The 72089-nt window shown below is 41.2% G+C and overlaps 3 protein-coding genes across 7 annotated transcripts; all 3 read left to right on the plus strand.

Annotated features, from left to right (window-relative positions):
- The first annotated feature begins 10264 nt into the window (after window positions 1-10264).
- On the plus strand, window positions 10265-36244 carry LOC127969764 (vitrin). 5 transcript variants are annotated; one of them, XM_052571857.1, is made up of 22 exons: window positions 10265-10388; window positions 17824-17911; window positions 18694-18753; window positions 18845-19001; window positions 19899-20032; window positions 21155-21232; window positions 21811-21975; window positions 22194-22226; window positions 22682-22720; window positions 22814-22867; window positions 23657-23719; window positions 23835-23897; window positions 28274-28348; window positions 28535-28600; window positions 29056-29118; window positions 29843-29893; window positions 31074-31139; window positions 31239-31386; window positions 31814-31917; window positions 34071-34297; window positions 34410-34923; window positions 35414-36244. In XM_052571857.1, the coding sequence occupies exons 2-22, from the start codon at window positions 17878-17880 to the stop codon at window positions 35590-35592; spliced, it is 2373 nt and encodes a 790-aa protein (XP_052427817.1). In that variant the 5' UTR covers window positions 10265-10388; window positions 17824-17877; the 3' UTR covers window positions 35593-36244. The 5 variants fall into 5 exon arrangements, with proteins under 5 accessions (XP_052427817.1, XP_052427813.1, XP_052427814.1 ...); XM_052571853.1 differs by lacking the exons at window positions 10265-10388; window positions 22194-22226 and adding exons at window positions 14825-14894; window positions 22077-22127; XM_052571854.1 differs by lacking the exon at window positions 10265-10388 and adding an exon at window positions 14825-14894.
- Window positions 36245-41068: 4824 nt separating this feature from the next.
- On the plus strand, window positions 41069-48538 carry lgi1a (leucine-rich, glioma inactivated 1a). The gene is made up of 8 exons (XM_052571679.1): window positions 41069-41569; window positions 41697-41768; window positions 45318-45389; window positions 45486-45557; window positions 45789-45860; window positions 45951-46120; window positions 46201-46365; window positions 46908-48538. Exons 1-8 carry the CDS (start codon window positions 41394-41396, stop codon window positions 47723-47725), a joined length of 1617 nt encoding a protein of 538 aa, XP_052427639.1. The 5' UTR covers window positions 41069-41393; the 3' UTR covers window positions 47726-48538.
- A 12963-nt stretch (window positions 48539-61501) lies between these two features.
- LOC127970499 (F-box only protein 28) lies at window positions 61502-66735 on the plus strand. The gene is made up of 5 exons (XM_052573096.1): window positions 61502-61717; window positions 62894-63003; window positions 63100-63238; window positions 64764-64959; window positions 65666-66735. The coding sequence occupies exons 1-5, from the start codon at window positions 61544-61546 to the stop codon at window positions 66040-66042; spliced, it is 996 nt and encodes a 331-aa protein (XP_052429056.1). The 5' UTR covers window positions 61502-61543; the 3' UTR covers window positions 66043-66735.
- The last annotated feature ends 5354 nt before the right edge of the window (window positions 66736-72089 follow it).

Consider the following 72089-nt stretch of genomic DNA (forward strand, 5'->3'; position numbering starts at 1 on the left):
ACCAATAGCCTAATATCCTATATTATAGTAATGTGGTACTACCATTTATTAGCAAACTTTTAAGAAGATTACTGACGACTCATATTTTTGTAACATATGATCATAGACTAGTTATGCAACATGAGACGACTAAGAGAGTGCAGTTTTCCAAGTACAACTGGAAATTTGACACTGATTCTATGCAAGAGTTCAAACAAGCAATTAATATTAAGTTACGTACATTTTAGACAATAGTCAATGCTGAGATTTTTGTTCGATTTGGTTAACAAAAATAGTTCTAAATAAAGATCACAGCTGAACAGTCAAACATCTCTGAACAATACAACACAGTTCCTTGCTGAATGATTCAGTGTTTTTGAATTAATCAGGCAAGTCAATGGTTTAATAATGATTCAAATTCACCCTCTTAATGAATTGTTTTGTGCATATTTTTCCATCACTAGCAGATGGGTCTGTCCCAACAAAAATCCAGTTTGGCGCAGTTTGACAGTGCGCGTGCGCTTCGAGCTTACGCGCTCAGAAAAGTTCATCATGTAAGAACAGAACACCAATTAAATGTTTACCTGGCAGAGCTTTAGAGCAGTGGCGTGTCCACAAGGGCAGCAAAACATCGTATGGGATCGAAGTGCATTGAGAGCGGGAGCGGAACAGCGTGGATTTTGACTGAAACAGGTTTTTTTGAAAGTCAGAGAATTCTGCCACTTGCGACTGCGACTTTAAGGTCCAATGCTAAAGTGCCCTCGCGGTCCGGTCTGCCCCCTGTTCTCGATTTCTGCCGAGGGTAGTATATCAGTATTTTTGGTTGTGGACGATAAAAATGTCATCATGAGCAATTCAGTTCTATATTATAGATCAGTTGGCAAAACCAAGAAATCAGTCAGGAATAAAACAAACAGGAAACAAGAAACTAAAAAATACTAGGAACGCGAGGAAACTGGTTGACGGAAAATAAGGACTCCATGACACAGACAGAAAACAGATCGGTTTATATAGACAGGATAATGACGGTGAAAGTGAAGACAGCTGAGTGCAATTAACAAGTGTTAAATTACTGTGATGAAGGGACAAGGCTTTGTGGGAAATGTAGTGCCTGTGGTGAGGTGCCTATGGGGAAGTGAGACCACTAGTGGACACCCAGGGAAACACAGACCAGACACCTTGACACTAATATGTTTCCTTTTATCTAGGCCTACGTGTTTTCATTTACATGTATTCATTTAGCAGACACTTTTATCCAAAGCCACTTACAACCAGAGAATACCATTCAAATACTGTTCTCATTCTGTTCAAATGTGCATATAATTTTTTTTTTTTTTTACCTGGGGCCGCATTCTCAAAGAATCTTATAAGAGAGTAGCTACTAACTGGTGAATTTAAGAGAAACTCCTAAAAATAATGGGCGTGTTACTCATAAATTTAGACTCCTAGTGTGTTTTACTAAGAGTAATTCATGAAGCATTTTAGCCCTAAAAGTACCAGCTACATCTGGAACAATTTAGAAGAAGAAACTAATTAATTTACCTCTTGTCTATATAAACATGACTTCAGATTAATTAAAAAAAAAAAACTCTTGTCCTACTCGTGTAGCACGTCTTCTCACAAGCAAACACCTGTATACATCACTCATCATCAAGCAATCTGTCAATAATAATAATAATAATAATAATAATAATAATAATAATAATAATAATAATAATATCATCATCATCATCACATCATTAATGTTGACCTGGTTTAACTAATTTTATTGTGATAGACCTATAGTCTAATAGGTGCCCTGTGCCTATCTTATGTTCTGCAGTGATGACCATCTCCATTTCTGGGGAAAACACAAGTTGCTGCTACCAAGTCTTTGTCATCATCTTGAAATGGTGAGAAGAATGTAACGGCAGTGTAAGCAAACAAATTGCCATCACATTTCTATATGCAATACAACCAAACAAAAGTGTTTAGCATTAGATGTAAATAAATTAAAACAGCAGCCAGTAATGCACCTGCTCTTTCCATCATTTGTGCTGTGCAGTGGGGTATGTTATTAATGGCAGCAAAAAAACAACCACAATTCTTAGCGTAAAATAAGAATAATGGAGATTGCATGTAAACAGAAGTAAAGAGCTTTGCTCTTGTCATTTAAACATTAGGATGTGATTAACAAACAAGAAGAGAACAACGGAGCGCCACATTTGGATGATTACAGATGAGACATTATGTGATGCAGACGATGAATCAAGTAAGTAGAAGTTTCTTTATTCTTAATTTAGTCTTGTTATTCGTGCGGCTTTCATCCTTTTTGTTCAGCTCTTACTCTGTGAACTCAGGAGGTGAACTGATCATGTAATTTACCTCTGTGACAGTGGAGTGAAGGAAAGTCTGGAAAAAGATGTGAGTTAACAGTTTTAAATAATTCTTCTACCGGGAGGCCATGAAGCCGAAAGACGTGATCTAGGACAGTGACCGCTTTCTCCTTGGCTGTAGGTAATTTGGGCAAGGGAATGAAATGTGCCGCCTTCGAGAACCGGTCCACTACGGTCAAAACTACCATCATGCCATTAGAGGGCGGGAGGGCGGTAACAAAATCTAGAGCGATGTGGGACAAGGGTCTCCAAGGGACAGACAGCGGTTGAAGAAGCCCATCAGGAGGTCGGTTAGATGACTTACCACTGGCACAAACTGAACAAGCCAAAACAAAATCGCGGACGTCTCAAGCCATATGTGGCCACCAGAATCGTTGTCTAACCAACCCATTAGTTCTACTTATCCCTGGGTGACAAGCTACATTAGAACAATGACCCCACTGGACAACTTCTGACCTTAACTCCTCCGGCACAAATAAATGGTTTGGTGGACGACCGGACGGAGGCGTTACCCCTTGTAAGGCAGTCTTGACCTTCGACTCGACCTCCCATACGAGTGCTGAGACCACTAACTTCTCAGGTAAAATACACTCGAGAGTCACCGGGCGGGCGGAGGGATCAAAAAGGCGTGATAAAGAGTCGGGTTTGACATTTTTGGAACCCAGGCGGTACGATAAAGTAAACTCAAAACGAACGAAAAAAAGTGCCCACCGAGCCTGCCTGGAATTTAGTCTTTTGGCAGTTCTAATGTACTCTAAATTCTTATAATCGGTCCAAACAATAAAAGGAACGAAGCAGCACGTTGGGACAACACTGCTCCTACCCCCACCTCTGACGCGTCTACCTCCACCACGAACTGCTGTGTGGGATCAGGGGCCACAAGGATGGGAGCCGAAATGAAGCGGTTCTTGAGGTTAGTGAACGCAGCCTCAGCTGTGTCCGACCACCTGAACGGAGTACCGGGGGAGGTCAAGGCTGTCAGAGGTGAAACTAGTTGGCTGAAATTACGTATGAAACGCCGATAGAAATTGGCCATCCCCAGAAACCGCTGTAGGGCCTTACGGGAATCTGGAGATGGCCAATCTATCACAGCCTTAACCTTGTCAGGGTCCATACGTATTCCCTTGGACGAGACGATATAGCCTAGGAAATGAACAGACTGTGCATGGAATACGCATTTCTCCACCTTGACAAAAAGCCTATTCTCAAGTAACCTCTGGAGCACTCGTCTGACATGTTGAATGTGTTCCTGGAGAGATGAAGAAAAAATCAGTATGTCATCCAGGTAAACACATATAAACTGATGTACCATATCTCTCAACACGTCATTCACGAGTGCTTGGAAAACCCCGGGCGAGTTGGAGAGCCCGAACGGCATCACCAAGTATTCAAAGTGCCCTCTAGGTGTATTAAAAGCGGTTTTCCATTCACCCCCCTTCCTGATGCGGACCAAATGATAAGCATTGCGTGAATCCAGTTTTGTGAATATGGATGCTCTCTGCAACCTCTCGAAAGCTGAAGACATGAGTGGTAAAGGATAGGTATTCTTTATCGTGATGTTGTTCAGCTCTCGGTAATCAATGCAAGGTCGCAGAGAACCATCCTTCTTACCCACAAAAAAGAACCCAGCCCCAGCTGGAGAAGAGGAAGGACGGATGAACCCAGAGGCTAAGAAATCAGAAATGTATTTCTCCATGGCCTCCCTCTCAGGAATAGACAGAGAGTATAACTTGTCCTTAGACGGAGACTTAACTGACACTAAGTCTATAGCACAGTCATAGGGACGATGCGGAGGGAGAGAAGCAGCACGGGACTTACTGAACACTTCCTTCATGTCCAGATACTTAACGGGCATGTTTGGCAAAACCATGTTCTCCTTCTGAAAGACAGAAACAGGGACAACAGGACAAGCAGAAACCAGACAAGACTCATGACAACTTTCACTCCACAAGGTGACAGTGTTTGAACCCCATTCCACTCGTAGATTATGTTTGGTTAACCAGGGGTGACCTAACACAATGGGAGCAACAGGTGAGTCCATGAGAAAAAAGGATATGATTTTGCGATGGTTTCCAGACGTGAGCAGTGTGATGGGTTCAGTATGGTGAGTGACGTGAGGCAGTTCCTGGCCATTGAGTGCCTCCACAGTATAAACACAGTCCTTGGGACCTCCGCCACTCCCTCTCCCTCTGGGAGAGCCGAGCTCTACCTACCTGCATGGGCTCGTGGTCGTCGACGGGACCGACCGTGTTCTCTCGACTCAAGCACCCCCCTAGCAGGAGAGATGTTAGGGCGTGTAGGACTGGGTTGGCAACCCAGGTGATTAATCTGTGTGTCGACCCGTAGAGCCAAATCTATGAATCTGTTGAGAGTGGGGGGCAGCTCGAGGAGGTAGATCTCTTTCTGAACACAGTCGGATAACCCATGCAGGAATCGATCCCACTTCGCAACCTCATTCCACAGGCACGCGGCCGCCAGGGTGTGGAACTCGATGGAGTAATCAGTCACTGATGATGAGCCTTGGCGGAGTTCCGAGAGTTGATGAGCGGCTTCCCTGCCGGCCGCGGCACAGCCGATATACCCTATTTATTTCCTCAGAGAGGGTGTGGAACGAGGCACAACACGGATGTTGGTTCTCCCACACGCCGTCCCCCATAAGGAAGCCTTGCTTGATAACAACGTTAGTATGAACGCCACCTTAGATTCCTCGGTGACGAAGGTGCGGGGCTGTAGGGCGAAATGCATTGAACAATTGGTTAGGAAAGTTCTGCAAAATGCTGGCTCACCAGAATAATATTCAGGCGCCGGAAGTCGTGGCTCTGGCCGGAAGTGGTCCTGGGAGTACCCTGGAGGAGGGACGGCGCAGGCGGTGCGATGGGCGCAGTGGGAGAATTGAGCTGATGGATCCGCTGGGTGAGCTCGGACACCTGTGCCACCAGCACTCGGATAGCGCGTCTGGTGTTAGAGATGCTCTCCTGCTGCTGATCCATGCGTTGGCCACTGTGGTGCATAAAGTCCATGAGGGTGTTGGTGCTCGCTGCTTCCATGTTGTGGTGAGATCGTTCTGTGACGATGGAGTGAAGGATAGTCTGGAAACAGATGTGAGTTTACAGTTTTAATGGAATGAGATGAACAAAAAAACACAAGGGAACAATGAGGCTGAGAAGACGACACTCCGAGGTGGTGGTGAGGAGGTGAGGAATCCGCATGATGGCGGTGAGAAGGTGAGTAATCCGGATGATGGCAGTGAGTAGGCAGCAGGAGAGGACGGCACAGGAACTGCGGGGAATAGAGCCGAAGGTATGTGTTCGTGGCTGAGTGGAAGTGCGGAGAGTGGATGAGGTTCTGGGAAAACACATCAATCAATCAATCACCTTTATTTATATAGTGCTTTAAACAAAATACATTGCACCAAAGCACTGAACAACATTCATTTGGAAAACAGTGTCTCAATAATGCAAAATGATAGTTAAAGGCAGTTCATCATTGAATTCAGTTATATCATCTCTGTTCAGTTGAAATAGTGTCTGTTTTAATTTGCAATCAAGTCAATGATATCGCTGTAGATGAAGTGACCCCAACTAAGCAAGCCTGAGGCGACAGCGGCAAGGAACCGAAACTCCATCGGTGACAGAATGGAGAAAAAAACCTTGGGAGAAACCAGGCTCAGTTGGGGGGCCAGTTCTCCTCTGACCAGACGAAACCAGTAGTTCAATTCCAGGCTGCAGCAAAGTCAGATTGTGCAGAAGAATGACGTCCAACGCAGACAACACTAAAGCCAACAAACAGGGTAAACGACATTAAACAACGATCTCACAAACACAAGATGTGAGAGAGCCAATATATAGGGGATGAGTAATGAGTGACAGCTGTTGCTGATGACAATTAGCGGAGACGCCCACAAACTAATCGGTGCAGACGCGAAACACGCATACTTAACCACAAAGTGCAAACACCCCAAGATCACGGTTTACCAACCGTGACAACCTCTTACTGCATTCCGTTATCGGAATGTGACCTCGTTCGTGGACCAAAAATATATTGGCTGCTGAAAATACAATATTTTATTTTAAACAGAATCAGAATCACAATGAGCTTTATTGCCAAGTATGTTTACACATACGAGGAATTTGTTTTCGTGATAGAAGCTCAGCAGTACAACAGAATGACAGCGACAGAACATAAAACACAAAATAAAAGAATACAAAATACAACAAATACAAAAAGTAGGTAAGGAACGATATAAAATTTAATTTAATTTAATGATCTTTTGATATTTAATGTAAATAATCGATATTATAACCACCAGTAATATTCAGTACATATCAGCCAACTCTAGAAATAATGCTGTATTATTTTGTCTTTTTGCATTTGAAGAGCGAGATGTTCTGTTACTGCTTGTGTTTGTAATATGTAGTATTTTTTCAATTATCTGGAGTTATTGATTATTTTTGCAGGATCAGTACAGTTCGAGTTTGATGGAGATGGAGATACAGAGTGGAGACACAGACCAGTACTGAAGAGGTGATGTTAGAAGTTTTTAATGAATTGTTGCCCAGTCAGCTCAACCTGATCACACATGACATTAAGTCACTATATCTTGCTCTCTAATTGATTATTGGTCATCGCCGATGTAGTTTTCACTCAGAACACTTTTCACACAGCATGATTTTGGATCGCTGACAGTTCCAGATTTTAAGCATGCCTTAGCTTAGCGGGCGTCTGCGACTCGTCTGCGATTCTCTCAGATTGCGTCTTTGTTCATTCACACTGCTTGATTTTCACTCGCGTGAAGGAGCACCAATTTGCCTGTGATTTCGGGCATTTGTCTGCGATTTCTCAAAACCTGTTGGCGAGCCAAAAACTGGGCTAAAATCGAGCAGTCTGAATTCGGCTTTAGGCTCCAAGTGCAGTTTAGTGTTTTCAGTTCAACTTCTCTTTTCTGCTTGCTCTCAGCCTCTTGTTACACCAGTCTTAGTTCCTGCCCTGATATCGCCAGAATACTTGGCGTGCCCTACAAGAGACTCTCTGCTTTGAAGTTGCATCAGTATCGATGCTTGGACTCTTTGAGCTGTACTCCCTCTGGCATTGAGTTGGCTCTGACTGAGGACTGTGTGCGCTGGTCTTCATCAACTACCTTGTCTGGTAGTGGGGCTGGAGGCTTGTGTGACTGTTCCCCTCGTCCTTCCTCTAATCTCGGCCCCAGCCAATTGGTGTTTGAGACTTAAAATAAATTTGAGTTGTACCTGCAAATTTAATCCGTGTGTTTCCCTGACATATATACATATTTCTTGCCTCCTCTTAAAATAAATAAATAGCCTATATATACTGCTGGGTTAATTTTAAAGGTCTAGATATACAGGTCTTTCTCAAAAAATTAGCATATTGTGATAAAGTTCATTATTTTCCATAATGTAATGATAAAAATTAAACTTTCATATATTTTAGATTCATTGCACACCAACTGAAATATTTCAGGTCTTTTATTGATTTAATACTGATGATTTTGGCATACAGCTCATGAAAACCCAAAATTCCTATCTCAAAAAATTAGCATATTTCATCCGACCAATAAAAGAAAAGTGTTTTTAATACAAAAAAAGTAAAGCTTCAAATAATTATGTTCAGTTATGCACTCAATACTTGGTCGGGAATCCTTTTGCAGAAATGACTGCTTCAATGCGACGTGGCATGGAGGCAATCAGCCTGTAGCACTGCTGAAGTGTTATGGAGGCCCAGGATGCTTCGATAGCGGCCTTAAGCTCATCAGAGTGTCGGGTCTTGCGTCTCTCAACTTTCTCTTCACAATATCCCACAGATTCTCTATGGGGTTCAGGTCAGGAGAGTTGGCAGGCCAATTGAGCACAGTAATACCATGGTCAGTAAACCATTTACCAGTGGTTTTGGCACTGTGAGCAGGTGCCAGGTCGTGCTGAAAAACTAAATCTTCATCTCCATAAAGCTTTTCAGCAGATGGAAGCATGAAGTGCTCCAAAATCTCCTGATAACTAGCTGCATTGACCCTGCCCTTGATAAAACACAGTGGACCAACACCAGCAGCTGACATGGCACCCCGGACCATCACTGACTGTGGGTACTTGACACTGGACTTCAGGCATTTGGCATTTCCTTCTCCCCAGTCTTCCTCCAGACTCTGGCACCTTGATTTCCGAATGACATGCAAAATTTGCTTTCATCCGAAAAAAGTACTTTGGACCACTGAGCAAAAGTCCAGCGCTGCTTCTCTGTAGCCCATTTCCTGCACACGCCTGTGCACGGATGTTCTGGATGCTTCTACTCCAGACTCAGTCCACTGCTTCCGCAGGTCCCCCAAGGTCTGGAATCGCTCCTTCTCAGGGTCCGGTCACCTCTTCTCGTTGTGCAGCGTTTTTTGCCACACTTTTTCCTTCCCACAGGCTTTCCACTGAGGTGCCTTGATACAGCACTCTGGTAACAGCCTATTAATTCAGAAATTTCTTTGTGTGTCTTACCCTCTCGCTTGAGGGTGTCAATGATGGCCTTCTGGACAGCAGTCAGGTTGGCAGTCTTACCCATGATTGCGGTTTTGAGTAATGAACCAGGCTTGGAGTTTTTAAAAGCCTCAGGAATCTTTTGCAGGTGTTTAGAGTTAATTAGTTGATTCAGATGATTAGGTTAATAGCTTGTTTAGAGAACCTTTTCATGATTTGCTAATTTTTTGAGATAGGAATTTGGGGTTTTCATGAGCTGTATGCCAAAATCATCAGTATTAAAACAATAAAAGACCTGAAATATTTCAGTTGGTGTGCAATGAATCTAAAATATATGAAAGTTTAATTTGTATCATTACATTATGGAAAATAATGAACTTTATCACAATATGCTAATTTTTTGAGAAGGACCTGTATTTAACAGATGTCCACTGAAGGAGATCATAGTGAGAACCCAAGCACAGCTTATTTTTAAATAAAAAAGGTGACGAGAGACAATGAGTGTCACATGACATAAACCAACCAATGAGCAATCAAAACTGAGATCCACAGGACAGGACAATAACCAATGAGAACAAGACACATGAACAAGACAACCAATCAGAACATGACACATACACTAGACAGGCAGGAGACCACGAGGAAAGGAAACTAAACGGGATCCTTGACTTTTGGCAAGATGAAAGACATGAAAACATAAACCAAATCTCATTAAACTCCATAAACTTCAACTAAATCCTTACATTTTATAGTTACTGTAATTGTTTAGAGTTCTGTATTATTGTTTGCTAATATATATATATATATATATATATATATATATATAAATTATTTTGTTTGTAATCAGACTGATGGATCAGTTGGCCTAAAAGTGCCCTGTCATTATAAAACTCTCCTTTCACTCAGCAACTGTGAAGTGGAGCAGGACAACCTTGTTTTGGATACTCATCCAATAAATATGAACAGCATGGCACAGTGGTTTATATGTATATTTATCCATAAATTGCTAAATATTAATTCTGCTGTTAAAAACAAATAAAGAACCAGTGTAGGAGATTATTATGTGCAAATACTGCAAACACAGTGAAAAACTATAGTTGTGCAGTGCGTATGTAAAAAAAAAAATGTTTTTGATTTGAAGCTTAATAAAAATAATGCACATCAACCCAATCACTTTATTTAACTTTCATGTTAACACTACAATCAGATTCATCAGTCTGAATTCAGTCCGATTTAACCAAAAATTGTGCATGTAAATGTAGCCTTTGTGTTTTAAGTCAGCACCAAAATATTAAGAAGGATTCTGTCCATGATATTAATTTCCTTACTGCCAAGAAATAATAAACAGAGTGTCTGATTTCCCCATTATATCCTAACAATAGCACAGACTGTTTGTGTACAGACTTTTTTTTTTCTTTTTGCTAAATATTTAAAGGTCTCTGCCAGGGTTGCAGTGTGTGACAGTCCTCTCTGGAATGCTGTGACTGACAAAAGTCTCTTTTACTGCTGTCACTGCGACTCTGAGATACGCCACCTCTATTCAAGAAATATCTTCACTACGTGGGTAAGTTTTATTTTACCTCTCTCATGCCTACTACTGGCCTTGGACATGCTGTCTCTGAAGACAACAAACCAACTTCATTAAGTGGGGCACTTTGGGTAACCGGCATGTGTGATTACAAGTCTGGCCACCAAACTAGATGCTGAGAACTGGTGTGGCATTTATGACGCCTTTGTAGTCTTCATGCTGCCAAGGGTTACTTTCTGTATTTGGCTTCCCCACCATGTATTTTTTATTCCTCTAATGCTCAGCTTACAAATGAGTTTCCCTTACTGATAGTACACAGTGCCTGAAGTAATGAGACTGTGGCAGTAATTAGAGTAGGACCCTGGTCTATCACAGAGCGTTGACTATTGCATTGCTGATGTTTAGTATCATACTGTGCAGTTCTCTGATTTGAAAAGTCTTAGATATTTTAAAATGGGGATCTAAAAGTCCCACTAATTGAAGCCATGATGAAAAACTGTAACCAAACCTTTCCGAGTTCGTGTTAAAGTTGCATGCTGTCATTTATGAGCACAATGTTGCTTTGAGTTGGTGGTAGTAGTAGTATGGCCTCTTTATGTCTGGGCTGGATACAACACTGATTATTACTACTTGTTTTTATCTACATGGAACAATGCCAGACTACTTTTGCTGGCAGGAAAGTGAACACGTCCACACCCTGAGACTACTGTGTATGGCTTCTCCAGAACACAGACTTTTTTAAACCCATAAATACAAGTTTGAGAACCGACACATCCCATGTGTTTGGTGCCACATTTCTTCAATTATGTCATCTCTTGATGATGGTGTACTCATAATTGTTCAGTGCATAGAATATGGTGGTCATCATTGTGATTTGGAAGTGAAATTGTTAGCATTGTCTTCATACTTAGCTTGGAATGTGGGCTGCCTTTTGGCTTATTTTCTTGCTCGAAGGCTGTTATGCAGTGGGATAGAGTCGCCTTGTGTGAGAGGACTGTTTGTAGGACCTTAGAAAAACAGGGTGCGAGAAATAATAACAAGACCATATCCTCCTGTTTGAGAATGTGAACCTTTATTTCTACGACAGAATGAAAACAGTGAATCTTTAGACAAGACTTTAGACAAGGCATTTGAAATTCTGGCCATTCTCCCCAATTAAAATTCAAGAAGCAAACTTATAAGTGCATTTAGTTGACAGTATTTTCCCTTGAGAAGTGGAAAAGAGATGTGGGTGTGTAAATGTGATAAAAAGGGTGAGAGAGAGAGAGCTAGACAGGCATGTAGGAAGCATTAACAGGATACTCTATCAACATGATGAGACATGACCAGCCACACAAGGGCTGAATTACATTGAAAGCCTGCACCTGAGTGTCCATGTACTCCAGTGGGACACGGTTCACTAGGAGATACTTACTGAATAATACAGAGACTTACTGAGAGATACAGTACCATTGGCATTGAACTGCATCAAAAAACCCTGGTACTGACAGCTCTGTTGACAAGTTGACATGTCCTATGGTATGACATTTTAAATGAGGTCATCTTCATCAATCTGTAGTAAAGCCGTAGTTATAATTATGAGTTATATTTATGGGGAAGGGATCCATGTAGAGTTGTCTTCAGAAAACGCACACAATAGATGTGTAGCAGTGATAGCTGAATACAGTATGGTGGTATTTGAACTGGGTGCAGTTCTGCCACATCATCTACTATTAGAACATAGTGCAGGATGCTCATATGTTTAAGAGAAAACCCTGCAAGATTGGTTTTATTTTATTATCATTATTAAATCATGACTAAAATAGCTCTTATCACAAATGTTTTATGATAAATTTACTTTTAAAATGCCAAGCGTTATAAATCTCTGTGTTGTGTTACTTATGCATTTGTATGCAGATAATGGGAAGGAAACCAGTCCCTGAACACCTGTGAGTTTGGTTTCAGTGACCAGATCACAGTGCCACAATTGTACAATGTGTCTGTTCCAATCATTTTGTCTGCTTAAACCTCTGATTTCAGATCTGTCTTCATCCAGACATCAACAGATGTTCAGATACAAGTCCCTCGATGTATATATGAATACTGGAGAAAATGTATTTTGCTATTCTGTTTCATTGTGACTTTAACTATGTGGTTAATGTATTTTCACCACAAATTGTAAAACATAACATAACATTAACATATTTCCATATACGGCAATTGATACTATATATTCTAATGCAGAATGTTTGTTTTGCTTGTTAAATAAGCTTTTATTTTGTTTCCTGTTTAAACCATATTTAGTGGCGCTTCATTTGGTAATCACATATGCTCTAAATTATTATTATTTTTTTAAACATCCATTGTAGTTCATTTGCATCTTTACGGTCACAGCAGTAATCAGCTTCACTAAGACTGAATTTAGTTGAAGCTGTTATTTACCAGAGTTAAACTCTGACTGTGTTATTTACAAACCTCACTGTAAATCCTGCAGTCATCAATTTAGCTGGCAAAATGTGAACACCAACCAAAACCCAAAAGAGGGATCTTTGAAAGCTACACTAAATATCCAAACATCTGAGTATTGATGTGGAGTCTTTGACTGGAAGTTGGTGAAGTGGTAAACATGAGAGAGCTAATGCTGATGGCTCGTGATGGGCTAATTGTAGATGTAAGTTGGCAGACATGGTAACCAGATGACCAAACATTAAACCTGGCCCAGATTAGCTCTATAAATGGACATTCCTCCCAGAGATTTTGTTCTTGCTCAGCGTCCTCCAATGAGATTTGAAGGTAGTATATAATAGCAAAGCATTCCTGTATGTGTGACCATGTTTTCAACACAACTTGTATACTCCAGGTTTTTATAGTCATCTACAGAGCCCATATTGTGGACTAGCCTCCATATGCTGTGGTGTCCATGTGGTCCGCCTGTGGTTTTCATAGACCCACCATGAACATTTTCACTCGGCCCTAGGCCAGAGCAGCGAGCCTGTTTGACTCCCTTATATCTTTTAGCATGAGCTCCATATTGTGTAAAGAACTGGCATCTGCTTTCAGTGTTTCAGACACTTCAGGGTGTGTGTACATGTGTATGATGAAAGATTTATTGTACATTACATCAATGATTGAGCATTAGCTGACAAAGAAACATTCTCCTAATCATAAAATATCTACCAACTCTTGCCCAGATGTGGGCCAAATGCATGGCGTTTGATGCAACACAGTTGGCTTTGTGTGATAAGACAGACTTGGAGTCTATGGCACCTCATCATGACCGCCGTAAAGCTCTGTCACGACGACCCAAAACAGCTGTGTGACAGAACAGATGTCCCCTGAGCAATTTCCTGGACTTTGTCCACTGCTTGAAGTTTTCTACAGCAGCTTGAGAAATATCAATGCCATTGCACTGTGATCTACACATCATCATTACAGCAATGATGCAGCAACTCCAGTTTGATGGGTTTCTTGAGGACATGCATGTAGATATAGACAAACTTTATGCGACATGGAAAATCCTTCCTAATGTCTGTAGACTTTTAAACGGGTTTTAATAGTGTCCTCTTTGAGTTGCTGAGGTTTAAATTTGTAAATATTGTTTCTGAGAGGGAAAAAAACACATATGGAAATGATATAATAGCTGAACATTAAATGCAGAAATACAGAAACAAACCGACAAAAAAAAATAAAAAATACATACATTTGTGCATAAATAGTTCCATATATATATATGTTTTGTAGTTGTTTTAAAAAAGACAAGTTTATTGTAAACACAGACTATTAGACAGACAAAAACACTGGTGTGCCCTTCCTCCAGGATGTTAAATAAAGCCAGCCAATCAAATTAGAGGTTATGAGCAAAGAATCTTTCCAGAAGAAAGAACTTCTAGGACTGGAACGGATGCAAATCAACTGCCGGTAATGCTATGAATGCACTAGTTATTACACTAGTGAGAAGACAATTATCACTCTTGAAGTCTTTCTAGCATCTGATAAATCCCACATTTTCAAGATTTTTGTTCATAATCGAAATCAGTACCTGAGCTAATTTTTGATGAAACACCTGATCACTTTGATTATCATTAAACATACACAGTGAACTTGGCTATATTTGGAGTTTACAATGAAATAAAAGCTGTTTTAGGCTTAGACAATTTGCAAAAGGTAAGATTTAGCGTGTCACTCCTCTTCTTTTCTTTATTTTGTATGATAGGCTATATGCAAACTTGTTTTGTAACAAAACTGAGAGTGTTCCAATAGTTATTAATTAGCTCTAATAAGTTCTAAATGAGCTGCACATTGGATGATGAGTGAAAACTGTATGGCTCATAATAACTGAGAGGTGCCGATGTTCTGTTCAGCAAGACTCTGATATGGAGAGTTTTGGTCGTGACCCTGATGACTGTTCACACAGCTGTGCGTGTGTTTAGGGTGGGACTGAAGGAGGCAGTAACTTTCCCCTCCAGCATCACACACACACTCACACACACACACACACACTGTCAGGTCGAGTGCAACTCTAGTTTCAAAGCGTCTCTGCGCGTCAACCGAGCAGCTCTGAAGGTAAGGTCTCCTCTCATTTCACACACTTTCATCTGGTTTCGGGGAGGGGAAAAAAGCAAAAACTTTGAGTTTATATTGAATTACCTGCAGCCTTGTGCTTCAGTTTTTGTTTTCTCCGCCTATCAAAACTTCCCTCTGAGTAATTCTAGAGCCAGACAGATGCGGGGAGAGCCAGTGATGTTTGAGTCGAAGCTGTACTGCAGAAGCTGGGAAGAGCACTTCTTCTGTCTGCAGCAGCAGTATGTGAGGAATCGCTGTGAGCTTGATCAGGCTTGTTGTTTGAGTGAATGATGCGTGTCTGTGTGTGGAGATGTGAAGGGAAACTCTGTAGAGACATGTCTGCTCTTTGAGGACTGCAGGATTCTGCTGAGGTTCTTCTGCTGTTCTTTGTTCCTCTGTCTATATAACTGTCTATATATGTGTCAACCTTCATTATTCCCGTGTATACAGTAGCGATACAGCATGTATACAGTTATACAGTGTCTGAGCTGTGTAAGGCAGGTGTTGCAGGTTTAAATCAAGCCAAAATTTTCTTTCCATTTACTCCATATATAAAGTGGCAATTAAATAAATTAATAAATACATTGCATTCCTTCAATTGGTTCAATTTGGTAAACATTCAAGTCTGTTTAGTTTAACTCTACATTGGATATTTAAAGACATAGATAAACTATGAAGAGGTCATACATGATATGATAGTTAATTAGGCTCCTAAAAAGTTTTTTTTTTTTTTTTTTGCTGACCTGTGGTCTTCCTCAATCAAATGCTGTCAGTAAGAATGGCCCTCGCCCGATTTTGACTTGACACCTAAGCAGTAGTAATGACTAAACAACTAAACAAGCATGTGCGTCATCCTGCAGCGTTTGTGCTCCAGACTCCTCCGAATGATTCCTCCGATCAGGTGTGGGTGAGGAGAGCACTTTAATAAGTGATCATGTGCATAAGAGAGCTTCATTTTAAACTATGTAGTTGTATGTAGTTGCCCAAAAGAAAGTTTGGTACAATGTTCTTATCATGTTCATGTTGCACTGTAAAACACTTGTTCTTCTTTTGAGGTGGGACACGGTTAAGCTGGGGCCGGGTGTGGTGGTGAAGGTGTAGAGATACAGTCAGTTGTCAAAGTAATTAAAATGTAATCACAAAAATGTATTACGAACGTAAGGTCTAAAAATGTATGTACAAAATAATTCCATTGAATCAAAAGATTCATTTAAATTCTAGTACATAGTGCTCTACTTATTACTCTTTGAGTTCACGTAAGGTTCTTTGTGCTCAGCCGAATGAGTTTGCTTGAAAGTAAATCAGTAAAATGAGGATTGTGGGATTTTAACCTGTTTCTTAGAGCAGCACATGATTGTTCAGGAGATTTTTCAGCTCAAGGTACCGGCTGACGCTGAACTGAAAATAAGCTGTGTTCAGTCTTGTGATTCAGAAAACATTTTACTTTCTTTTTTTCTTTTCTTAATTGTGGTGGTGGAGTTCAGCTACACAAGCTTTCATGTTGATATTCATATAATTTGGATGTTTAGTTATCGATGTCTTTTGGTCTAAGATGCTGGGATAGGGATAGACTCCAGCATCCCTGGGACACTACAGAGGACAGCAGCTCTGGAGAACAGCGTGATGGATGGATGAATAATGTGTATAGCTTCCTTTGATGAAAAACAGCCCTGACTTCGTTTATGATGCTTGAATGTGTCTCAGCTTTTCTTTCATGTGTGGACTCCATGTGGTCATTGGTTTGGACTGTGTGCTCATTCTGGGCTTTAAGAAGAGTCGAAGCTCATTGATCTCAAAATTCCTCGCTAATCCGGGTGTTATTATTACACTGAATTATTATAGCGGCAGAAAAAAGAAAACTATAAGTGCTGAAGCCCCTATGGGGGTAAAACACAATACGAAACGTGAAACATGAGTTCAATTTGAGTTCAACGTGTTCCTAAATCACAGGTTACAGTCAGGTATGTAATTGTGGCCTTTAATGAGACAGACTTTGCCTGTTTTGGGCCCAGAAACAAGAGGTAAACATAACAAGAGGTGCGTTCCATTCAACCCTAAGTGGACTGCAAAGTGGACTTTAGATGGTATTCCACCATTTTAAGTGAGATTCCATTCGGAATAGAGTGAACATGTTCAGTTCGAATGGCACTGTGAAGGGCATAGGGAATAAGGGAACATCGGTACATCACTCCACAGGAAGTGGAGACGTAAAATCATTGTCAGTGTCATTGCGCACCGCTTCACCAGTCAGAATTAAAGCTGGAGCAGTTGTCCTCGGGTGTCCTGAAGAGCACACTTTATATTGGGTGTCCTAAACTACTTGTGATGTACTTTCATCACAAAAAAAAGAGATTAGAAAGACACAACCCAATCCTCAGCAAACATAAAAGTAGCTCAGCATTCTTTCCACATATCTGTCCCGTCAGTTACAGAATGGATTGAAATACAGCAATGGCTTTGAGTAAATCAGGCCTATAGCTTTGGCAGTGGGTTAAGCTCAGAGACAGTGTGTTGGTATCAGCAATCTGGACGCTGCCTGTGATGATGAGACGAGAAATGACTGATCTGCTGTGCTAGCTTTCATTTTGCAGTGGTTAGTCTTTGTTACCCTGAAGTGAGTGTGTGTTGAGCAATTGTGAGCTGCAAGACATCCAGAAAGCATCATAAAACCAGGGTTTACGCAGGGCTGCCATTAAGAAACCAGTTGTATCCAGGACCAGTGCACAAAAATACACAAAGAATGGAGCACAAAATCTGGATCCCTGAAATAAGGAATTTAAAATAACATGGTCTGATGAGTTATCTTTCATTATATTTCCTGTAAACAAGACTGGGTTGGAGGTTTGTACAAGTCAGTCGACATGGTCTTAACGTGCTAGTCTCATGTGTCTGTAAAGTTGTCAATGCTTTTTATTCTGTATGTTTACAGGAAGAAATACAGAGGTTTAAGAGACCCTTTTACACTCCGGCTGTGGAGCTCAAGATGAGTAAAGCAACTCTCACTGCTGTCTTTATTGGTAGGTTTGTATGTTTTTTCCAATATGCATTTACTTATTCTTCACTAAATTAACTTTGGATGAACAGACATCCTTGATTATTAATTACAGTCTGGCTAACACACTCAGCATTCTTCTAGCTGTCATGTCTGGGATCATTTCTCAGTAGGATGATTATGGCAAATTTTGGTTAAAAAAACAATGCACACCTGAGATTGTGAGAGAAAGAGAGAGGGGTGGGGGGGGGGGGGAGAGAAAACACACCTTCCATAGAGAATTTAGTGAAGAAACAGTGGAAAGGGTTTTTATTTTTTTATTTTTTTATTTTTTTTTGTCCTATTGTTAGTCATATTTTTTTGTATGATCGGTGCCTTTGTTGGTTTTGGTTCATTTGCTGTTTTATGGACTTTGAAATAAGTGAAATTCATTGGTGATGTTATGACTACCTCATAGCTGTGCATTTACCGACAAATGATTGCACAGCTTGGAACGTTCATCAGCCAATCAGAATCAAGAATTCAACAAACTATAGATGGCAGCTTGCTCCATATATATTCAGTTTAGTAACAATTCAGCGGGTGTGCAGCAGTCACAGTAATTGGACAGCCTACATTTAAGTTTAAATCACACGTTAAAAAAAGTGTTCATTTTAGAGATGTACGGCCCTTGCACATGTTTGCAATTTTACTGCTGCTTGGAGTTCTTGCACTACTCTAGGAATAGCCTTATTGCAACTGTGGAATAGGTTGTCTCGTTATTTGCATTTGTATTATGTACTGTATGATCTACTGTATGTTTCCTAGTATTTCTACTGACTTCCAGTGGAGCAAAGCCAAATGGAAAGAACAAAAAGCCAAAACAAGGTAGCTGTTATTAATCTATTGATAGTAATATGCATGTTTGAGACATTTGCTACCACATGATGTTCTTCTGACATTGCCTCTGCTTTCCCAGCTGTGCCAGCAATAGAGTGTGATATGCGGGCTGGGAAGATCATTCTCCCAGAGTTTATTGTCAAGTGTCCGGCTAACTGCAGGGAGACCAAGGAGAAAGTGTATGGGACAGGTGTATTTGCCTCCATATCCAGTATCTGCAATGCTGCCATTCACAGGTCAGCTCAAACAGTTTAAACACTCTTTAAAGACCCGGTGTTCACCTGCTGTTACTGTATGATCAGTAGGACAAATGAAAATATTATGCAAAAGCTTGAGTTCTCTTGATGAAATCACAAGTTGCTAATCTAATTGAAAAGAATTGAGCAAAAATGTACACTTAGCAAGCCTTGTTACTCCACTACACCAGCTCTTGAACCTGCAGAAGTACTCCAGTTGACCTTTGTAGTTATTGGGGACCAATAAGCAGTTTCTTTAGAGATTTTTCGTAACATTTTATTAGACAAAAAGAGTGGAAACCTGTATATAATGCTATGGATCTACCTCAGGAAGGGAGGCTTTGGAGATCTTCCCTGCGAACATCTGTCATCTGCAGCGTCTGATCGTCCAGTCATCTGTTTCATGGCTGTTAAGTGTAATCACAACATCCTGAGAGGTTTAGAGAGTAGGAGAATTTAGTTGAAGACCTCATGGGTCAAGGTCTAACCCTATAAAACTTGAGAAATGATTAGAATAACATGGGTAGATCAAAGGGAAAGCTGAACAAAATGTGTGTGCCTCTTCAACAAATAATGTCGGCTGAGGAGGTTGTGTTAGTTTATCAGATGCTATGGTGTATCAGTCAGTGCACATGTGGGAAATATATGCATGCATTTTGTTTGGATTATATTATATATTATATTATTCCATAGACCACCCTCAAAAGTGATCACGCTATCTTTGCCACTGGATATCAGTCAAATGTAATTTATATAATCTCAGTACACATCATAGCATTTTTAAGCATTTCTAGCATTTTCTTTTCTCAATATTCACTCAAAGCTTTTAAAGCTGCCCAAATCAATGCAGATCCCTTAGATAAATGCACTGTGTTGTTTCTTTTGTTTTGTTGTCAGTGGTGTCATCACTAACTCTGGAGGAAAGGTAATTGTGATGAAGATGGCAGGACAGACGATCTACAAGGGTAGCTTTGCCAACGGTGTCCGCTCTCTGTCCTTACCCAACTGGAGAGAATCCTTTTCTGTCTCAGGTAGTGTAGAGCTTACTCTGAACACACACTGTTGGAAAACACCTATATGTATTGGCAAACAGGCTCTGTATATATTTACTATTTTTTTTAAAAGCTGCTAGCCACCGCCAGCATATTTTATAATTTTCACTAAAATTTCAAGGCCACCAGGAATATCTGAACATGTAATACATCAAAATAAAGAACAGAGCCTCTACTTAGCTTCAAGATTTCCTTTTTATCAACAATTTTTGTTAAAAAAAGAAATCTATTTTCTGAGCAAAAAAAAAAAACAGAAAATCTGGATCATATTCAGTATGATGATCAAAGCAAAGATGCAGTAGCTTCCATCAGCACCCCCAGAGCTCGCACGGTCCTTTAACCACATCCTGGATCGACATTTCACTCTCTAACATTAGACTGTTTTTATTTATATGTGGCTTATTGTTGATGATTACATTATTTTTCATATGCATTGTTATTGTCTTCCTCACCTGTGTTTTTGATCGAGAGATTCTGGACTCATTGAGGAGCTGCGTAATAGCGCCCCCAAGTTTTCTGTTCTGGTTTTGGCGGAGAAGCGTTGTATTATAAATAACTGATGTGGGCCGGATTTGGGCCAACACTATGTTACTGTCTGGTTTACCAAAGCATGTGACAAAAAATGAATAATTGCAATTATAGTAATATACGAGGCAATAATATGAAATATTAAGATTCTGTATTCTCAGACAGCAATATAGTGTTGGCCCAGATCCGGCCCACATCTGGCCCACGTGAAATTGTTCCGGGCCGGATCTGGGCCGAAACAGCTTGCTGTCTGGGTTGGGTCTGGGCTATATAAAGCTCAGGTGTGGCTCAGATTGGGGGATTCTGGTTTAATTAAGGCTGAGAATTGGTACCAATAATAAAACCTGTTTTGGCCCAGGGGTGATTAACTGGCTGAGATTCGGGCCGGATATGGCCCATGTGTGGCCCTAGTCCTTAATCCAGTTCTGGGCCACTTCAGGGCCGTCATTCTTCGCGTTACTATTGGGCCGAGGGAAAAGTGATTGTGTGGCCCGGATCTGGGCCAGAAGACATTTTCTATGTGGGTGGATACTAAAATTAATTGGATTCATGACTTTTGGTTCTGTGTGTCAGTGGGTAAACCAAAGAATGGGGTGACCTACCCGTCCACTCTGGTCTTTGTATCCTCAAGACCCACCACAGTGAAAACAGGTAAGCGGTATTAGCTGGCTATTAATACTCATATGTGTGTTGTTATGTCATTAAAGCTTTCCTCTAACTTAAACAGCAGTGCTTTGCACTAACAATGCCAGGATCATGGGTTTGATTTCCAGGGAATGTATAATAGCTGATCTAGGGCTGACTTAACCAATAAGCGAGGTAAGCAAAATAGTGTGCCATTCTCCTTTGGCCAGATGGGATCTGTCTCTGGGGCACATGTCTAGTTGACATTGCCTCTGCTGGCATTCAGGGATGTCGTTTAAGAGCATATAGTTTTTGTGTAGGGGCCCCATACCTGAAATTTGCTTAGGGCACCCAAACCACTAAGTCCACCCCTGTAACTGATTAGAAGGCAAGATCCAGCTAATGTGAGATTTTACCAGGGACAAACTTCAATCTTAAACGAAAACAACTGGAAAAAATGGAATTCATGCTTAAGGATCTCTGTCTGACAAACACTGTGATTAAAGCCACACACAGCAGGGCCTAGCATAGTGTGGATCCATGTTCAGAATCCTCTGGTAAACCAGTAGCAGTTCATCATCTATTCACATTTCCTCGATCCCAAGGTGATCCCAAAGACCTGACGTACTCCACAGCGTCGCCTGTGACTGAGGCTCTAGAGGCGGAGCCGAGCTCTACTGCAGCTCCGCCCACAACCACTCATGTGACCACACCCATCACCACATCAGCCAAGCCACAGGTCACCAGCGTTCATAAAGTCCGTGAGGCAGGTGAGCTAGCCTTTAACACATCTGAATAAATCTTAATTGAATGAATTAGTTTATTACAGTAAATTCAATGCAATGCTGTTATTCATTTGTTCTTGGGTCAGTTTTTCAGTACCCTATTGAAATGAGCATCCAGTCTGGACGATATGGATCAGGTTCCCTCTCTATCCATCCTCTTTCCTTTCTCTGTTTTTAAAGCAACCTCTTTCTTTCTGATCTAGGCAGCAGTCACCCGTATTTCAGCTCTGTTGCACGTAAGTCAAGCATGTTGAATCTCCCTCACGTGGCACTTCTTGTGGCTGCTGTCATATAATTTTATTCAGGCCTTCTGGGTGTGTTTTTAGTGGTTTACAGAACTAATGGTCCCTTGCAGTGTTCCTTTCGTTCTTTGTTTTCGTAGCAACCGCCTGTTGTCTTTTGGGGTGTAGATGGTGTTGGCCCATGAAAAGTCGGCATGAAACAATGTTTCACTTAAAAGATATGAAGTTTTTTTTAAAAGATATTAAATGAAAATTCTTCTTTGGAGCACCAGCTGTTTCAAAAGCAGAATTTATTACTATAGTTTGATGAAGTTTTATGGTATTTTTCTTTAGACTTACATGCACTGATGAGTCCTGCTTAGTAAGACCAGGATAAAAAAAAAAAAAAAAAAAAAAAAACAGATTATATTAGTGCTTCAATATTTGTTTTCTCTAAATGCTGCATGTAGGACAGCCCCAGATCGCCCAAGGAAAGGGTCCTGCGCAAGGTACAGTATGTTCTACTTTGACACTGTCTGTAGTCCTCACTTCCTCTGTCAGTAACACAAGCCCTTAACTCTAACCATAACATTTGTCTAAAGCATTTAGAGGCAGCTCCGTCTATGCCAATAGGTTTTCACCCCGCACAAACACAGGTAAACCACACTCACATTACTCTGACTGTTTGTCCTGTCTTGTGATGCTTACCTGTTGTCTTTACGTTTCTTTGTACTCTAGGAACAGGTATATTGTTAAGTATTTTGATATATTGCTGTTGATTTTTTGTGTCCTGAGCTACATGAGTTTTGATCTCACTTGCTGTTTTCCTCTAATATTCCTAGCTATCTCTCTTGTATAGGTATGTCTCTTTAATCCAAATACGCAACTGTTTCAAAATCTGTAAATGTGCTCTTTTGTATGTCCATGTCTAACAGTTTAAGCAAAATATACAGTATGAGACTCTTCCTACAATCAATATATTTCCTCACCATGATCGTTGAAACATAAAAATTGGCTCACAATTTAATTTAAGTTTTGTATGCTTTTCCTGCTAAATAAAAAGCCTATTACCGTCTGAGCTAAGTTTGATGAAATTATCTGAACACACTGACTTGACCTCTTCACATGGCTTGTTCCTCGCATTACCTACAAATAAACCTCTGTTGTGGAAATTAGTGTATCCTCAGTGTGTATTTTGGTGACAATATTATTCCTGTATTGCACAATTAATAGTTAAAGACAAGGAGCACTTTACAGCTTTCCCCAAAGACAGTACAAGTTGTTTTGCATGTTGTTTACAGTATTTTACAGGCACAGTCCTTGGTATATCACACTGATAGATCAGCTCAGAGTTTCTATTGCTAATTTAGATGTATTGTGTTCTTTCAGTGAGGTGCAGCTTTACATGTGGCTTGTCTTGAATGTGTTTGCATTTTTTACGGCAGGTGTGCACAGACAAGAGACAAGCACCACGATCAGAAGACAGCCGCATGCTTCCTCAACTTCAGGTTTGCATGACTCATTCATTCAATTCAGACATCACTCAGTAGCAGCTGCGATGCAGGCATGAACTCTTGCTTTCTTCTCTCTTGGATATTTTTACATCTGTTTCACATTGTTAAGGAGCTTTCAGTCGGGTGCAACCACAGTCTGAGAGAAAGCAGCACACGGCACAGTCTAATCCCAGTAAGTATCTGCAGATGCCGTCTATTAGCATGTGCGTGTCTTTGCATGTGTGCTGATACACATCAAACAACACAAATGACAGTGCAATGCTCTTATTGCATCAGAGGGATCAGGTAAAGCTTTGTCTGAAATTAGCACCTTTAGACACAGCAAGGCTTTAGCCAAGCAAGTAAACATGCTCAAATTATACTTGACAGTAAATAAATATTAAAGCACATCTTGGTTATATTTACTAACGAACTTGGTCCTTTGTACCAATTTTACTGCAGATTCGTTTACAAATACGGCACAATTCAACACAGTATTTTCAGAAAGATTGAAAATTAAAAATGATGCTGTGCGATCTGACAGTAATGTTGCAACACACAAGTGTGAGTAACAATTGCTTTGCTGTTATTACAGATCATTTGATATGTAATGAGAATGTATGCATTCATCTGTGAAGGATGTAGACTGTCAAACATACTCAATTGTTAGCCAATCACAGCAGTGGGCGTTTACTTCCGAGTCTAACATCCTCCACATCTATTCAAACAGAGCATTCTGGAGAGGGGTTCAAAAACAGTACAATAAAAATGCGTATTGCTTCTAACTTTCTATGTTTTTTGATAAAACATTTAAAAGCTTGATTATTAGTGGACCTCAGAGAACGGTACAAAATAAAAAAGCTGAGGCTTTTATATGTGTATATGTGTGTGTATATATATTGTCACGGGGTGAAGAATCACTCGACAAGGGTTCGTGAATTTATTTATTGGTGCAAGATGCCTGGTGAAGTGAGGTGAGCCACTTCCTGATGGCTGGTGCTTCCCGTGCGTTCCCCGTGCTCTTCGGTGCCAAACCAAAGTGAAAGAGAGTGTCCTCAAGTGCTCCAAAGTGGGTGGGCTGTCGGTCACTTGCTGTTTTCTGTGGAGAAATGAGAGAGGGATTAGACCAGCGTTGCATTCGGTTCGAGACCGTCTTCTGAGTGCAGCGTGTGCTGCTTAAGAGTGCGCAAGCTGATGGGGAGCAGCTGTGACTGATCAGCCGGCGGTGAGGACGTGCAGGTGTTTTACGTTGATTGGTGACGTTGATTCCTCCGAGGACGCTCGTCACACCACACCCCCCCCCCCCCCCCCCCCCCAAGCATCGTTCTGGTCCTGTGAACATGAAGTTAGGGGAGGGTGGGGAATGACCCCTGACAAACCTGAGTAAGCTGTCCAGATTCGGGAGAGGCCATCGGCGTTCGTGTTGGCGGCCCCAGCTCGATGGCGAACTTCAAAGTGGAAGTCCTGGAGTGCTAGGAAACAGCGAGTCACCCTGGCGTTGGTGTCCTTGGCGCGGGCCATCCACTGTGTTGGGGCCCCATGTAGGCCGAAGGGAAGGGTCTGGTACTGCCAATGGCCACTGGGGATTGAGAAGGCAGTCTTCGGCTTGGCGGCCTCAGAGAGTGGTACCTGCCAATAGCCCTTGGTGAGGTCCAGGGTACTGATGTACCGGGCCCTTCCTAGGCGGTCCAGCAATTCGTCGACCCAAGGCATGGGGTACGTGTCGAACTCGGAGACTTCGTTCAGGCGGCGGAAGTCATTACAAAAGCGGAGGGTGCCATCCGGCTTTGGGACCATCACAATGGGGCTGGACCACGGACTCCGGGATGGCTCTATTACCCCCAACTTCAGCATTTGTTGGACCTCTTCCTCAATAGCCTGCCGACGAGCTTCCGGAACCTGGTAGGGCCGTTGCCTGATGACGACTCCTGGGGGTGTCCTAATGTGGTGCTGAGAGGGCTGGGAGGAGAACACATCCTGGAACTGACTGACCAGTTGCTGTAGCTTCGTCTTCTGGGCAGCCGAGAGGTGGGGGTTGACATCCACAACCACAGGTTCGGTGAAGCTCAGGGCAGCTACTTGGTCCCAGGTCCCCACCCATTTTTTCAGGAGGTTGATGTGATAGAGTTGCTCTGTCTGCTGCCGTCCCGGCTGTTTCAGGCATTATGTGACTGGTCCAATCCTCTCCACCACCGAGTAGGGTCCTTTCCAGGAGGCCATGAACTTGCAGGCGGAGCTGGGGACCAGGACCATGACGCGGTCTCCGGGTTGGAACTCACGTGGTTGGGCTGCCCGGTCGTAGTGACGTTGCTGCGCTTGCTGGGCCCTGGTGAGGTGTTCCTGGACTAACGGCATCACTCGGTCAATCCGTTCCCTCATTTGTCAGACATGCTCAATGATGGTACGATGAGGAGCAGGCTGCTGCTCCCACGCTTCCCAGGCCACGTCCAAGAGGTCCCGTGGTTGATGGCCGAACAGGAGCTCGAAGGGGGTGAAGCCAGTTGAGGCCTGAGGAACTTCGCGGATCCCAAAGAGCACGTAGGGGATCATGAGGTCCCAATCCCGCTTGTCCTCTGCCGCCACGCATCTGAGCATTTGCTTGAGGGTTTGGTTAAATCTCTCTACAAGCCCATCCGTCTGGGGGTGATAGACTGTGGTCCTCAACTGCTTCACTCACAGCAGCCTGCAGAGGTCCGCCATTAGCCAGGACATGAACAGGGTTCCCTGGTCAGTCAGGATCTCTGAGGGGAGACCGACTCGGCTGGCCAGCAGAAACAGCAACATAGATTTTGCGGTGGCCTTCCGCAGGGGGACTGCCTCTGGGTACCGGGTGACATAGTGGACGATGACCAGGATGTGCTCATGCCCTCGGCAGACTTCGGAAATGGCCCCACTATGTCCATTCCAATCCGCTCTAAGGGCACCTCGATGATAGACAGCGTGATGAGTGGACTGGGGGGGGGCTTCCTGGACGACGTGGCCTGACAAGTCGGGCAGGCTTGGCAGAATCACTTTACTTCGGCCTCCAGGCCCGGCCAGTGGAAGCGGTCGCGGATGCGTTGTGTGGTGTTGGCTGCCGCGAGGTGACCTGCCATGGGGTGGGAATGTGCCAGTTCCAGGATGGTCTCTGTCTTTTATCGAGGCACGACTAGCAACTTTTTCTCCTTGCCCCTCCGCTGGGTGACACAATACAGCAGGCCATTCTCGACAACAAAATGTGGGAGAGGTTGGGGCCGGGGGAGGACATCCTCTCCATCCACGACTCGCACCTGAGTCCAACAGTGTTTGAGTCGGTCGTCCTCCCGCTGTTCCTTGGCGAAAGAGCCCCCTCCAGCAGTCTGTTGGTACACATCATAGAAAAGATTAGCAGATTGGGAGGGGGCCTCACCTTCTCCCCACTGTCGGAGACAGGCAGGGACGGCCGGCGGCAGGGTCCAGGCGGCCGCCTCTGCCTTCAACGGTTCCCCTTGGGGCTGGCAGGCTGAGTAGAGGCGATGAGCAGCTTGTCGAAGCCAGGCCAATCCCTTCCGAGCAATATGGCCAACAACAGGTCCTTTACCTGGCCTACCTCCACTGGCCAGGTGCCTTGGGGGGATGAAATGACCATCTCACGGGCCAGTACTTGGCGAGTGTCTCCGTGCGCACAGGTAATCGGCAGGAAGTTTTTCTGGCCGCTTTGGGGGGCGCACAACCGTGACTGGATGAGGGTGACCACACTGCCTGAGTCCAGCAGGGCCCGGAATCGTCTCCCATCCACCTTCACCTCTGCTTCGGGGGCTCCCGCTGATGGACGATGCAGCCTGCCAGCCAGGCTCTCGGAGGCGATGGTGGGTCAGCGCTAGGCATGGGCTCATCTCGCGGTGGGGGAACCAACCTGCTGACCGGTCACGCGGTGCCTTCAAGTGGGCGTCGCTCCTGGACAACCCTCCGGGGAAATGGCGGCAGCCGGTCCCCTGCCTCGCTGTGATGGATGGCATATGCCAGCTCAGTCGCTTCCACAAGTTCCCGGACGTTGCTTGGGTTCCTCATCCCGAGGGCTTGACGGTGAACGCGAGGTAGTGCGCAAAGGACGCGATCGACCACCACTCGTTCCACTACCTGTGTTGGGGTGGGGTCTCCCTCCAGTAACCAATGCTGGGCGATGCGGCCGAGCGGTGAGGACATGCAGGTGTTTTACGTTGATTGCCAGAGCGATGCTGATTCCTCCGAGGATGCTCGTCACAATATATATATACACACACACACACACAAGTTTTGATCTAGATATAAAATTTAACTTTTATTTTAATTAGATTAAATTAGCAGATAGCAAAATATGACAATAAAGAAAATGGCTAATGCCATCAATGCCTGTGTGATACAAAAGTGATTATTTGATCAGAACTGTCTAACGAGTTGACATCATAGTTGACATGACAGAACACATCATTTTTCTTTAATCTGACAGTACATGATCTCTAAACCTCTAAGCATGATTAACAGATTAATATACAATATTTCCTTGCTACATAAACCTCTAAAAGTCAATTTGATGTCTTGAAGTAATAGTTTTTCAATCTCCGTATCTAGCATTTGCAAGAAGAGATTGGCCGCACCCTGCGTACGCACGACCTGATTGGTTCTCTGGCATCAGAAGACCAACAGGTATCATAATCATTATGCAGGTTTCATCATCCTGTTCGAAAACATAACCATCAATGCAAGGAGCAATAAACAAGACATAAACATAGATTAAATATCCTTTTAAATTCCAATTGAATATCAATAAACACTTCATAATTCATGCTAATCTAAATCTGACATGAGGCCCAACCATCACTTTCTGTTCAGATAGTAGCCACTCTGTGCCAAACACAGACTATAAACGGAGCAGGTTGAGTACTGGTGACCCCACAGGTAAGGATTTCATACACTGATATATATATATATAAAACACATTAATCTGAATTATGCCTTCATAGTGCACATGTCTGTTTTTGATATCACCATAGCTTCATATCAGTGTACACAGGTTCCTACCATATCTGCTACTCGTTTTCACACTGCGTTTACTTCCTTCATGTGGTTTAAATAGGCCATGCCGCTAGCTTTCAAGTTAGTTTTAAAAGTCTGTGCCAATGTGCGACCCATATGATATCAAAAACATTCAGAGCAGCATGCATTTCTGACTAACCTCATCATTCATGTCTGAGAAAAGGTGGTAACCTACAAGTGTTGTACTCCTCTTTACAGCTATTGATTGTCTGGCTTTTTTTTTTTTTTTTTTTGTACACATGGGCATTATTGGTATATTTTCCATAATGCACTATGCTGAATTAAATGTTCCTGCAAATGCTGCCTCTGTTCTCTAGCTCTTGACCCAAGGCCTGATAACACAGAGTATGAGCACTGGCTGTATAACTTTGGACAGTATTGTAAGTATTCTCGTTTTATTTTGGAATAATACATGTATGCCAAAAAGCCTATGCAATGAGTATATGTTATATATGTGTAATAGCACATGTTCCGTATGAACATGACTTTCTGTGAGGGTTTCCAGTTTAAATAACATTGTAACCTAGCTTAAGCTGCTTCGCTGGTCTTAGCTGGTTTAAGCTGGTCTCCCAACATAGTCAAGATGGTCTGATCTAATGGGTCTCTCTGCCTGACTTATGGTGGGAAGCTTCCATTAAGTGTGTAATGGCAGTGAGCAGTGTGTGGACTGCACACTCTATATAACAACATCTGTCCCCGTGTCTAGATTCAGAAGAGTCTTTGTTGGGAGCATCAGCCATGCTGTTAATGCTGCTGAACTCTGTACCACAGAGTCAGACGGTATTTGAATAAGATTATTTATGTTACTTTTTGCTAATAATACATGCATTAGTATAGTGCTGCATGTACCAAAAAGGGTATCTGTACTCATCTAGTAAATGCTATAATACAAATAATGCCTGGATTAATGAAGATAAACTTAAAAGCATTTACTGCATATTTATTCACAAGATCAGATGTCATGGCTGTGAAATGGGAGTTGTGGGCACAGCTCCGGTGAGTATGTTACTGGTTGTGTAACTGTAGTGAGGACCATCACTGTGAGCCACTGTGTCTTTGTAAAACTGGAGGCCTGATTCATGTTAACATGATTTCTGTTTTCAGCTCCTGCGCCAGAAGAACACAAGCCTCCAGCTAAGACGAGCCCCACCAGAGGTGTGTCAAAGGCACAAGCACATTTGTATATTAAAGCACACAGTTTACTCGCAGTGCAGAATATTGATATATAGTGACACTATGACCAAATACAGGATTTTTTATTTAATTGATTATATATATATATATATATATATATATATATATATATATATATATATATATATATATATATATATATATATATATATATATATTTTTTTTTTTTTTTTTTTTTTATGATTACATTGTATATTAATTAGTCTGGGATTACAGTAAGGAGTCGCTTACTGGGTCAAACCCGTTAGAGTCAGGTGAGACATCTAACTCATTTGAGTTCATTTAAAAAATGTGCCTATATGAACATTTTAGCAAAACTCTAAAACATACCTATACATTACAATTAATTCATTGCATTTTCTCATTGAAATGAATGCTAGTAGCAATAAAACACCAACACTTTTCTTCTGATTCTTCTTCTCCTGTGTTTGATCCAGAGATTCAGCACTCTTTCAGAAAATGTGTAATAGCGCCTCCTATCATAAAATGGTGAAAGCACAGAAAGCTGGAAAATTATTTCAATGGCTGGGAAAGAGTTAATAAAGACTTATTTTCCAGTTGTTGTTTATCTGTGTCAGATAAGACTGAACATGTCTTTATTTCCACTCACTGGCCACTTCACTGAACATGCCAAATGTGTAAGAAGCAACAGAATATAATTTTGCTGAAAATATTTTTCTAATGGGCATGGGTTGCTTTATTACAGTTTTACAATCAAAAGTTTGAATTAGCAAAACTCCATTATCAGGGCCTCGTAGCCTTTTTCCCATTTTTATTCAATTATATAGACAAGCTATTTTATTTTAAGTTTGGACTTGATAAGCCATAACATAGTTATTTATAACACTATGGATAGGTTTCATGAATTTCCTAACATGTAATTGGGTTATACATTATTTTGATGGTCCACTTTAGACATTCTACTAACTATAAGTAACTTTGCAACTACATGTCAACTACTTCTCATGGATTCACAACAACATGTGTACTAACTTTCAGATTAGACTGTTAGGTTTAGGTTTAGGGTTAGACAAATAAGTTGCCATATACTTGGAAAGTTTCTCATAGTCAGTATATGGTATGTTGTGAACCCATCAAAATAAAGTGTTACCTGTAATTATTATGTCCTGTAATCTTCAAGGTTTCAACGCACGAGGACACGACTTAACAGCCAGAGCTCCTGAACTCACGTCTCAAGGAGATCCAAGTACAATTCCTCCATGCTCCTTCAAAACTGTCATTGATTGTGAGATCATTATTCACTTCCTCTCATGGCTCTCCTTTTACTCTCATCTTGTCTTTGTAGACTGTAAAGTTGATATTGCATTCCTCATGGATGGCAGCTGGAGCATTGGGAAACGCCGTTTTAAGATTCAGAAAGACTTCCTCGTGGAGGTTTCTCAGGTCATCAATGTGGGTGTAGCTGGACCCATGATGGGCATCATTCAATATGGGTAAACGAAGTCCCAGAAAACACTCAAATACTTGATGTCTTGATAAGAATAAATGAGGGACCACAACAAAAAACAATGCCGTTAGTATTGGCACATATTCATAAGTAAAATGTGGTTTTAACATACATAAATGTTCACTCACTTAGATACGGACTGACAGTGTCTAAAATGAAAACACATTTACACAGCTTCACGTATGCATACGCGTGCAAATCTTTTGAAGAACTTAAACATTAATTAAACCAATGCAGTAATATATTATTTAGTAAATTCATTGATCCATAGAGGCACATTTGAACATTTCTAAGATCAGTTCTGTAATTACATTAATAATGTGCATTTCAGACTGTACCCAACAAACCAAAACATACAAATACACAGTTAGACCTTGCTGATATAACATATCTACATTTCATTTCTGAACCAGGGATGATCCGGTCACAGAATTCAGTCTTAAACAGTTCTCCAGCTCCAAGGATCTGAAGCCGGCCATCAGCAAAATAGTCCAGAAGGGTGGTCTCTCCAATGTAGGTGAGTGAATAAACCTGAACTATACCCTGAAGACCAAAAAGCAGTAGTCATCACATGGTTTCACTGAATTTCACCCTGTTTGCACATCTCCGTTTCATATAAGATCTAAATCTGAGCTGGGACTGTGGCTAAATTACAGGGCTGGTGCCACTCTGTGGTGTTTTTGTGTAAGCTGACCAAATGCCTGAGGTTTATCCAACCTAGAGATTAGTTTTTCACATTGGTTGTATGGTTTGTGTTATAGATAGTGTTTCACTTTAATCTAACAGTGGAATCCTGTAAACAAAAAAAAAACAACAACAGCTGCCCTCTCTAGCAGAGCTATAAAGTTAAAGATAGCCTGAAGACACAACATTATCTGCTTTGATGAATCTGGTTGGACGATGTTTAATCAGCACCATAGCCCTTCATCTCCTGTAAATGTTTACACAAACCTGCTTGTTTGGACTCTGAAATTCCTGAGGGCTGCAGTAACCCCCAAAACTATTTGACTAAAGTCATGGGCAATATATGAACAATAGCAAAATATCAAAGCAAGTGTCATGTATTGTAGAGAAAGATGATACTCCTTTCTACACAATGCTTAAACTGGAATGTTAGCAAATATATACATTTGTTTGTGGTAAATGTAGCAAGCTTGGTGATCTACACTGTCAAATCTAATTAGTCGGGCTTACTTTAAAAAAAGCATGTAAACTGATTGCCTTGGAAAAGCTTAGTAAAGTGAATAGTACAGTATGTTGAACTGACCAATGCTAAGTAAGTATAGTTTACTTACACGAGGGTGCTAGGAACTTCTAGTACTTGATCCTTTAATTTAGGTTTACTCATGACTTAGTATAGCTACTCGCTGAGTCCAAGAGTGCAAGTCTTTTTGTGACTTCAGCAAATTACATCAAATTATTTAAGGATGATATTTACCCAATTATGTACCTTTCAAGATATTTATGAAAAAAAAAAAGTTTACTCATTGATGAAAATAAGCACAGAAAAACAACAACAACTAGAATATAGGTCACCCTCTATAAGCAACCTATTTACTAGTTTTCTTCCCTTGAAACTAAATTACAGTGATTTCATATTGCATTGCTGCTTAACAGAAAAAAAAAACTATATATTTATATTATAATAACTTAAAAGAAGTTCCAAGTGCCAAACCAAATTGTCCATTAATCACTATAATGGTGAGTTTAAAAAGATGACTTAAAAAGATGAAACTAGTGAATGCAACTAGTGAAAGATAACTGCAGACATGGAGGAAATATTTTCTTCTTCTTCTTCTTCTCTAAGTGTCACTCAAAACAGTAAGTAAATTGTTTATTTAAACTTGAAAGTAGCTGTAACTTCATAAAACATACTAAGTATAACAACTAAGAAAAGATTAATAATGAAATCTAAGTAGGATTTTACAGTGTAGGGGAGAACTGACTTTCATGCCTCTGCTAAAAACCATTAAAACACTGGCTGATTAAAATGTACTGAGCATAAATAATAATGAAAAGTGAAATAAGTAAAGAGAAACTCTCCTGCTGCATTAAAGACATTTGATCTGAAAGCTGGAAGATACTACATGACTTTTTAAAACACTAGGCACCATACATTTGATGGTTTTATAAATGGTTAGAAAAGAAAGAACCGAAAATCACACTAAACCGTTTTTATCTATCATATACTGTGTAATTTTACCAGAAATCAGTCGACTTCAACTGACCAAAATCTGTAGACTGGCGTCAAATCTCAGCACTGACTCATCCAGACTGCAAAATAGGGCAGAAATCTGGGCAGAAGTTTTAGCAACCTTCATGCACCAACATTCAGAAGCTTTTAGCTGTGCCTTACATTCCCCAGTACCTTTTTTAGGTCCATTTAATGTATAAGTACGACAATTTAAGCAATCAATTCCAAGTGGTGAAAACAAAGATGAAGAGATGTTATGCAGTTTAATTAAGTGCTGCACTGATGGTTTTCAGCAGTAGCGTGCTGAACTCTTGCCTTTTCCTGAAGTCCTGGAAGCATTTAAGGAAAGCATTTCAGGGTAGATCCTGAACCCAAAACAGTGCTTCAATTGAAACACAGCAGAGAGGGTTCACAGGGAGGAAGGCTGATGCAACTGTAGCTGTTCTGTACTGATTCTGGCTCTGTGGCCCTTTAAGGAAAGGCCCTCTCCTACATCAACGAGCATTTCTTCAGTGATGCTAATGGGAACAGAGGTGGAGCGCCCAATGTGGCTGTGGTCCTGGTGGACGGCTGGCCCACTGACAAAGTGGAGGAGGCCTCGCGTCTGGCCAGAGAGTCAGGCATCAACATCTTCTTTGTCACCATCGAGGGCCCAGATGACAATGAAAAACAGAACGTGGTGGAGACCAACTTTGTTGACAAGGTATTAATACTGACTAATGTGGGGTGTACAGTTTGACACATGCCAGAATGTCATGGCAAACGAACGCAACTGAGGGAATCAGAGAGAACTTTTTTCTTGTTTTGGTCTGTAGGCTGTGTGCAGAACCAATGGCTTCTTCTCGCTCCCTATCATGAGCTGGTTCGCCTTGCGCAAAGAAGTGCAGTCTCTGGTGAAGCGCGTGTGCGACACAGACCGCCTGGTGTGCAGTAAGACCTGCCTCAACGCCAACGACATCGCCTTCGTCATCGACGGCTCCAGCAGCGTGGGAACCGGGAACTTCCGCACCGTGCTCCAGTTCGTCGCAAACGTGACGCAGGAATTTGAGATCTCAGACACGGATACGCGTGTGGGAATCGTACAGTACACGTACGAACAGAGGCTTGAGTTCGCTTTCGGACAACACAACAACAAAGCTGATCTGCTGAATGCTATCAAGCGTATAAACTACTGGAGCGGAGGTACCAGCACGGGAGCCGCCATCACATTTGCTGCTGATCAACTGTTCAGCAAATCCAAACCCAACAAGCGCAAGATCATGATTGTCATCACGGATGGACGCTCCTACGATGACGTGCGGGCCCCGGCTCTGGCGGTTCATGGTAAAGGTGAGTGCAGTGGAACACAGTAGGTCCCTGGGCCAGCATCCGTGGTTGTGTCTGGAACAGTCACATGGACAACAATATTCAGATTTTAACACGATCAAGACAATACTCTGGTTAAGAATCTAGAATGTAAACAGAGATTCGAAGGCAAACAAAAGAGCATGGCTTTAACACTGCCGTTGTCTGTTTGCATGTATAGAAAATAATTAACTGCACTTGAAGCTTTCACTAAATTAAAAATGAAACATCCAAAACTGTATGGCATCATAACAAAAACAAACTATCAGCCAGAGATGTAGATCAAGAAATATGGGTAAATCACTTTAAACAGCAGTCAGGGCCTTCGGGGCTCTACTTAAATGTTGCTGAATGATAAAAGTACCTGTTTTAGAGGATGTATTTACAGTGTCTATGAATGTGAAGAAAGCTGACTTCCAGACCAGCACTTCCTACATTTTTGAACTATTGTACTCTCCCGTATCCCATGCATTAGGTGTGATCGCGTACTCCATTGGTATAGCCTGGGCAGCACAGGACGAGCTGGAATACATCGCCACTGACCCCGACAGAGACCACTCTTTCTTCGTGGATGAGTTTGACAACCTCTACAAGTATGTATCAAAGATTATTCACAACATCTGCAACGAGTTCAACTCCCAGCCACGTAACTGAACCAGGCTTACTGATGGAAATGGCAGAATGTCACCAAGAATCCAAGGAGTAAGTGCATTACCACACAGTTAATTTAGGATACTGTCGTTAGAAACCTTACTTTCTGGATGAAAAGCTTACAGGACGGCAGCATGTTTCCAGATTTGATTTATTTTATTTTTTTGTGCAATTTAAACCAAATACAATGTGGAAATGGTAAAGATGGCAGTGGATGTGCGTTTGGTGATTTTGGATTAACGTGTGATGGACTTCACAGAGTTACAGATTTTCTGACATGCACATCCAAAGAGGTATTTGAGAAAATAATTGCTTGATTTATGCATAAATGGTTTCAGTTTTAGACTATTTATATTTTACATGCTGAACACAAGAAATGAAAAATTATCAATAATATCTTTGTTCATATGAAAAGCTTATAGCTAATTGTCTGCACAAGACAAAAATGTTGATAAGTTACAGAGAATACAACAATTAAAGAAAAATGGCCATATTTCAGAAGCTTATGTTGTGTGGTTCTAACAGAATGATTTCTTTTTCTTTGTCAGTTTAAATTCATGTAATGTAATTTTTGTATTTGTATATATAAAAATGCTTGTATTTTTGTCAACTGATCAAATATGTTAATGCCGTTTTTAATAAAATTATTATTGAAAACCAGCAAATTCACAGTTTTGTATTGAATGTAAACTGTCTGGGACATAATATTTTTTATCTTTTAATTTTTCTAAAATGTTTATGATTATTAAGGATATTTAATGTGTTGTGCCATATCATGCATCCATATCATAATTATATATATATAAACCATGCCCAACATTTTTTGTGCCATATTAATTGCCTGAAAAATGCCATTCTACTGGGAATAAAACAGAACAGAGGCCAGAGCAATCTGAGGACGAGACAGTCCTCTTGTGGCTTTATGGTGAACTGCTCTTTCTTCTCTGATCAGACAGTTAGGGCTGGATATAGGCAAAGGCATTCTGGGCACATGCTTCATCACAGTGGCCCTAACCTAACCCTAACCCTAACCATTTTATACAAAGTAACAAACTTGCAATTAAATCAGTCATGATATTAATCTGTCCAAACATTAAAAAGAGAACCATTATTGAGGCCACATAATTTAATCTGTCTTGTCCTTCAAAGCCTCTTGTAAAAGAGTTTGTACAGTTTATCGACTCTTTTAACTTTGAGCAATCAGTCCCACACATAAGCAGGGGCACACACTTGATCTTGTTTTATCATCAGACTTCCTCATCAAAGACATCTACGTATGTAAGAGAAGCTTATTTGTCTGATCATTGGCTAGTTGTTTTTGACAGATTTTTGAGATTTTTTGTTGCAGCTCTGTTAATGCACCCATTAATGCACAGTTATGCCCTGTCCCAAATGGAACACTTCATGAGCACTTTCGGTCTTGCGGACTTACAATGGTCGCCACGTGCGCGTGTCCGTTAAGTCCACGAGACCGTAGTGTGTCCAATTCAACAATTTAAGGGTTCAGAAGGGTGCTCATGAGTGCCCCCTTTACGGCCGCTATGCACCCTCATTATGCACTTCTGCCGAGCCCACACTGGAGCGGCAGACTACAAAAAGCGGCATTACGTCACAAAAGTGCAGACTCAGAGGAAGACCGCAAGAGTTTATAATAATTGTAATAAAAACTCAGTGGCGTTCCTGAGACGGGTGTCCCTGTACTGTTGGTACACCTGTAGTCCCCTTGACCCCGCTGGTTTGGTTTCTGGGAGCCTGGCTAAAGCTTCCTAGGTCATCCCGCAGTCTCATCCGAACGATCAGGCTCGGTGACGCGATTCAGTTTGCCCGGCGTCCCCCCAGAATTCGGGGTGTTCGCACGACGATGGTGGACAAACATGCTCCTGTCATGCGCGCGGAGGTCGTGACCCTGCTGGCAAAGGACGCCTCCAGCCGACATGAAGTCCAGCTTTTACAGCCCCTACTTCATAGTACCCAAGAAGACAGGTGGGTTACGGCCAGTCCTGGACTTGCGTGCCTTGAACCGAGCTCTTCACAGACTTCCAATCAAGATGCTAACGCCCAAGCGCATTTTTGAATGCATTCGTCCGTTGGATTGGTTTGCAGCAATTGACCTGAAGGACATGTCCATTCTTCCTCGACACAGACCGTTTATTCGGTTTGCTTTCGAGGGGCAGGGATTTCAATACAAGGTTCTCCCATTCCGGTTGGCCCTGTCTCCCCATATCTTTACGAAAGTCGCGGAGGGAGCCCTGGCTCCTCTCAGGGAACGAGGTGTCCGTATCCTCAACTACCTCGACGATGGCTGATTCTAGCTCACTCTCGAGCGAGGTTGTGAAAGCTCAGGGATCTGGTGCTCAGACACCTCGCCTGTCTGGTCCTTCACGTCAACTGGGAAAAGAGCAAACTCTCCCTTGTGTAGAGGATCTCTTTTCTCTGTAAGGAAATAGACTCGGTCGCCATGTTCGCGCGGCTTATGAACGAGTGTATAGGAGTGTAGCTTTCTCTTGGGTGCTGGCGCATGGCGCCTCACTAACAGACATCTGTAGAGCTGCGGGCTGGGCAACACCTAACACATTGTGTGATTTTATAATCTCCATGTATGCAAAAAAAAAAACGGGATCTCCTTTACTGAATACAACAAGATATCCTCCAATACCATGCGTAGAGGGGATTTGTCAGCAGGATCATGTTCTGATGTGGGTGAATGTAAGGGTTTGAGGAGGGAAATATTGAATGCTGGGTGAATTCTGTACTGTGAGGGGAGTTGTAACTTATATGTGACAGGGTTGATTTGATGGATTATGGAGAAGGGACAGAAAAAAATCTGGGACTTTTTGCAAGGCAGCAGTAACCTGATGGGAGTGGAACAGCAAGGGTTGATATAAGAGTATGCATAGGAAGGAAGTTAGATCTGCTGAAGGTTGATATGGGTAACTTTGGGCGTACTCATACGTTTTCTGGATTTTACGCTCCGATTTTCAGTTTATCTGAGACTCATGGTCACACCCAGGAAGAATAAGGATCTCCAGACTCTGTAGGAGAAATGCAAACCTCTGTATAGAGACACAGTCCTCAGATATTCCAAAATTGCAAAAGGCATGATTAAACAGGAGTTATTCTATGTCCATGGCAGTGGATAATCCCTTCAAAGGCACTAGACAACAGGCCTTGGAGAAATAGTCTACCACTACCAATACACAAGCAAAGCTATCCGAGGAGGGTTAGTTGTTATGAAGTTCACTCCCAGGTTTGACCATGGACAGTGTGGACTAGGGATGTAACGTACCTCGGTTTTAATGTCATGGTTTGGTATGATTTCGGTACAGCAGGGGAAAAAATTTACTCTTTTTCTCTCTTTTTTATAGACAGTGGTTTATTGAACAAGTTTCTCTTTCTTTATACTTCTTTCTTCAGTTATAGTCTAAATTTTCTTATTGTAAAAATCTACCTCAGCTTATATATAGAATTATAGGGAGCCCTTTTACATTAACCTATAAGGTTACAATTAGGCCTAACAACTTAGCCCAAACTGAATTGCCTACTATTTATTTTTAAACAGATTATCAGCACTCAACTTTACAAAAGAGTGTATGCAAACACGTAAATTGCACATAATGCGGTTTTAAAATTAACTTATAAATAATAAAATATCTAAACTGTTTGTTAAAATATATTCAATTACACACTGGCCATCAAAACATGTTTTATAACTTGGGTTTACGTTTATACGTTTTTATACAGTCTATGGATAATACCAGCACATTTCTGAACCGTCCCAGAAGCGGCTCTCCAAGGCTTTTATGCAGCAGTCTGTCAGACTGTCAAAACGCTATTTATTATTTGGAATTTCCTTCCAGATTTGTTTCCACCGTCGGGCCAAAAGCCAGGGTCATTCACCTTTCCACTGTCACTTCCTCGAGGCCAACAGCCAGGTTTTTTGGGCCCAGTGAAAACGTTGAGCCAAAGCGTGCCAGCTGGAGCTAGAGGAGTATGAACAAAGGTGGAATCATTTTAGAAAGCTAACAGCTATAACACCAGCATTAAAGACTTTTAAAATAATTTTAGCTCAAAACTCACTTTCAAACAGCTGCGAGTGTTTTAAATAACTTCTGTTTGAGATCTGATGTGAATTATGAATTCATTCAGGATTTCACAATCTTTATTTAGTAACATTTTATCTGTCATAAGTTTTGCCGCATATGTCATAAAAAATATAATAATATGGTTTTAGTTTTCGGGAGCTCCCTCTAAGGCTGTATTTTGATCATTCTTTCTGTGATGTACAGTATATTGTGTCTACAAATAAACAGAAACAGACTTTACTAAAACGCTATGTCCTCTCTTTTGTGAAATAAAGGTTCATATAGCATATATGTATATATAGCATATATAGCGATCCTCACAGTGTGAGTAGTATGTGAGCTCGTTGTCAACTCAAACAATCCTCATACTTCGATCCTTACAGTTTAAATCTACAAATGCTGAGTAGCTGTTTGTGAAGTATAGATTTACACCTATGGAGAGTTGATCATAGTGTGAGTATAACAATTGGCAGCATCGTTCTGCTCCTGACTTCTACTGAGAGAAGACTGAATGAGTTCGGCACTCTTTGAGAGCTCTTCGTGTTGGTGCACCCAAGCATTTCTGGATGCAGTCAGTACCTGGCATCAGGTGATGGTCACGATCAATGCCTTACATTTCTAAGCATTAAGCATGCTAGGGGGAACCAACCCAGGGGGACCATCGCTCCTCTTGCAATCCCCAACCAGTTGAGCTGCCAAAGCAACATGTTGGGCCCTCTACAATTTGTTACAAAATCTGCATCCACATAACTCATCAGAAAGATCTGTAGAACTGGTACACTCATCCTTTTATATTTTACTGAATTCATTACCCCACCTCCTGCTTCATGCCATGCATACCAAGCCTACCAAACTATTACTTCTGTGTCAATGGAAATTGTAAAATGACATTGAAATTGAAAAGAAAAATCATTGTTAACACATCCAAGTATTGTTAGTAGGGTTTTACCATAATGTTTTTGGGATTTTTGCTTGGGTCAAGCAGGGATGATCTGACCAAAGGCAGAGCCACTCAGGGTTTGTTTGTTTGTTTTTTTTTGTCTTGTTCACCATGTTAAGGCTAGTAATGATTTCTTACACGCTGTGGGTCTCCAGGTGGCACTGTGATGCTCACGAAGCAGTTCCTTCACCAATTCACAAACAGATCTTTCATTTCTGCGAGTACTAACAGTGGATTAAAATTTAAAACGTTTAAACTGGCATTTGATGTTCTTCCCCTAACAAACAAATGGAAACAGGAGTCGCAAACCTCTATTTAATTATTAAATGAAAGACTTTCGCCAGTAATCAAATGACTATTGGCTAATTCTGACCAGCTCTGAAGAAAGAAACAGAAACCACGTGACTCAAGACGCTTACTGCTTCCACTGTACCATGAAAAAGCATTGATGCCACGGACAAATTGTAATAGACGATACAAATTAAGGTACACAGTGAAGAAATTAAAATCGGAAAATTTTGTAAATCCGTCGTATCTGACCAGTTTGAGACAAGGGGACCGGTTAAGCCCCGCCCATTCTCAGATGTGACGCTGACCGTCCTTCTCTGCGCCGATTGTATTTCTTTGGATTCTACCTGCTTGTGCAGTTAACAAAAAAATCTGGACAAAAACAACAAGAACAAAACATTATTATTTGGTTGCTTTCTTTCCGTTATGAGCTCGTGGCTCGCTGCAGCGCACTCGTCGGGACTGTTTCGGTGAATGCTTGTGTTTCGGTGAAGATGGGTCTCAGAAGGACCGTGCTCTTGTGCTTCTTGTGCTCGCTGATGCTGGTTCTTCACGCCAGCCGCAGGAGACACGCGCGCTGCCCCGCTTCGTGCACGTGCAGCAAAGATAACGCCTTGTGTGCCAATACCGGATCAATCCCGAGGAGCTTCCCGCCCGATGTCATCTCACTGTAAGCGCAGCAGTAATCACGAGCGACAGTAATACTGGTTATCAATCAGATCCCGTTTGTGTTAAGAGGTTGGTTTAATTATCTTTTTTTTCTTTCTTTCTTTTTTTTTTCTTCTTTTTTTTTACAGATCATTCGTCAAGTCCGGCTTTAATGAAATCCCTAAAGAGAGTTTCATTCACACGCCAGCCCTCCATCTTTTGTAAGACTCATCAACATTATTACATGACTCAAACACACACACACACAAAGAGAGAGAGAGGGAGAGAGCGAGTGAACACACACACACTCACACACACACAAAGAGAGAGAGAGAGAGAGAGAGAGAGAGAGTGAACACACACACACTCACACACACAGAGAGAGAGGGAGAGAGTGAACACACACACACACAGAGAGAGAGAGGGAGAGAGTGAACACACACACACAGAGAGAGAGGGAGAGAGTGAACACACACAGAGAGAGAGAGAGAGAGCGAGTGAACACACACACACTCACACACACAGAGAGAGAGGGAGAGAGTGAACACACACACACACACACAGAGGGAGAGAGTGAACACACACACACACACACAGAGAGAGAGCGTTTTATAGATGTCAACCCATGCTTTGTCTGATCAATACTGATTGTGATTGTATGTATATATATAATGCACTATAATGTTTATAATACCTTATGAAACACATTACAATCTGCTTTATCATAAATATAGTCAGACGCGATTACACCTTAAATTAGTAAAATGTATTTTTATAATAATCAACTTATAACATTATTATGCATCACACCAATCATACAATCACCAGACAATAGTTAAGCTTATAAATGTTATAAATATGAAATTTAAAACCCTTTTTTAAAGAAAGTTTATAATCAAATTTGTTATTTGAAGGTGTCCTTGTTACAGTGTAATTATACATTTAAGCAGGGGTGCTTTAAGATATCCAGAGGCCCCTCTGCTACAGCATTACGGTAGGCCCCCCTTCCTAGAATTATATATATATATTTTGCTTTCTTACAATTATGTGTCAAATTTAGATTTTTTTTCTTATTGATATGCTAGTTAACATTTTAAACACTTGAATATGCACATTCACTCTTTGCCAGACGGTGGCGCTTGTGGAACAGCAGAATTATAGCCTTTACATCAAATAAACTATATGTAAAGAAAATGCCATCAGAACTTTCCTGGCCAACTGTGAGTTTACAGGTATGATTTAAACACCATGAATTACACAAAATATTCATTATTCATCATCAGTAGATTGGAACAAAAGGTGATTGCTAATTTCGTTTTAATTTTGAAACATGCCATGCTCGTGCTTGATTAATTAAATCATAGCCTTTTAAAGTATAATGATCACATTTAAGCAATAAGATTAAGCGTACTGCTTTTCCATCACCTGATTTAAAAATGAGACTTTGTAGCAGCACCTCTGATGGAATACAGTGACTGAATATAAAACCTTCAGTTGACACACAGATTACATACACAGATTTGTCGCACTGTATGACGTCACAGAAAGTTGTCCGGTTCTCCTTTCACACAGCAGTGTTGTGTTACTTGTTAAGCTGCACATTATAGAGCTTGGCCCGTGTCCGAAAGATTATCAGAATTACCGTCCCAAGTCCCATATTTTTGCTCATAAAGGTAAAAGTAATACAACAAAACGTTGTGCTTTTATAAAATAAAATAAACAAGCATGAAGCACTTTCTGCCGTCTGGTCTCGAACAGGAGCAATTCATAAAAATGAACCAAAACTCAGTGAATACATGCCTCACAGACATGATAAATGGATAAAAAGCTATAAATTACTGCTTAGGGAAATAAAACAAATCAATAACAAAAACTTTCATTATAATCCTAATCTGTAAAGATGCACTATGGTAATATATGATGTAAAGATGCTCTCTAAAGGCGCGACTAATGAGGAGATGGCGAGTCAGGATCCTTGCAACAGCGACACAGACAGAAAACACTGTTTATTAGTAAATAATTCATATATCTCCTTATGCTGTGTACACACCAAAACCAACAAACCAACTATACAAACTGTGTGGGGGAAACCTAAACTGAATCGTTCACTACAAATACTACAAGCAGGGTGTCGCTGAAAACGAGTGTGTAAGTTGAATGCAGAATGCTGTTGTCACTGCTGCAAACTCCCATATATACAAATAATTATTCTAAAAATATAATTTCCCAGCAGCCAGTGCGCTCCTCCCTAGTGTAGTCCCCTGGGCTTCAGCCCCTTATAGCCATGTTTTAATGCGACCCTGCATTTAAGTACCAAGGAATATTAATTAACTACATGTACTATATGTTTAGGGTTAGGATTATGGTTTGTCTTGGGTTTAATTGCATGCAGTTATGCATAATTGAGTGTTATCACAATATTAAGTACATGTAACGTGTGTAACAAGGACACCTTAAAATAAAGTGTTACCCCTTATTTAAACAGTTTTACTGTATGCTGTGATATTAGCTACATACTATGGTATTTTGTCAGAAGCTGTGGTTAGCATGGTACAGTTTGTAAGGGTAATTAGTGTCACACTGAGGGACCAGTCTCTTAATAGTGAAAGGAGAATGAGAGTCTGCAATCGAACATTTACTATTTATATTTTTGAAAAACATTTTACAGAATAAAATGGACTAATATGTAAATCTCTTTAAAAAAGTATCTGTTGTTTGTCTGAGAGACTGCAAATATGCATTACTATTCAACTACAGTGGTACTGATATAGGCTGCTAAAACATTTATGAAAATTAACCATGGTTTTACTATAGTAAACTTGTTACAACCATGTTTTTATCATAATTTTATTAGAGATACCACGGTTGACCTATGCTTAGAGGCTAATTTTGTAAGGGGAGGATACACTATAGCTAGATCTCAAACGGAAGATTGTTTATTATTGTTATATATCGTCATATTGTCCAGTAAAACTGCTCAGTGTGAAGTATTAAGCCATTATAGAGTCACAGAAAGTACTGTAAGCTGCTTTGAAAGATGTGTACTGTGCATGTTATGCAAATAAATGCCTTGACTTGAATGAATCAAGTGTTCATTACTATCAGAAATGCTGAACAACGGTGCTAGCAATCAAATACATCAGAGAATCAATCTTCATCCATACAAACAACAGCTGCTTGAAAACCTCTGCTTTTTCAGCTTTCTTAGGTGGAAAGCACTTTTTTCACAGCGGTTGTGCAAAGGGCTGTGGCAGTTTATGATACAGTAAGCCTTAACCACTCTAATGTGATATTAAATAGAATAATATAAACATTAAATAATATAAAAGTCTACATTCACTACAATTCAGTCTCCGCTCTAGTTAATTCCCAGAATGCATTGTGTCACGACACATTTAGATTTTATAATTAGCATTGTTTTGAAATATATTCCTCATACAATGTTATTTAAATATCTAAACAGATAAAAAAAAAATAATAATCTAGAAAAAAAACCTTACTCAAGCACATGAAATGTTACTTTGATACTGTACATTATCCTAAGCTGGCTAATAAACACTGCTGACCAAAGTTTTAAACGATAGTGATTAAAAAAAATAAAATCTGATTCACTGTTATCAAAATATTTCATAACAATCTGTTCAAAATCACACTTTGCTATTGCAGAACCTTACAGAAACCTCCTGAAATGATGTCAGAACTGTAGAAACCTTCTGTGTGTGTGATCCCGCACTTTCAGATCAATGTAATGCTTATGTTATATCTCCTAGGCTTTTCACAGCAAACAACTTTGATTCTATAAATGAAGATGCGTTTCTTGGTCTTCCTCATCTGGAGTATCTGTAAGTGTCTCACAGAACGGGATTTTAATACTGATGATGACTGGAATCCTTTGCCTTGTGCATCATCTTAGGCTTTGCTGTTTGTTTTTCTTTCAGTTTCATTGAAAATAACCAAATCAAGTCCATATCGCCATTCGCCTTCAGAGGCCTGAAGTCTTTAATACATTTGTGAGTATTTCTGCATAATACAGTTGATCAGTTCTCTGTTCATCCATCAAGTGAAACATTGCAGTCATAATAGAAATGTTTTTTCTTAGTGGATTATTAATGTTATTTCACTAATGATAGAAGCAGTCAGCAATCCAGGTTGCATTTTTCATTACACCTTTGCACAATATAAAAATTGGTAATTTCTCTTTACTGATGAAAGCATTTGGTTCTTTACGGATGTTATTGCAGAAGTTTGGCGTACAATAATTTGGAGACACTACCAAGAGATCTTTTCAAAGGGATGGAAGCTTTGACTAAAGTGTATGTACGATGTTTTAACAGTATGACATCATTTCAGTAATTGTCAGTGGTATGAGATCTCGATGACACGGTCTGGATGTGTTTGTCCAGGGATCTGAGAGGAAATCTTTTCAGCTGTGACTGTAAGCTAAAGTGGTTAGTCGACTGGATGTTTCATACAAATGCAACTGTGGATCAGATCTTCTGCAATGGCCCTGAAGCTTACCAGGGCAAGAAGATCAACGACCTTGTAGCACAGTCATTTGATTGCATAACAACAGGTAAAATTACAGACCGCCATGTGATTTCTTGACTTTAAATGGGGGGAAAAAGGCTTAACATTTGTTTATCTGCTCTACAGACTTTTCGTTGTTGAAGTCTCTTGACTTTCAGTCCATTTCAGCCGAGGCTTTTGTGTTCGGTGGTGACCAGTTTGTGGTATTCGCCCAGCCTTTCATTGGCAGGTGCAGCTTCATGGAATGGGATCACGTGCAGATGGAGTTCAGGAACTTTGATAACATCACAAGTAAGCAAACAGCAGAGGAACTGGTGAACATGCCTAAATCCAAATCATGTAATCATATACGCAATACTGTATGCAGACAGTTTCAGTTGTTTCGGTCTCTTTTATAACACAAACTGTTGTTTTTTAGGGCCACCCTAGACTAAAGATTTTTCCGATTGACTAATAATTAGTCGACTAAATTCTGTATTTTCAGCTGAAGTTGACATCTCCACATTTGACGTGCATGTTTCATACAAATTACATAATCTAGAAATATTTGTTTTCCATTTTAGTTGGTAATGTAATTTATGTTTTGCCAGATGAGGCTCGAGATCCATACATACATAAAAAACACAACAAATAGTTTCAGAAATTAAGTTCTGTGTAATAAATTAGCATGGAAAATCTGTATCTGCAGCTCACACTTAGGAATCGGCCAAGAAAATTGCAATCGGTGCATCTGTAATAATAAAAATGCATGGCATAATAAACTGGTACTTCATAGTTTTGGTGGTTTTCAAGCCTTTGTTTGATACAGCTTTCCTCAAATCTTTCCTCGGTAGGCACTTCCACTGTCATCTGCAAACCTCTAGTCATTGATAGTCAACTCTTCATTATAGTCGCCCAGCTGTTCGGCGGCTCGCACATCTTCAAGCGAGATGTCTCTGCAAACAAATTCATCAAAATCCAAGACATCGACATTCTGAAAGTCCGAAAGCCAAATGACGTGGAAATCTTCCACGTCGACGAAGAGTCTTTCTTCATCATAGCCGACAGCTCCAAAGCCGGCTCGACAACTATTTATAAGTGGAACGGCAACGGCTTCTACTCCCATCAGTCTTTGCACCCCTGGCACCGCGACACAGATGTGGAGTACCTAGAGATCTCTGGGAAGCCTCATCTGATCTTGTCCAGCAGCTCTCAAAGGCCGGTCGTTTACCAGTGGAGCAAGAGCACGAAGCAGTTTGACCGGCGCACAGATATCCCAGAGATGGAGGACGTGTACGCGGTCAAACACTTCACCGTGAAGAGCGAGCTCTACATATGTCTGACCCGCTTCATTGGCGACTCCAAGGTGATGAAATGGGACGGTAGCATGTTCACTGAGATCCAGACCATGGCCTCTCGTGGCTCCATGGTCTTCCAGCCGTTCTCCATAGCCAACTGGCAGTACGCCATCCTGGGCAGCGACTACGCCTTTACTCGGGTCTATCGCTGGGATGCAAAGAAAAGACAGTTCATTCACTTCCAAGAGCTGAACATTCAGGCACCCAGGGCTTTTTCTCTGGTGTTCATTGACAACAGGGAGTTCCTTCTTGGTTCTAGTTTTAAGGGGCAAACACGTATATATGAGCACCTGGTCCTTGACTTGAGCAGCTGAGTTGCTTGTCTGGGACATTTGAGGACACTGATAAATGAGTGTCTCGATGGATCCGCGAAGAACCTGTCCGAAACACATCCAGGTCATGTTTCAATCTAAAATCCATAATAATAATTGCTTAGTGTTCAGGTGAAATATTATCACCATGCCTACAACTTGTAACAATCCTATATAACCCAATTCTTTTCTTCTTTTTTCTCCTTTGGTTTTGGAGTGAAACATGACTCGATAGTTTTGGTCAGATTTACTCGCCTCTTCTCAGCATGAAGACTCTTTGCATGATGGTACCGTTAATTAGGTACTGCCAGTGAAATTAGCAAAGGTTTTTTTGATTTTACATGGTCTTCTCCTTGCACTCATTCATTTCTGTTGTGTTTTTACTCTGTGACTGCTGTGCTATTATTGAAATACTTGCTATTCTATTTATTTATGTTTATCTCAAATGAAACTTGTTTACTGCTTTCTAAACTTGTAAACGGTGTATTTTTGTGTGGCAGCTGGGTCACATATTTGATATGCAGATTGGAAATTTGAAATACACACAGACAGTTTGACCCTGAGTAGTGTGTAGTGTTACCGTTGTTTTTTAGCATTAGCCTGTTTGATGAATCACATTAACTACTAACAGTACAACCAATGCCAGTACTTTTTCAACAAGATGAAAATATTTGTAAAGAGATGAAGAGATTCTATATCACCACGTGATGAAACTGTGATGTTGTTCTACTGGATATATTTATGCATGCAGTTTCATGCCTACATTTTGAAGACACCGATACTAACTTTTAATAAAGACTTTCCAGAATGCTAAAATGTTTTATTTTGTCAAATGCAAGAGGCTATTTTTCAGTCATACATTCAAACTGAAAGGTTTTTTTTTTCTGCTTGGAAAGAGAAATTATGTGGGCTCTTGTTGTTAATAATGTTTGTCATTAGACTCAATTGGCATTAGTTTGCAATTCCATTAGATTAGAGTTTAGTTGTAATTCAACACAACTAACCCAGTTAATCAATGTGTTCAGGAATATTAGAAACTCCAGGAAGCACCCATTCTGGTTTTTAGATAAGCAGGAAGTGATTATAACATGTGACCATATGAATCATATGGAGGAAAAAAAACATTTGAGAAGTTAAGTGTTGTATTTCCCTTTATTTTGAACTGATTTTGTTCAGCGTACAAATAATCATGGTCAACTATTAAAAATACACTTTTATTGAAGTCCAGAAAGTTCCATAACAGGATATTAATGTTGTATTTCTTCGTCCTTGTTAAAGGCTCTGAGATGCTGATATGGTTATCTGTGTTTCAGCGAGTGAATGTCAGGCTGAAGCCCATTTATTTGAAAGCAGATGAATTATGTGGAAATGCAAAGTCAGAATCAGGTTACTTTCATGTCATCAATGCAAAATCTAGGTTCGCAATTAAACCAACATATGACACCTGTACCAGGGGCTGGCAATCTTTTAACATGTCAGAGGTCACCACTTTCATGTTTACAGACAAAATGCACATCATTTGAAAGATATAAAAATTGTGCCCCTTCCAAAAAAATGGGGATGTAACTCAATATTCCTTTGCCAAAACATTACTGCCTGCTGACGACATTTAAACAATAGTCAGCAAAAGAAAGCTCTTATACAGCAGAGTTACCTTCACATCAGTGAACTGTGCAAGAATGTGCAGGAACATTTAATAAAGACATGGCACTGAGTCAATGCTTTTTCTTGCATTAGCAGGGATCCAGACTAAAAAATGACTATGAACAATTGGAATTTAAGAATCAAGTATTTATTTTTTTATAAACGGCAAAATCAGAATGAGTTTTCTCTATCATACTCTTAGGATGATTAATACTCATGTATGCATAACAGCTAATACACTTCCTTTAAAGAGCTGCCCTACAAACTTGCAAGTAAATGTTGTCTCTCTTAACTTCTGGTAAAAACAGCAGCTGAAGTAAACTATCTGAAGTTATTTCACTCTAAATAGACCAAACACATCATTATTACTGACACTTTGCTGCCAGTACTTGGTCGTAGAAGCAGTGAAGCAGCAGAAGAGTACGGTGGTCTGTAAGTGTTTTCTATCTAATTAGATTTTAGTGTGGTTGTCATTGCTAGGACTAATTGTTTTACTCAGCATTCAAGCCTAAATCCAGCACTTTTAGAAAACTACACATGTGTACACATATCTATACTTGCAGGTACAATTTTGGCTGTATTATTTGTGTCCCCTTCAGAAGTTGCCCACCGTTATAAGCGTAATGTACTACCTGTGCGTGACAATCACCCATTCTTCAGTAGATGTTTATTCTAAAGCATCCATTCAAGGAGATTGATCCATCAAACTAAATATCCTCTCTACACCATCTGCCCTGCTCATGACCCCTCCAAGACTCGCCTCAGACAATGATCAAATATGACAAACCAATCATTAATTTAATTTAATTCATACAGGCTTACCTCATGTTGCATGTTTCCACTTTCTGAGAAAAACAAAGGCACATAAAAATGTCCAATGTCCAATCCCTCACTCTTTCTAGCTATAAAAGGTTTAAATATTTTGCTATTTTTTCTCATATCGCTATATAATATCAATATTGCCTGGACAGTGTAAAATAGATGTGGTTTCTATCTGTTATTAGTTAAAAGCCTCACTAAAGGGGAGCACAATGACCACAATCCAATATCACAGTATGAGTTATTTTATTTCACTGTAAGCATTATGCTTTTAAATCCAATAAATAAAGATGAAGCATGTGCAATTAAACACCATCTAAACAGACTTTCTCCTGTCCTCCTCGCACAGAAATTATTTAAAAGGTGACAGTGAGTAAAATCACAGCACTGGCAAAAAATAATAATAAAAAAAAATAAAGGAAAATGCAATTCGGTAAAAAGAAAAAGAAAAGAGAAGAAGTGATAATAAAATAAAACATAATTATATTTCTCCACAAGGATAAATGTGCTGTCAAATATCCCGCTCTGTGCTCTGGAGAGAACTTGGGGAAACAATCTCTTGACTAATGTTTCACGATCTTTCCTGATTCAGAGAAACAGAGAAACGATCAAGACATTTATATCTAAATATGGGATACCAGGGAAAGCAAAACGTGTGCAATGTGCTGCACAAATCAGGCCTAACCTTGCCTAACAAAAACTGTGTTAAAACTGAACACAGTGTGACCAGTAATATCTCATTTGTCAACAAATGACTTGACATCTGCCATCATCACTACGGCCTACAGCTACTAATGCAGCGCCACTCAGTGTCACACCACAGTAGTAAGATATTTTATTTGTACTTCAAAACCACTAATAAATAAGCCACCACTTTAAACATAATGACCACTGGCAAAGATATAATCATGCAAAGAAATAATCATATTAAATGTCTTTAACAGTTTATATTCATGCAGCTGTTAAATGCACAAATACAAGGTTTGGTGACTCACCCTGATGAAAAACTGTCCTCCATCGTTGCCAGCTTTAATCCTGAAGGTGTAGTGTGTGCTGGAGATGATGTTTGTGGCTTGAATCTGGAAGATATCTACTAGTACGGTGCTCTCTGAATGAATGCTCATGTATTTGTAAAGATATACTGCGGCAGGCCTCGACACGCACCCGCAGATTGGCACAAACCCCGGATAGGCATAAGAGCAAGAACACTACTCTCTTTTCCATGCTTAAGTGTTAAATCATAACTTGTGTTCCTGGTGATTCTGTGATCTTCATTTCTAGCTCTATACTAGGATATAAACACAGACTGACATACTTTTCTGAAAACTCTTCACAACATAAACTTCATCTAACATCTTCCCCTGTGTTCAGAACAGAAGAACAGCCTTTTTGTTTCAATTAGAAAAGTAACACTTCATGTTTCCAGTGTTCTTGTTACTAACCTTAAACCTAATATGCTGTCAATTACTCAGTGCTTAAATGTATAATTACATTGTAACAAGGAAGCCTTGAAATAAAGTGTAACCCATTTGATCTCTGCATTGTTTCCATTAGCAAGTGGTTGGGAATTCCTGGCCCATCTTGTTCTGATGTGAAATATCTGGGTGTGGAAGGAGAGAGAGGAGGCCAGGCAATGACTATGAGTGCTATATTTAATGAAGGAGGAGGCTGATACCTTGACACATTCTTGTTCTCTGCAGCTGATATCCCTCGGGCAGATGAAGGAATATGCACCCGGGCTGTTAATACACACACACTGGCACATGTAGTTGGAGAATACACACTCATCGATGTCTAGACACACAGCAGAACAACACACACTCAACAAACAGTGACAATTAAACCACACTGAATCACATCCATAATATTTATCTAAAACCAGACTGAAGAGGATCTAGCTAATGATAAAGAATTACTTTTAGGGCTGTCCAATCAAAATGTTGAACTCAAACAGTTCAGCTTGTATGATGTTCGGCATGCTTGGGAGGGAGCACGTGTAAAGACCCAAACATATCACATACAAAATAAGAATCACTAGCCAAGTTATGAATTTCCGTAAGTATGCAATAAAACAGATAATAAACAACTACCATAAAGAATTTGTTACAAACCTCTATTCACAAAAAGGAACATTTTTACATGTTTGTATTTAGACGTTGCACCCTCTTGGTGTTCACTCCTTTTTATTATAAACTGAAAAAAAAAAATCTTTAATATCTGAATGTAAGTAAACAATTTTAAATATTCAGTTAAAAAAAATGTTGCACCCCTTTTGACAGCTCTCATTATTCTCATATGTTAGGCACTGAGCCTGCACTTGGCAAGCAGAAAGTGCACTGGAAGCAAGCACAGGGACATCCAGCATTAGTGCTTACCCACACAAGAGACTGAATTCGGCGAGTTCATAACCCTGATCACACTGACAGATATATGAGCCCAAGAGGTTGAAAAACTGATATTGGCATGGCTGAGTCATATCACACTCATTCACATCTGAAACACAGTTACTGAATACAATTATATCTAATCTAGGTAATTTACTCAGATATATTTAGCACAATTATTATATGTGAAATATTGCTTTTATGTTAGTTAATAGTAACATTGTTTGTATGGACAAAAAAAAAAAGGTCAAAAACAAGTCAGAATCAAGTACACTCAAGAACACTCACAACTCTACCCGCATCCCCGGGCACCTGCGAGCACTTCCGCCAGCAACTCCAGCACTTCCTCACCTGCCGTGCACGCCAGTCCCGTGGCCAAGCCGGCGCCCCCTACTCTGGTTCGGCGGAAGATTGCAGCGGATTTCTACTCCAATGCTCACTGGTCCTGGAGATGCAACTGCACTTATACCCAACCGAAAGATCTAAGGTGGCCTTCTTGATGTCCCAACTACAAGGTAAAGTACTTCAGTGGGCCGATTCAATTTGGACTCAGAATAAAGTGAAAGTGACATTCAGCCAAGTATGGTGACCCAAACTCAGAATTCGTGCTCTGCATTTAACCCATCCGAAGTGCACACACACAGAGCAGTGAACACACACTGCCTTCATCACCCCTACTGGCCACTATGAGTATTGTGTGATGCCGTATGGACTTGTTAACGCCCCCTCCGTCTTCCAGGATTTCATCCATGAGGTGCTCCGGCAGTTCCTCCATAAGTTCGTCCTCGTCTATATTGATGATATCCTCATTTACTCCCGGAGCCTAGCGGAACATCGTCACCATGTTGCGGAGGTCCTGGTCAGTGCAGTTACTTACAACATCAACAGCAGTGGCATCCGGATGGACGAGGGGAAGGTAAATGCTGTTAGAAATTGGCCCATTCCTACCACAATCAAAGAACTCCAACGATTCCTTGGCTTTGCCAATTTCTACAGACGTTTCATCCAAAATTACAGTGCCATCACCAGCACTCTCACTAGCCTCCTCCGGAATAAACCCAAATCAATCTCCTGGACTCCACCCGACACAGAAGCCTTCAACTCCCTCAAGAGGGCTTTTATGACCACTCCACTCCTGGTCCATCCTGGCCCCAATCTACCCTTCGTTGTAGAAGTCGACACCTCTACCACCGGAGTGGGAGCGGTCTTATCTCAGCAGCAGGGGAATCCCAGTCACCTCCACCCATGATCCTTCTTCTCCCAGAAGCTCAACCCAGGAGGTAAATTATGTCATCTGCAACCGTGAGCTGTGTGGTGTCTTTTGCCGGTTCTCAGACGAATCAAACTCAGTCAGGGATTTTTCTCTCAGAAGAAAAGACTTTATTTTAAGCAAAACAAAGCCGAGAGCTCCTTGCAAGGAGATCTCTCGAATGTTATTTGGTTTCTCCTTATATACACTATATGGGGCGGTTCCACATAGTCAAACTTTACCTTTAGACTACATTTTCATACATCCCTAGAGAGGAGAGGCCCTCTGCCTGATTTATTCTAAACACAGGCCCTGGATGTATGTCTGACCATGTGTTTCTCATCAGTTTTGTACATTCCAGGGCGTAGGCAACTTTTTAGACCTATAAGATTTTAATAGAATAATAACTAGCAGCAAAAATGGCTAGATTCACATTGATTATATACTTGATTTATTAAAACCTTACTAATAAAAATCTTCCACATATTCTCCCCTTTCACACAGACATCCAAAATGCAAAACTCTATTATAGATCTCGGTTCAAACTTTATTGATACTATTTTCCTAAACTCATTCACACTTTCTACACTCTTTATTGAGCCAGAGTGCTTATTCTTGCATAATTTTTCCCTTTATCTAAGGGATAATCAGTCATTAATTGTCCTTTCATTATCAAGGCTCATCATACATTCATCCCTCTCAAGTGGATCTGAGTCGAATCCAATTCTAGACCAGGTCACACCGAAGTGACGGTCCAGGAACAGTGCTCAACCCTTACCCACCCAATACGGAATTTATTTGTTCATACATTCATCATCATTCACACATTCACAGCTCTTCCTAGAGCTCGCTCTTCCTAGAGCGTCCTTAAGGGCCCACCTATTCTGACCTTCGAGAATTTTTACTTTATACTTTCTCAAAGCGGTATCCGTGGGGCTTTTCCTCGCGATTCCTTAACTAATCTGCTTATCCATTTATCACTGTCCTTCCTAGGTCCAGCTCTCCAATAAACACAGACCATTGCATACAATGTCTTTCTTCCTACACCATCTTTGTTTTAAATCAAGGTTACCTTCCCAGGCTTTCCTATTAATACACCAAATATGTGCATGCAGTTATTTCTTCTGGAGTAAAACCCCTTTTTCAATTTAGATACCCTATATTTTTTTCTAAATTTGGAAGAGTAGATTTTAAGTGTCCTTACCACTCAGAACTGACCTCAACCAACACAAACAAATTTTATAAGCAAAAATGCTTACCTTATTTTATGGTGGCCACCCAGTTGTGTTGATCATCGGTCAGCTCAAAAGCGGTTGTCCACTCTGCTACTCTTGTCCAGTCCCATCTGGGGTGCCAAATGTGTGGTGTCTTTTGCCGGTTCTTCGACGAATCAAACTCAGTCAGGGATTTTTCTCTCAGAAGAAAATACTTTATTTTAAGCAAAACAAAGCCAAGATCTCCTTGCAAGGAACTCTCGGCTTTGTTTTGCTGAAAATAAAGTATTTTTGTCTGAGAGAAAAATCCCTGACTGAGTTTGATTCTTCGGAGAACCGGCAAAAGACACCACAGCTGCTGGCCATCAAGTTGGCCCTAGAGGAATGGAGGCATTGGCTGGATGGAGCCAAACACCCCTTTCTGGTTCTCACTGACCACAAGAACCTTTAATATCTTCGGGTCGCCAAGAGGCTAAATCCAAGACAGGCCCGCTGGGCGCTATTCTTCACCTGCTTCCACTTTTCCATCTCGTATCGCCCAGGGGCAAAGAACGTGAAGGCTGACGCCCTATCCTGGTGTCACGCCCCCGAAGAAAACCTAGAAGAGCCAGAAACTATTCTTCCGGAAAAAGTCATCATCAGCCCCATTACCTGGTCTGCCGAGACCCTTCCTTCCTCCAATCCTACTACCAACAACCCGCCGGGTTGCCCACCAGGACACCAGTACATCCCCAGGACATGGTCCACTCCACTCATTCACTCCGCTCACACATCTCTTGGCACTGGTCACCGGGGGTCAATGAAACCCTCTCGTTGCTAAGGGAACGCTTCTGGTGGCCCAACATGGCTTCTGAAGTCAGAAGGTATGTGAACGGATATACAGACTGCACCATCTCCAAAAGCCCATGCCATCTACCATCCAGCAAGCTCCATCCTCTGCCCGTCCCTAATCTCCTGTAGTCACAACTAGGGGTGGATTTATTTACTGATCTTCCTCCTTCCGATAATAATACCTGCATTCTAGTCATTGTGGACAGATTTTGTAAATCTTTGTCTTCTCCCCCTGAAAGGTCTGCCCACGATCATGGAAACGGCCAAGTTACTGTTTAACCATGTCTCCAGGTACTTCGGCATTCCAGAAGACATCGTCTCAGACAGAGGTCCTCAGTTCATCTCCCGGGTATTGAAAGCATTCCATTTGCTCCTAGGTGTGGCCATCAGTCTGTTCTCTGGGTACCATCCCCAATCCAACGTGCAGACGGAGAGGAAGATTCAGTAGATTAGACTCTTCCTCCGTACCTTCTGCCATGGCCACCAGAACTCCTTGAACAAGTTCCTAGGGTAGTACGTACAAAACTCCCTGCGACAACATACCACCGGACTCACTCCATTCCAGTGCGTGCTCTGCTACCAACCTCCACTCTTTCCCTGGTCAGGAGAACACTCAGACGTCCCCGCCATCGACTACTGGTTCCGGGAGAGTGAGATGGTCTCGGACGCAGCTCACCACCAATACCAACAGGCCCTACGCAGGCGCAGGATGACAGCCGACCTTCGCCGATCCGAGGACCCGGCATACCAACCTGGTCAGAAGGTCTGGCTGTCCACCTGGGACATCTGCCTGCGCCTGCCCTGCCGCAAGTTAAGTCCCAGATTCATTGTCCCATTCACCATCCTAGAGCAGATCAATCCAGTCACTTTCAAACTCCAACTACCACCAGAGTCCCCGATTCACCCCATTCTCCATATGTCCCTCCTTAAGTCTAGCCATCCCTCTGTTTCTCCCTCCACAGAACCTGGTGAAGCCGAAGCCCCCCCCCCCCCCTCCACTCCTCCTTGAAGACGGTGCTGCCTATGAAGTTCGAGACATCCTGGACCCCCGGCGGCGTGGTGGACAACTTGAATACCTAGTGGACTGGGAAGGATATGGTCCATAGCAATGTTCATGGGTCCCACGCAATGACATCCTGGATCCAAACTTACTAGACACCTTGAGGAAGAGGATGTCCACCACTTCATTGGGGTCCTCAGGAGCGGGCCGTGGGGAGGGGGGTACTGTTACAGACATGCCAGGTTCCACCTCCTTCCAATCACAGCGCACACCCTCACCTGAAAACTGATCACTTCCACCTGACCCTCATCCACGAACAATCACCTCTGCACCACAAATACCACACACACGCACTCAGTCAGCATCCGGTCTCCTTCACAACAAGGTCTTACCTGTATGCTAACTCTAAGGACTAACTATCTCTACTTACCTCTCTCCAGCGATCTCCAGAAGTTCCCCGTTATCTTTGTGCGTGTATGTGGTACACCTTCCTTCTTCAACGTCTCTCCCCCTCAACAATGGATCCATTCATCACAGTTTAAACACTATCTGTGCAATCAAGTCAGCAATATTGCTGGAAATTTAGTGACCCCAGCTAAGCAAGCCAGAGGCGACAGCGGCAATGAACCGAAACTCCATCGGTGACAGAATGGAGAAAAAAACCTTGGGAGAAACCAGGCTCAGTTGGGGGTCAGTTCTCCTCTGACCAGACGAAACCAGTAGTTCAATTCCAGACTGCAGCAAAGTCAGATTGTGCAGAAGAATCATCTGTTTCCTGTGGTCTTGTCCTGGTGCTCCTCTGAGACAAGGTCTTTACAGGGGATCTGTATCTGGGGCTCTAGTTGTCCTGGTCTCCGCTGTCTTTCAGGGATGTAGAGGTCCTTTCTAGGTGCTGATCCACCATCTGGTCTGGATACGTACTGGATCCGGGTGACTGCAGTGACCCTCTGATCTTCTACAGTGACCTTCTGAGAACCAGAAAATCCAGGAATTTTTGATGGAGTTGGCAAAGCTGGATGGATCCCATATGAAAATGCATATGACAGTGGCTGTGTGGTCTTACGGTTACCGAATGGACTTGACTTTGATGGGTCTTCTTTTGATCTGGATTTTATGGCAGAGCTACCCAAAGATAAAGTTGCTTACAGAACCAGAGTCGAGGAGGGTGAGTATTGAAAGAGAGACATCACAAGCAGTAAGGGTGTCTTAAGTGATGAGTGGAGATGCATGAGAACTAGGAGTATGAATGCAATTCAACACTGGTCAAGGAGGACGGACAGGGCATAAAGAGATTATGTGCCCTCATACTCTGCAGTACAAAGACCCTGGCAATGAGAATTGTGCACAGCCATGGACTCCATATCTGGTTTTGGAGAGCTGTCATACTTTGGTTGTTGATGGTAGGAAGAAGACTCTTGGCCCTGTTGGTCGTCCATACAGGTCTGCATACTCTGAGAAACACAGATGGAGGGTTGAATTAAGTGTTCAAAACTGATGGAATCATTGTAGATAATGAGATACAACTGCAACTTGGATTTCAAACCCTCTCGGTAGGGAGTGAAGAGTAATCACTCATTTCACCTTCTAGTGGTCGCCTGAGTGCAAAAACGGAGTATAATCTGTTATTGACATCTTACCTTATTTAAGTGAAACAATATAGCTCACCCACAGATGAATCACCAAGTGATCTTCCAAACACTTCTGAGAAATGAGTACGAAGCTACTGAATGTCTGGGTGACTGGCCATCCTGGTTCCAAATGTTTTCCATTCACTGGAGTGCTTATCCGAATATGGTACAGGCTCTTCTGTGTCTTGAGAAACAGCACTGGCAGCAATTGTCATTACCAGGTAGATTTCCAACATCATGATAGTTCTACATGGGTTCACAAATCCAAATAACAACATAACACCTGAAGTTACATCACTGCTGAACATGTGATAACATTTCATGCTGCTTTCATTGGCTCAACTCCAGTCAGAGCTCATACTGTTCACATAGCTTTCTAGAAGTGTGCTTTAAAGTGCTACTGAGAATGTAAACATTTAAAAATGCATTTATAAGCAGCCATCAAACACTTGTGTCAAACAATGTGTTTAGTTCAACCCAGCAGCCCACATGCTTCAGGTTAACACACAGTAACACGAGCACTGAAATATAAAGTGTGATCTGCTTTGCACATGATTTCATGGTTTAACACTCATTTTTATTAAATATGATGTTCTTATAAATCAGAATGTAAGTGCAACCATGTACTATAGAGTGTGATATGTTAGACAGCATGCTATAAAACCCCTCTCACCTGCTGCATAAGCGTCAGGAGTTTGGAGCTCAGTCCTGTGGATGATGAGGGTTTGATGTCTGTATCGGAGTGTCAGAGATGTTTGAGGAACTCTTCATGAACAGGTTGTTTCCCGCTGCAGGAGTTAGATGTGGGCTCGAGGAAGGGCAGGATGTGGCTCCCTCCACAGGTTCTTTAATAAAGTAAGATAAAGCCAAAATAAAATAAGCCAGACTGTAATGTCATTGTCATATTGTTTTACATTTGTAATGCATTAGTCATAAACGTCCTCTATCAGAGCAGTATACTTTAGCAAAATTCTGGAACACACCCTTCAAGGCATTTCCTTGTTTCTGTATCTGTACTTTGAGCTGTAGGAAAGGTGCTTTATAAATGTAACTACATTATTATTATTATTACTGTAATTATTATTATTATTGGACAAAGTGATTGAATGTAAACCAGTAATTGTCCACAATAAAAAACTGACTAATTTCCCTCACTATGCATTAGATTCGACATAAGTAAATAAATAAACAAACAAAACTGTAATTATGGTTTTTTGATGCATGTGCAACTTAAAGCATGAGCAATTGTTATTGATGTAATAAGTTTAATAACAGTCTCATCTATGCACTTCTAAAAACCCTTGTAATATAAAAAAAAATAATAATAACCCCATCCGAAAGTTTGGGAACCCTTGGTTCTTAATACTGTGTGTGGTTAGGATGATCCACAACTGTTTTGTTGTTGTTGTTGTTGTTGTTTGTGGTGGCTGTGCATGAGTCCCTTGTTTGTTCTGAACAGTTAAACTGAGAACTGTTCTTCAGAAACATCCTCCATGTCCTGCAGATTCTTCAGTTTTCCAGCATCTTTGTATATTTGAACCCTTTCCAGCAGTGCCTGTATGATTTGAGATACATATTTTCAGACTGAGGACAACTGAGGGACACAAACACAACTATTTAAAAAGGTTCAAACGTTCACTGATGCTCCAGAAGGAAACAAGATGCATGAAGAGCTGGGGGGTGAAAACTTTTGAACAGGATGAAGATGGCCAAATTTTGACTTTGGATGTCCACATTCATCTGGCAAATTTTTTTCACTACACATATTTTATTTATGTTTTAGCCTACACCAAGTCCATTGAAAACAGAGCTTTTCTGAAGACACTCTCCCAAGTGTATAAAATTGCAAATGCAGCTTTCACATTGTAGTGTGGACTATGAAAACGAAGGTATTTAAGCGATGATGCACACTGTACTCACACAGGGCCATAGCTGGGGTTTTCGGGGCCCCAGTGCATGTTGTACCACTGGGTCCTGTTTAAAATGAATTAATTTGTATGTTTGTTGTATTTCGAACACAAGACAAACAGAGTGTCAGGGCAAAACCCTTTGTTAACTTGATTGTAATGTCTGCTTTTTGCTGGTTATTCTTAAAAGTAAAACTATATAATATATAACTTCTGTCCACAAATAATGTACTAATCAATATTTCAGAGCTTTGCATAAAAGCAAACTGAATGGTTATTGACTGGCTACAACAGCTGCACAGTTGTTCTCATGTAATTGAGCTAACAGGTGTAAAACCTAAACATTACACAGTGTTACCTGAGCTTGTTTGTTTTGTGCTGACCCTAATCAACCCCTTCTAGATCTGAGATGATCCTAAAAATGCGCTGTCGAGTGTTCTCTGCTGAAGATATCCATTTCATCAGAAATAGCTGTGGATTCATTGTGATTTAGAAAATTAGAACATTTCATTGGCCTTGGGAAACTTCTCTTGTTGGCTGTCTGTGCAGCTGATAACATGCAACACTGATGAAGAAATGGACTTCCTTTCCCTTTTAAACTTCTAAATTACCCCACAAACTTAAAAATTAACAAACCTTCAACTGAGACGTAAAGTTCACACTAAATGTTGAATAACCTAAGATGTGTCTTACGTTTCATTGCAAGTTTAGTTTATTATATTCCAAGTTTTAAATGTATTTCATTCCATTAATCTGAATTTTAATGTTTACCTTTTGTGTGTGTATATATATATATATATATATATATATATATATATATATATATATATATATATATATATATATACATACATACATACATACATATATATATATATATATATATATATATATATATATATATATATATATATATATATATATATATATATAAAATATATAATATATAGAGTAGACAAATATATAGAAAATATATAGATTATATATATATATATATATATATATATATATATATATATATATATATATATATATATATATATATATATATATAATAAAAATAGACTACATCGCGCTACGCGTCACTTCCGCTCGCTGGGCCGCACGGTGTTTCGTCACGTCCGGTGGTCTCGAGCTCAGAGAAGATGGCGGCTGTAGGAGTGAGCACTGATGGAGGCGTCGCGCCGCTGGATCCGGACTCTGCGTCTCCAGCGCCGGAGCAGACGCTCCAGAACAACGCGCTGCTGGGACTCCCGATCGTGGCGATCGAGAACATCCTCAACTTCCTGTCCTACGACGAGATCAGTCTGCTGCGACTGGTGAGAAACCACGAGCCCCACACAGCTGTCTGCGAGCGACGGTTACTCGAGGAGTTAGTCCTGACTGAACGCGTTCAAACCGTCCAAACACGGGCAGCTCACTCGGTGTCGAGTGCTGTCTCGGGTTTAGACACACCCCGTGTGAGTCACTGCAGAGCCCGAACACTAGCTAGTGTGTGAAATACAGCAGAGCTCGAGCACTAGCTAGTGTGTGAAATACAGCAGAGCTTGAGCACTAGCTAGTGTGTGAAATACAGCAGAGCTCGAGCACTAGCTAGTGTGTGAAATACAGCAGAGCTCGAGCACTAGCTAGTGTGTGAAATACAGCAGAGCTCGAGCACTAGCTAGTGTGTGAAATACAGCAGAGCTCGAGCACTAGCTAGTGTGTGAAATACAGCAGAGCTCGAGCACTAGCTAGTGTGTGAAATACAGCAGAGCTCGAACACTAGCGAGTGTGTGAAATACAGCAGAGCTCGATCACTAGCGAGTGTGTGAAATACAGCAGAGCTCGAGCACTAGCTAGTGTGTGAAATACAGCAGAGCTCGAACACTAGCTAGTGTGTGAAATACAGCAGTGTTTCCTAATCCAAGTGATCCTCATCGTTCCTGTTGCTCTGTTTGTTCTCAGAGTGTTTCTGTCCGGTTGAGTATTTCATGATCTACTAATAAAAGGTCATGTTAACTGTCTCTCTGTTTTTAAGTTGGTCAACTGTATCTCACAATTATGGCTCTTTCTCTTGTCATTCTGAAGGGGAAAAATCCCAAATTGGGAAATAATGTCAGAATTGTGAGATTTCTTTTTTTAAACCTATATATTAACCTTATTTGTCTTTTTGGCAAAAACAAGCAACAACAGAAAGAAATTGAGAGATGCAGAGTTGCAGTTACAGTAGATGTAGTCCTCCTGCTGATGTGTGTATCTGATCCACGACCTGGACCAATCACAGAAGAGATCTCCTCATTCAGGATATTCCCAGAGGAATTCAGCGAGGAGTTCACATTCAACACACGAGTGTCATTCGAGAACACATCATGAGATTCACGGTGGAAATGAAAGATGCACATGTTTCCACCATGTCTTAATTACAGAGGGTACACCTGTCTCTGTTTATGATGTAACCCCCCCCACGGTCAGGCCGAGCTCATCCGTCAGATCTGATCCTCTCTGTGTTGCAGGTGTGTAAGCGCATGGATGTGATCTGCCAGCGTGTGCTGAACCAAGGCTTCCTGAGAGTGGAGCGCTATCACAGTCTGTGCCAGAAACAGGTGAAGGCCCAGCTGCCCAGGTGAGACGGATAACTGTGATGCTTACTGAACCGCTGGACACTCACGCTCAGAAGAGAGGTTCAGGTGTCTGGTAACATGTGTTGTGATGTCCTCAGGCGGGAGTCGGAGCGCAGGAATCACTCGTTAGCGCGGCACGCAGACATCCTGGCGGCGGTGGAGACGCGTCTGTCACTGCTCAACATGACCTTCATGAAATACGTGGACTCAAACCTCTGCTGCTTCATTCCTGGAAAGGTACACGTGCATGTCTTCTAGAGAGTGTCAGGTGATCACATTCTGATATTCTCTACAATAGGGATGTCAATGTTTAATCGACGATCGATTCATTGTCTATGAGAGATTGAACGATTGAGGATTATTAATTTGTGGCAACTGTCCATGGTTCGTTAATTTTGTTCCGTAAATAATTCATGATTTAACTGAAATAAGGGAACAAATTAATAAATCAAACGTATCCAAACACATACATTATTACAAACATAAAATCGTTCAATACATTTTTCACATTCCAGGACTTTAAACATTTCTTCCACCTTTTTAAAATAGAAACACCTGCTATAAAACACACTGCTCATTCAGTTCATACCAATACCTCAACCTCAAGGCGTCCCTTTAACAGACGTTTAAAATCTATTATGCTAATTAATGACAGATTCCATGAGTTCATTGTCCTATATACTACTGTACATTGAAGAACATTAGTTTTGACATTGGAGAGTAAAAAATGCATTACATTTTTACCCAGAGGATAGTATTTGCATATATAATACATATTTAGTTATGCACTAAATTGATGGGTTTTCACTGCAAACACAAAAATGCTCAAACAGCATCACCAATTTAAAAAGAAAGAAAGAAAAGGTGCAATGATCAAGAAAACCATCCTGCGATATCCTGCCATCAGCTGAACTGATCCAGATGAAAGTTAGCAGTTAGCATGAAATAACTATCCAGGTCTTAAAGAACCAAGTATTCCCAGTCACTCTTTCATCCAAGTATTTATATTGGGTAAGAGAACTGGTACCCCAGTCTCCAGTGTAAGATCTGTGCCTTTAATTGTGCCTTTTAATGTTTTCGTGGATATTACTGATTGCATTCTGACTGTCACAATAAAGTCTGAAAAGTCACATTATTTCCCTACGGAGATGGCTGAAGTACATAGAGACGTGAAGTGTGTTTCAGCAGATTGTGTAGCGGCTCCAGCTCTAGACCGACCGTGTTCATCACTCCCTGGATGTGTTCGGTCACAGTCCAACACTGTTCCCCAAACCTCGGAGTGAAGCGTGCTAGAAACTGAGAGATGGCGTTCCTGTTTGATGAGCAAGAACTAGTTAAAATTAAATGAAGTCTGCTCTAGTCGTGACATTGCAGGGTCGTTCACAACACATCACTCTCGTGTGTTTCTGGGAAATGTCCAATGGTTATTTTTCCAGAAAGGCTGTGAATTAATCAGGCTGTTTTAAGAAAGAGAATTAGTTGGTGACAGCACCGTGCCTCTCATGCTTTTGACACGTGCACGATGCAGACTCATGCATTTTAGATCTCTGTTATTAAAACTGCAATGTTCTTTTTTTTATAATTGATATTTTTGTTTTGCTGGAAGCGCACACTGACCATTATTATATTAAATAAGGGTATTGTCATCTTGAGAGGGAGATATATGTAATAAAAGCACGTCGTGTTATCTGTTTATCTTGTTTTGTCCCTTCTCAGTGAAAGGCCCGAGAGGTTTGACAGTGTCGTTGTGTGCCTCCTGCAGGTGATCGATGAGATTTACCGTGTTCTGCGGTATGTGAACTCCACACGAGCGCCACAGAGAGCTCACGAGGTGCTGCAGGAGCTGCGGGACATCTCCTCCATGGCCATGGAGTACTTCGACGAGAAGATCGTCCCCATCCTGAAGAAGAGGCTTCCCGGCGCGGATCTCTCCGGACGACTGATCGGATCTGCTCCGGGTAATTTCTCATGTTTCTTCTGATGTTGTTTGTGCAGTTAAAGGGGTCGTGGACTTTTATTATTTGGTACTGTTCTCTGAGGCCCACATATAATGCTAACATACTAGTAATACGTTCCTCAAGCCACAGATGTGGAGGATTGTAGACTGGGAACTAAACACTCACTGCTATGATTGGCTAAAAGTCTCGCTGTATCGTCTTTCAGTTTCAAGATTTCTGAACATCTCGTGTCAAATTGTGCCTCGTTTGTAAATGAATCCATGGTAAAATTAAGTGAACAAAGCACTACATTCCTGACTGGGTGGGCGGGGCTAAACAGGCAGTGATGTGGAATCGGTGGGCGGGGCTAAACAGGCAACGATTAGGAATCGGTGGGCGGGGCTAAACAGGCAGCGATGTAGAAGCAGGCGTTGATCATCTCCTGCAGAGGCGGTGTTTATCCACACTATAACATCATCAGTGGAACACTCCACAAACTGTCTGCCTTCAATATGAGCTGTTTTTAGATTAACAAGAACGCTTTGAGTTCTGAAACCAACAGAATGTTTTTATAGTAAAAATAACTCTTATATGCCAGATGATCAAGGGACGTTTGGTTTCTCAGTTCAAGACCCCTTTATGCATAAAGCATGAAGTTCATGTCTTTGACTCTCCATTCCATTGTCTTTCCTCTGGATTAAAGTTTTGAATCTCGTCCCTCTCGTAGTGGCCGGTCCCTCTTCCTCTCTCACCACCATGTCCCTGCTGGCCAAGAACACTCCGTCTCGCTCAGAGATGACGAAGGTGCAGCAGCAGGTGAAGGTGAACGGCGCGTCGATGACGGCGCTGCGGCGTGAGATGCAGGAGGTGCGTGTGAAGCAGCTGGAGCAGCAGAAGCAGCTGCAGGATCAGGAGCAGAAGCTGCTGGAGCAGTCTCAGGTGATGGGAGAGCAGAACGCCCGTCTGGCCGAGCTGGAGCACAAGCTCAGGGAACTGATGGACAGCGCCGTGGCCTCCAGCTCGTCCGAGGGCCTGTGTCTCAAACGGCCCCGCACCTGCCCAGACCTCCCGCGTCACTCCAAACGCCTGCGCAGCAAGAAATAGACAGACGTTTCTCTCTACCTTTTAAGTTTCTTTTGCTTCCTTAAAGCTATATCATTTTTTCCACTTATGTCAAACTATGACGTGATAATCACGCGGAGGAAAATCATAAGGAGAGGGGAATCTCACTCTTTTATCATTTGTCATCGGCACGTCCCTCATATCAGACATGTATTAATATACACTAATATGCTTGAGCCCGTCGCTTGACTTCTGTTTCTAAAGCTTGGCATCTGCCTTGAGCAACGTCTGTCTTTGTGTTTACCCGACCTTCATGCCAATGAGCTCGAGGAAACGATGCGAGAAGCTTTAGTCAATCATCTGCGGGACGAGGAAGACATGAACACAGCTGATGTGGCACGCCGCAGTAGTTTCGACCATTAGGTTCAACTGTGTACAAAGTTTTCAAGTTAAGACTCAGACCCCTTCTTGAAATGGAGAACACGAGGTGTTGGTATACATGATGTAAATGGTAAATATCAGCTTTGTTCTGTTCTAAGAGATGTGCCTGGACAGTACGAGTAAGTGTTGCAGACGTCTGCAGCTGTAGCACACATGATATTATAGTTTGTCTGAAGATCGTCCGTCACTGAGGATAGTGTCTGTAGGTGTATCATTTACTGCAAATAGATCTGTGTCAGTGCAATAAAAATTGTGGAAAGCCTTGTTACTAGGAAAATAAATGATTGACGTTCAGCTTGGGTTTTTCCTGTGAGGCACGTTTTGAGTCATTTGAGACTGATGTTATTGTCATTCTGTGCACAGTTACGTAGGAAAGGGTACATCTGCTTCTGAAGAACAGCATCACCTTTCCTTCATAACCAGAGAGATGCGGATGAACCCGAACGCTGAACAGACTTTGAGCAAGCAACAGGTGAGGGGGACAATTACTTGTGACAGGTGACCAGTCCCATAGTTAATGTACTGTCAGTACTTTTAGTGCTTGTGATTACAAACATGCTGACTTTAATGTGTTAAAGTGACCTTTTGGTCTTTCAAACAGTAAAAAAACAAAAAACACATCAGCTTTAATGACATTATGTACCATATGTTCCCAAGTATATCATTCAGCAAGGAGTCCTTCTGCATGGGACTGCAAGGTTTTGCAAGAGAACCATTTTGCCACAAAAGAGTATATCGTGTCTCGAGGAGAAGCTACAATGGTTCTCCCAAAACCCCATCACAGCAGTCTCCTAAATCAACATTTCTCCCCTTCTGTTTTTGTCCTTTAGTTTTTTACTACAGTAACTGATACTGTTCTATGCAAATCGTGTTTGAAACTATAGATCCACAGTTCAGTTTCTTACTCTTCTCAGATCGCCAACCAAAAATATTAAAATATGTTTTGTTAGTATGTAAACTGTAATTGGGTCTCGTAATGTGACTTATGATCAAACGAAGTCACATTGTGTTTAGTTTATTTTGAAACAAAGTATGATCGTCTGTGATTTCCTTTCAATCACCCAAACATCCAAGAGAGCAGCTGTCCTGAAAAGAATGGCTCCATCCCTGTCCTGCTATTAAATCATGTATTATTACACTGATATTTCATTGTCCAACAAGATGTAAAAGTACGGCTAAAACCCAGCTGGAATTATACAGCAGGCTTGTTTGTGATACAGCATTAAAGAAGAAGGTATCTATGAGAGCTAGTCTTTAAGGAGCTGTTTACACCTGGTCACTTCATGTGTCTTCTCTGATCAGATCATGGAAAGAGTAGACCAGGTGTAAATACCCTCTGAAATGTGAGGCTAATATAAATCAGATCTCCTGAAGTGGTTTGAGCGGAGATCTGGGACGATTGTAAATGCATCTGGTTGTTGAAACCACATATGCAAATTGTACTCCTCACAAAGTTGTAAAATAATAACTGAGAGAGTGTTTTATAGGCTTTATGGCATGTTATAGTCAGATATATGACAGCGCTAATGCAACACACATCTCTGCGGATGAGAAGCTGAGTGGGAATGATTTCAAACTATTAATGTTTTCAGTTTGGTTTTGTGTCACTGTCATGTGCTCCTGAGACATTTAGAGAAGATCAAATGGTCAAGTCAAACAGGTTTCCCTGGATATCGTGGCACAGACCATAGCATTTATACAAAAAACCTGGGTTTTAGTGTAGTCACTTAAAATGGCATTATTATGGAAATTTAAACTGAATAGGGAACTTCTTACTTCTGTGGCTGTCAGGTGTTTGTCAAAGGTAACTGGCTATTTACAAACTGATGCCAAGCTCGTATATGCTCTCAACTTCATGTTTCAATACGAAATACAGGTGCATCTCAATTAATTAGAATATTGTGGAAAAGTTCATTTATTTCAGTAATTCAACTCAAATTGTGAAACTTGTGTATTAAATAAATCCAGTGCACAGAGACTGTGGTAGTTTAAGTCTTTGGTTCTTTTAATTGTGATGATTTTGGCTCACATTTAACAAAGACCAACCAATTCACGATCTCAACAAATTACAATACTTCATAAAAACTTTTTAAAAATAGAATTTTTTTGTGAATTGTTGACCTTCTGGAAATTGTTCATTTACTGTACATGTACTCAATACTTGGTAGGGGCTTATTCTGCTTTAATTACTGCCTCAATTCAGCATGGCTGCATGGCTGAGTAAATTTTTTTGGCTCTTGTAGAGCTGCAACTAACGATTATTTTTATTACAATAAATAATTAATCTAATGTTATTTTTTGGATTAGCTAATGAATCCATTGGATAGCTTTACAAAAAAAAAGTAAATACAATTTCTAATATAATATTTCAACCTTATGCGCGCTCATAATGGAAGCGACGTGCACGCGAAAACACAGACTTTATTTTTTATTTTATCCTTCAGCCGCTACGGGTGATCATACCAATAACTTGTAATCTTTACAAGAATATCAGAATCATGCAATGAGCAAGTCTGCGTTTATTAGACACTTAATAATATCACATCAGTTTGTACTTATAGAATCTCCGAATCTGCTTCGGTCGCTCCATCACATCTGCAGCAGAGACCTGAAGCAGGAAGTTAGTCACCAGGTCACACAGTAACCAGTTAAACCGTAACACCGGAGAGCGCCAGGATGTTTTCCTCTGAGGTGCTCGTGCATCGCATTTGTGCTGCCGTGGTACACCATATCAGTTTTGCAAAGGAACAAAGGGCCATTTTATTTGGCCTTTGTTTAAAGTATTCCCATACTTTTGATAACAGTGGTCTCTGTTTTTGTCCTGCTGGAAAATGAAATCAGCATTTTCAAAAAGCTGATCAGCAGAGGGAAGCATGAAGTGTTCCAAGATTTCTTGGTAAATGGGTGCAGTGACTTTGGATTTCAAAAAACACAATGGACCAACACCAGCAGATGACATTGCACCCCAAATCATCACAGACTGTGGAAACTTAACACTGGACTTCAATCAACTTAGCTATGAGCTTCTCCACCCTTCCTCCAGACTCTAGGACCTTGGTTTCCAAATGAAATACAAAACTTGCTCTCATCTGAAAAGAGGACTTTGGACCACTGAGCAACAGTCTAGTTCTTCTTCTTCTTAGCCCAGGTAAGACACCTCTGATGTTGTCTGTGGTTCAGTAAATCTCTTGACACGTCTGTGTGTGGTGCTCTTGATGCCTTGACCCCAGCCTCCGTCCATTCCTTGTGAAGTTCACTCAAATTCTTGAATAGATTTTGCTTGACAATCCTCATAATGTCCCTCGGTTGGCTGTGCATCTTTTCCTTCCACTCAACTTTCTGTTAAAATGCTTGGATACAGCACTCAGTGAACAGCCAGCTTCTTTGGCAATGAATGTTTGTGGCTTACTCTCCTTGTGAAGGGAGTCAATGATTGTCTTCGGGACAACTGTCAGATCAGCAGTCTTCTACATGATTGTGTAGCCTAGTGAACCAAACTCAGACCATTTTGAAGGCTCAGGAAACCTTTGCAGGTGTTTTGAGTTGATGAGCTGATTGGCATGTCATCAAATTAGTGTTTTTTTTTTTGTTAAGAACCAATTAAAAGAACCAAAGACTTAAATTACTTAAATCTGTGTGCATTTAATTTATTTAATACAGGAGTTACACAATTTGAGTTGAATTACTGAAATAAATTAACTTTCCCAGGACATTTTAATTCATGTAAGTCAACACATCAAAGAAAACTGATCATCAAGCTGTGTCATGGGGATTTTAATATTCCCATCAAGATCCCTAGCATCTCTTCCAATGTCACACCTTTTGTTCTTCCCATATCAGGGAGATTTTACTAGCTAACTCGGTGGACTTTGATGCTGATGCCCTCATTTAATTTTTACCAGCACATTGTTGCTGCCCAAAGGATGGACCTCGAGGGATGCTTTCTCAATACCTGGATCAGACTATGATATTTAGTGGATTACCCAGGAACATTGCTCCAGGCCTTGTGCTCTCCGCTGAGTCTCCAGTTTCTTTGGGTCTTTCATTCCCCCGGCTCTGTCCGGCTCATCCTTTGCTCCAGCTCCTTCCTGGTTTCATTTCATGATCCCCCTCTTGGTTTTCACTGCCCTGAAGTGGGGATCTGTTCCACTTTCGTGGCTCTGGCCTTAGTAGAAAGTAGAAACAGGGAAACAAAAGGAGAAGAATTAGCGTAGCTGCTGTTTGTAGCATTCAGGCAAAAGGTGATCATGTATATTTGGTAGTTTTTCATTAGATTTAAGTGTACAAGTTTATGAGAAGTTCTTTGTGAATGCTTGGCTGAAGAGATGCATTTTAATCTACTGTGTTTTTAACAGAGAGTTTTCTGAGCCCTGAACAGTATCAGGTACGCTTGACTTCCATTAGTAGACTTTGATATCCTTGTTCCTCAGATTGTTATCAAAAGTCCAGAGTTTGTGACCTTAAAAGAGCGTGATAGTTTTTTGTAGTGTGATAACAGATGGAGCTAGACAATTTATATAGATAAGAAGTATTTAATAATACAGAATAGGTAAGCAGAGTATATAGATGATAAAGCTGGGCTGATATGATCATATTCTTTGACCAGGTAAGGACTCTTGGACTACCTTCAGCTTGTTTATTGAAGCATGTAGTGCATTGCAATTCAGTCTTGAAGTCATGCATGCATGAACTAGTTTTTCTGCATCTGAAACACATTCTGTAACTTGGTTATGTTTCTTCGGTCAAATCGTCACCTTTATTTATATAGCGCTTTAAACAAAATACATTGCGACAACATTCATTAGGAAAACAGTGTCTCAATAATGCAAAATGATAGTTAAAGGCAGTTCATCATTGAATTCAGTGATGTCATCTCTGTTCAGTTTAAATAGTGTCTGTGCATTTATTTGCAATCAAGTCAATGATATCGCTGTAGATGAAGTGACCCCAACTAAGCAAGCCAGAGGCGACAGCGGCAAGGAACCGAAACTCCATCGGTGACAGAATGGAGAAAAAAACCTTGGGAGAAACCAGGCTCAGTTGGGGTCAGTTCTCCTCTGACCAGACGAAACCAGTAGTTCAATTCCAGACTGCAGCAAAGTCAGATTGTGCAGAAGAATCATCTGTTTCCTGTGGTCTTGTCCTGGTGCTCCTCTGAGACAAGGTCTTTACAGGGGATCTGTATCTGGGCTCTAGTTGTCCTGGTCTCCGCTGTCTTTCAGGGCAGTAGAGGTCTTTTCTAGGTGCTGATCCACCATCTGGTCTGGATACGTACTGGATCCGGGCGACTGCAGTGACCCTCTGATCTGGACACAGACTGGATCTGGTGGCTACGGTGACCTCGGAACAAGAGAGAAACAGACAAATATTAGCGTAGATGCCATTCTTCTAATGATGTAGCAAGTACATCGGGTGTTATGTGAAGCGTCCCCATTCTAAGGTGGAAGAATGCAGCTTTTTTACGCGGGAAATATATTTTTTAAAAGACATGTTCCTGTCTAATATAACATCCAGTTCTCTGACTGTAGAGAAATAACATTAAATCCTTTGAAATGCAGATTGTATTCAGCTTATGTAAACAGGGTTTTGTTAAATGAATAATATTTCTATATTATCATAATTTAATTAGAAGCTCATTTCTGGCCATT

Source organism: Carassius gibelio, chromosome B13, assembly GCF_023724105.1.
Source record: "Carassius gibelio isolate Cgi1373 ecotype wild population from Czech Republic chromosome B13, carGib1.2-hapl.c, whole genome shotgun sequence".
NCBI classification, from domain to species: domain Eukaryota; kingdom Metazoa; phylum Chordata; class Actinopteri; order Cypriniformes; family Cyprinidae; genus Carassius; species Carassius gibelio.

What these genes read in the sequence shown, in the direction of transcription:
- LOC127970499 (XM_052573096.1), top strand. Translation starts at nt 61,544, where the DNA reads ATGGCGGCTGTAGGAGTGAGCACTGATGGAGGCGTCGCGCCGCTGGAT. An exon ending in GTGAAGGCCCAGCTGCCCAG is followed by an intron (nt 63,004 to 63,099) that starts GTGAGACGGATA and finishes TGATGTCCTCAG; the next exon opens with GCGGGAGTCGGAGCGCAGGA. An exon ending in ACTGATCGGATCTGCTCCGG is followed by an intron (nt 64,960 to 65,665) that starts GTAATTTCTCAT and finishes TCCCTCTCGTAG; the next exon opens with TGGCCGGTCCCTCTTCCTCT.
- LOC127969764 (XM_052571853.1), top strand. Translation starts at nt 17,878, where the DNA reads ATGAGTAAAGCAACTCTCACTGCTGTCTTTATTG. An exon ending in TGCAATGCTGCCATTCACAG is followed by an intron (nt 19,002 to 19,898) that starts GTCAGCTCAAAC and finishes TTTTGTTGTCAG; the next exon opens with TGGTGTCATCACTAACTCTG. An exon ending in CACGGCACAGTCTAATCCCA is followed by an intron (nt 23,898 to 28,273) that starts GTAAGTATCTGC and finishes CTCCGTATCTAG; the next exon opens with CATTTGCAAGAAGAGATTGG.
- lgi1a (XM_052571679.1), top strand. Translation starts at nt 41,394, where the DNA reads ATGGGTCTCAGAAGGACCGTGCTCTTGTGCTTCTTGTGCTCGCTGATG. An exon ending in ATGGAAGCTTTGACTAAAGT is followed by an intron (nt 45,861 to 45,950) that starts GTATGTACGATG and finishes GTGTTTGTCCAG; the next exon opens with GGATCTGAGAGGAAATCTTT. An exon ending in ATTTGATTGCATAACAACAG is followed by an intron (nt 46,121 to 46,200) that starts GTAAAATTACAG and finishes TCTGCTCTACAG; the next exon opens with ACTTTTCGTTGTTGAAGTCT.